The 69,831-nt window shown below is 35.5% G+C and overlaps 9 protein-coding genes across 15 annotated transcripts; 2 read left to right on the top strand and 7 right to left on the bottom strand.

The window, feature by feature from the left end:
• The first annotated feature begins 16,222 nt into the window (after positions 1–16,222).
• LOC107641643 (putative pentatricopeptide repeat-containing protein At3g25060, mitochondrial) lies at positions 16,223–18,039 on the top strand. Its single transcript, XM_088488946.1, has 2 exons — positions 16,223–16,934; positions 17,106–18,039. Exons 1-2 carry the CDS (start codon positions 16,729–16,731, stop codon positions 17,476–17,478), a joined length of 579 nt encoding a protein of 192 aa, XP_088345072.1. The 5' UTR covers positions 16,223–16,728; the 3' UTR covers positions 17,479–18,039.
• A 345-nt stretch (positions 18,040–18,384) lies between these two features.
• On the bottom strand, positions 18,385–20,889 carry LOC107642601 (bax inhibitor 1). The gene is made up of 6 exons (XM_088488945.1): positions 20,669–20,889; positions 20,105–20,248; positions 19,909–20,000; positions 19,067–19,253; positions 18,831–18,986; positions 18,385–18,707 (listed from the first exon to the last, which is right to left on the bottom strand). The coding sequence occupies exons 1-6, from the start codon at positions 20,774–20,776 to the stop codon at positions 18,657–18,659; spliced, it is 738 nt and encodes a 245-aa protein (XP_088345071.1). The 5' UTR covers positions 20,777–20,889; the 3' UTR covers positions 18,385–18,656.
• Positions 20,890–23,123: 2,234 nt separating this feature from the next.
• On the bottom strand, positions 23,124–23,600 carry LOC148563255 (uncharacterized). Its single transcript, XM_088486689.1, has one exon. The coding sequence runs from the start codon at positions 23,598–23,600 to the stop codon at positions 23,124–23,126; it is 477 nt and encodes a 158-aa protein (XP_088342815.1).
• A 6,974-nt stretch (positions 23,601–30,574) lies between these two features.
• On the bottom strand, positions 30,575–32,905 carry LOC107640005 (uncharacterized). Its single transcript, XM_088486688.1, has 3 exons — positions 31,939–32,905; positions 31,477–31,862; positions 30,575–31,387 (listed from the first exon to the last, which is right to left on the bottom strand). The coding sequence occupies exons 1-3, from the start codon at positions 32,903–32,905 to the stop codon at positions 30,575–30,577; spliced, it is 2,166 nt and encodes a 721-aa protein (XP_088342814.1).
• Positions 32,906–35,475: 2,570 nt separating this feature from the next.
• LOC107642598 (Plant VAMP (vesicle-associated membrane protein) family protein) lies at positions 35,476–39,264 on the bottom strand. 2 transcript variants are annotated; one of them, XM_016345994.3, is made up of 7 exons: positions 39,005–39,264; positions 38,397–38,467; positions 38,191–38,272; positions 37,277–37,392; positions 37,053–37,184; positions 36,002–36,076; positions 35,476–35,834 (listed from the first exon to the last, which is right to left on the bottom strand). In XM_016345994.3, the coding sequence occupies exons 1-7, from the start codon at positions 39,072–39,074 to the stop codon at positions 35,682–35,684; spliced, it is 699 nt and encodes a 232-aa protein (XP_016201480.1). In that variant the 5' UTR covers positions 39,075–39,264; the 3' UTR covers positions 35,476–35,681. The 2 variants fall into 2 exon arrangements, with proteins under 2 accessions (XP_016201480.1, XP_016201481.1); XM_016345995.3 differs by having other exon boundaries at positions 36,002–36,070; positions 39,005–39,260.
• Positions 39,265–44,950: 5,686 nt separating this feature from the next.
• LOC107642597 (dynamin) lies at positions 44,951–49,480 on the bottom strand. Of its 5 annotated transcripts, none has more exons than XM_021122876.2 (8): positions 49,161–49,480; positions 48,726–48,814; positions 48,506–48,581; positions 48,120–48,169; positions 47,693–48,028; positions 47,133–47,174; positions 46,900–47,014; positions 44,951–45,283 (listed from the first exon to the last, which is right to left on the bottom strand). In XM_021122876.2, the coding sequence occupies exons 1-8, from the start codon at positions 49,294–49,296 to the stop codon at positions 45,225–45,227; spliced, it is 903 nt and encodes a 300-aa protein (XP_020978535.1). In that variant the 5' UTR covers positions 49,297–49,480; the 3' UTR covers positions 44,951–45,224. The 5 variants fall into 5 exon arrangements, 4 of the variants coding, with proteins under 4 accessions (XP_020978535.1, XP_088344963.1, XP_016201479.1 ...); XM_088488837.1 differs by lacking the exon at positions 49,161–49,480 and adding an exon at positions 49,026–49,119; XR_015883699.1 differs by lacking the exon at positions 44,951–45,283 and adding an exon at positions 46,205–46,319 and having other exon boundaries at positions 46,681–47,014.
• Positions 49,481–50,890: 1,410 nt separating this feature from the next.
• On the top strand, positions 50,891–55,442 carry LOC107640004 (protein FAR1-RELATED SEQUENCE 6-like). The gene is made up of 7 exons (XM_088486687.1): positions 50,891–50,898; positions 51,184–51,462; positions 52,677–52,710; positions 52,810–53,546; positions 53,643–54,043; positions 54,265–55,226; positions 55,323–55,442. The coding sequence occupies exons 1-7, from the start codon at positions 50,891–50,893 to the stop codon at positions 55,440–55,442; spliced, it is 2,541 nt and encodes an 846-aa protein (XP_088342813.1).
• An 868-nt stretch (positions 55,443–56,310) lies between these two features.
• LOC148563254 (uncharacterized) lies at positions 56,311–60,533 on the bottom strand. Of its 2 annotated transcripts, XM_088486275.1 has the most exons (10): positions 60,396–60,533; positions 59,366–59,527; positions 58,878–59,206; positions 58,350–58,746; positions 58,179–58,265; positions 57,978–58,109; positions 57,681–57,815; positions 57,486–57,589; positions 57,293–57,368; positions 56,311–56,608 (listed from the first exon to the last, which is right to left on the bottom strand). In XM_088486275.1, exons 4-10 carry the CDS (start codon positions 58,407–58,409, stop codon positions 56,360–56,362), a joined length of 843 nt encoding a protein of 280 aa, XP_088342401.1. In that variant the 5' UTR covers positions 58,410–58,746; positions 58,878–59,206; positions 59,366–59,527; positions 60,396–60,533; the 3' UTR covers positions 56,311–56,359. The 2 variants fall into 2 exon arrangements, with proteins under 2 accessions (XP_088342401.1, XP_088342402.1); XM_088486276.1 differs by lacking the exons at positions 59,366–59,527; positions 60,396–60,533 and having other exon boundaries at positions 58,878–59,262.
• A 3,515-nt stretch (positions 60,534–64,048) lies between these two features.
• On the bottom strand, positions 64,049–65,717 carry LOC107642595 (17,18-epoxy-17-hydroxycur-19-ene N-malonyltransferase). The gene is made up of 2 exons (XM_016345992.3): positions 65,099–65,717; positions 64,049–64,818 (listed from the first exon to the last, which is right to left on the bottom strand). Exons 1-2 carry the CDS (start codon positions 65,666–65,668, stop codon positions 64,201–64,203), a joined length of 1,188 nt encoding a protein of 395 aa, XP_016201478.1. The 5' UTR covers positions 65,669–65,717; the 3' UTR covers positions 64,049–64,200.
• Between the last annotated feature and the right edge of the window lie 4,114 nt (positions 65,718–69,831).

Below are 69,831 nucleotides of genomic sequence, written 5' to 3'. Positions count from 1 at the left end.
CAAGAAACCGTTTTCTCAGAATCTTCATAATTACTCAAATCGGCAGCCCCCACCAAATCCGCAAATTCTTCAATGACTTCTTTATTTGATTTCTTGGTTACCAGATTGCGGCGATTTTCTATTAAATTCACATTAACCCACTCATTCAAAATACTTTCAGAAATTATGCTTTTGACCTCGGTTAGTTCACCTTCTCTCGCCATCGCCAATAGCAGTTCTTCTGCCTGGTCTATGCATTCTGGTCGGTTCACCAGCCCCACCATCCTGATAGCCGCATCTACACAGTTACCTGAAGTATTTTTTCTTTGTAACTCGCAACTTGTGTTTCCAGCAGCAGCCTTATGCAACTTATAGCTAGTACTTCCATGTGTCTCGCGCCCTACCTCTTTTACCATCACATCAAAACCGCTAATGCCAAATGTAATGTGCATCCATTTGTTGATCACGTCCATAATGCAGGTATCGATTTGAACTCGTCCAACACTAAAGTCATAGCACGATTCCGTCATCGTATCACATCCAACGACTTCACCCCATTGATTCCCACCCACTCTCTCTCTTCCTCTCTCACTCTCTCCCTCATCTCTCAGATGTGGCACAAAAAACTTTCTATGTGAAAAGTGAGTTACGCCACACTTTTCTATTAACGAAGTATGTCTTTGATCATGGTTAGATATTTTTGACACATTTTAAAAGTATTTGAGGATATTTTTTTCGGTAACAAAATTTAGAGACATTTTTGTCAATGTCAAGATAGTTCAAGTACATTTTTTATGCTTTACCCCATATTAAAATTGTCGTTAGTATAAATTTTTAAATATTTTATTTTAATAAATAAACAATAAATGTATTAAAAATTTGAATTTTATATTTTTTATAGAACTTTTTTTAATATTAAAATGTGTTTTTAAGTCACAAGTTAACTAAACCCATTTATTTATAAATATAAATCTGAAAAGGTCATTATAGAGATTATTATTTATGGTTATAGTTAAAGAAATATAAAAATAAAAAAGTTGAAAAGAGATTTACACAATAAAACTCTCATTATTGATAGGTATGAATTAATTTAAATTCTAGTTAGACCACATAATTAAATACAGTGTGTCCATGATGCTTAGTGGGTATCTACTAATGAATTTGACTAATTTGGTGCCTTGTGTATTTCCTTGTTCCGTGTACCTTGTGTAAAGAAATTTTGGTCCAACCAGCCTGCCAGTCTCCTAGGATATGATGGAGTTATTACTCCCTAGTCTCTACATTTATAAGCAAAAACATATAATATAATAAAACTAATTTTAATATATTATTAGTATAAAATATTTTATAATTATTCAATTATATTTATTCTAATTCAGACATTTATGCAATGAAATTAAAAAATTGTTCTTTCCTATGCAATCCACACCCGTTCTGAAGAAGTTAACCAAATCAAAGGGCAAGAAGGCCCAGTAATGACAAATCGAATGGATCAAAGTCATTGCAATTTGCAAAGAGCTTTTATAGTGACTTTTAGTGACTCACAATAATTCATAACCTACTAGTCAGATCTTCCATTTAGACCGTTCACAAGTCACCCTCTCCTTTTTGCTGTGGAACATGGCTAACCTTTTGCATTAAAAATACAAAACAATCACTCACAATTGGGAATGGCAACACAATCTATACCTATAGGGTCGGGTTTGTTTACGAGAACGGAATAAAATAATATATTAAAAATAAGACATAAAAAATAGAGACATAAAATTTAATATTTTTTGTATTATGTTTGTTAATAAAATAAAATAAATTATAAAAATTTAATTTATTTTTATTTTTATTTTTTTATTTAAAAGGATTGAAAAAAATATAATTATAAAAAGTTAACAAGAATAATAAAAGAAAAAAAATAAGTTGTGTTCTTTTGTTAGTATTTTTTTATCTTTTGTGTTAAAATGAACATAAAATACACTAATTCAGTATTTTTAAACATAATATTTCTGTTTATATTTCATCTGTTAAATACAATTTTATATCTCGATATCTTTATCTTAGTGTCTTATCTCTGTAAACAAATGCAATTATATTATCGTTAATTAGTATTATTAGTTACTAAATCAGACTTCATATATTTTTGTATATATGTGTTATTTAATTATTTTTAATATATATTTTATATTTTAATATATATTTTATATGAATAGTTAATTTGATATTCTTTTGTATACATGATATAATTATATTTTTATCATTAGCAAATTTATAAAGTACTTCTATTAGCTATTGATAATTCGAAGAAGAATTTGATAATTTACTCAATAATCGATGAAAAAAATATTTGATGAAGAATGAAATTTAATGGAGAATAAAAATTATTACTAAAATTTTGAGAGATGTATATTACACATCATATATTTATTTTTAAATATTTTGTCTATAATAAAAGTAGTCATCTTCACTCCTCACTTTAAAAAACACCATTGGATCCATAATCCATTCGTATTTGGTGGGTTTGTTAAAGCTATAAATTACTTCTTAGATCTTTTCTTAAGAGAAAGTCTTTTGAGGAAAAACAAATCAAATAATAAAATAATTAAATATAGAAACATAACGGTGAGGGTTTGAGGGGTGATAGGCTAGGTGGGTCCCACTAGAAACTCATAACTGCTTGTCGTAGATCAACCTGTTGTTGTCCTTTGTTTACTTCCCTCCTTCCTAGTTTGTTTCTCTTAAAGGGGACGATTATCCTGTGCGACTCCTCATACTGTTGGATCAGTGCACCCCAAGACGAGATAGATGTGGGGCCCTCTGACCAGAGTTATGACATCACATTCTTCCACGTGTCCTGCAAACTTGGTGAGCATGTATGACTGGACTCATGTGCCGAAACGTATAAAGTTGTGTGTCGTTTAATACAGTGGAAGAAGAATAGAACATTGCAATCACAATTTACAAACCTAATCTATCCAATAAACCAATCACCGTTTATTCTTAAAATTTAATTTTGATGTAACACGTATATTCAATTATATAGTATTACACTAACAAAAATAATTATTTTTTATATTAATTATATGAATAATTATCTAAAAAAATAGTTGTAATTGTATAATTATATAAAATATTTTATATAATTATATAGTCACAACTATTTTTTTAAATGACCATTCACATTCCATATAATCAATATAAAAAATAATTATTTTTATTAATATATTTTTATACAATTAAAAATATATGTGTATCAAAATTAAATTCTTAAAAAAAATTTAAACCCTAACATATTTCTGGTTAATTCATATAAAAGTAAAACCCACCTTTCTCCCCTTATTTTTCAGTCCTTCTTTAATAGATTATATTGTTTTTGGAAAATCAAGTTTTTCTAAATTGAAAAGATAGACAAACTGAAAAAGTAAATATTTAATTATTCTCAAATTAAGATAATAAAATTTATATATACTAAAAATTATAAATTAATTTCTCATTTTATATTTTATTAATTTTTTCGCTTTAATTTTGTTCCTGTCTTCGGGTATTACTAATTTGACTACATTTTCAGTAATCAATGCACAAACGAATAATGTGTTCATGATATTGTGTATTGATATGAAATTAGTTTTTAGGTTAGGGTTGCCTCATTGCATGAATGGTTAATCTTGTTTTGGCGGCGGTGGGAAAGATGGGAATGTGGATAAGAAATACTTAGCTGAATTTTGGAGCTAAATGTTACCAGCTAAGGGAAATTCTAATAAAAAGAATTTAACTAATTAGATTATGTCTCGCATATTGCTTTTGAGTTCATTTTGGCTTCTTGTTTTTCTATTTTAAATAATTTGTTAACTGCTATGTATAGAGGATAGAGCTGCATGCTCTCTAGTGTAGCTCAAATGTTAATTAAATTGTGAATGAATCATTAATTAATTAAATGGCGTGAATTGTGAAGAGAGTGAAGCAATGAATCGAACGAGTCTATTGTCTCATGTTAAATTGTTAATGTATGTGTGATGTGTTATCTATTCAGTATGCTTGTATTATAGGATAATGTTAATTTATTGGAGACAATGTTTTAAAGGGTGACATTGCGATGTTTCATAACATTGTTAGTGCGCACATGAATGATAGAATTATTCCTCTCTATTACAACACATCAAATTAGGAGCCACAGCCATCAACCATTTTCTTTGTCTCCTTTTTCAAAATTTAAAAAAAAAAAAAAAGAGGGGAGAGGGGGAGTGTACTTAATTAGAGGCAAATTAGAGACCAAATTCACTAACGTATATATATTATAATATTTAAGGGGAAAAATTAAACCTAAATCTTGAATGTTTCAATGCAATGAATTAATAAGATGTAATTTTGTTTTGTTGTTCATATTATTTTTGGATAGAATAAAGACTAATAAATTAGATTGTTGCATATATATGGCGAAATTCTGACCTTTGCCTAAGCATGTGAGTGATTATTCGATCAACTAAAGTTGGTTAATTAACAACAAATATGTTTAGTAACAAAAAAAATAGTCAAAATCTGTCATAATTTATCTTATTTAGCATTTATTAATTGCTATAGCAATTAATAAATAAGATAAATTTTGATTTTTGTTGTCTCACTAGCATTACAGAATTAATAAGATGTATGATAGATAGCTAGATTTTATAGTGCATTAAAAATTAATAAATTTTCATTTAATTGATCGGCGCTGAAAAAATTGTCAAATTTTATCTCGTATGGTAATATTATGTAATATATAAAAAGTGGATGAATTTGATGGAGTAAAGTGCTTGTGTGGTATGGATTATAAACATGAAATACGAAAGTTTTTAGGTTTACCGTTCATGCACTGGCCCACAATTTAGTCAGGTCCAAAATGATTAAAAGCCTAGTCTACAAAGCAAGAGTCCAGACCACACTCTGGGATCTATCCAACCTATCCGATCTCATAAAGGTTGGCTCACGCGGCGTCAATTTGGCGCGACTTATTCAAATAAGATAAATCTCAACTAACTACTACAATCTCTCCTACTCATCTAGAAAGAAGATATCAACAACCTCTCTAACAAAAAAAAAGGAGTAACCGACCACCAAAGGTGAAACTACTCAAAGGGTGGTTATTGACTCTACATTTATACTTATAAATACCCTGACACCCTCAGATATTCTTTGAACCTAATATACTAAAAACCTGCTTAAACCCTTGCTAACTTAAGCATCGGAGTCCCTTGCAGGTACCAGCCCCCACCTTCCCACGAGGAACTCGAACGACGGCACCTCAGTACCAATAGACGTCAGACGCTTCCCCAAAAGGATTCTGAACCTCACGTTCAGGCCCAAAGCAATCCAGTTTCAGGTAATGCTCGGAACATTGGTGCTATTGTCGGGGACCTGGAGACTAGATCGTATGATGGCGGACGATAACCCTGAGGACAGACACACAGCTTCTGATTCGGAAGCCCGAGAAGAAGAACAGCACAACGACAAACAGGCGTTAGTTATAAACCCCGTAAAATTAGCGAATAATTAATCAATAAAAGAAATTAGCAAATAAATTAAATTTTAATAAAAGAAATTAGGAATGCTAATTTTATAGTTTAATAAGATAGATCAAATTAAAATAAGAATTTTGACACTAATTTCAAAGAAGTTGGCCCAATATTAGGCCAAACGGGCCGAACCGGTCGAACCGGGCCTAAGCCCAACTCAACTCAACTTCATTAAATGGGTACGGATTTGGATCCTCTAAAGTTTGAATTTCACTTTAGAGAGCAAAGTGTGATCTCTTACCATTGATTTCATAGGTGGGACCAAGAATAAATATGAAAGAGAAACTATTAAAGGGTAGAAGATCACACTTTACTCTCTAAAGTGAAATTCAAACTTTAGAGGATTCAAATCCAATGGGCACAGCCCATTCTCTCTCCCATTCATCATGAAACACGCCGAAGAACTCGGCATGAGGAGGAAGAACACCCAACCAAAGCCAAAACCCTTGTCTTCCATTCAATCTTCTGTAACTTCTCGCTCCGAACTTTGGTCGCCGCACCGTTTGCGGCCACGTGTCCGCGACGTCGAGATCTACAAAGCCCAGTCACTAATTAGGTAAGAAAACCACTTCTGTATTCCAATTTTTTCCTTCCCAATTTTGAAAATTATGGACAATTGTTTGAAAATTATTTAATTTCAATGTTTAGGTTCGAATTAGCTTGAGGAGAACATTCAATCTTGCTAATTTGGTGCTTGTGTAAGGTGAGAATCCTATAACCATAGCTAATTCCTTAATTAAGTAATTGGGTATTGAATTTTGGGTATATATGTGTTATGAAATGTGTTAGGTGTGTATGTACACGTGATATGAGGTAATTGAAAATGACGGGAGTTTAATTGGAAGCTCGAAGTTGGTGCTAGTTGCGGAATTGTGATGTTGAGAGCTTGCAAACTTGCCTAAGTGGGGTGTCTTGGGTTATACGAGAAAATTGGCCAATGTATTGTTTTTGTTTCTCGTATTTAATATGTAAGGTTTGTGAAAACTTAGGTTAGATGACCATAGGTAAGGTGTGAACGTATGAATGTGTTAAATTTTTAGTACCTTGATAATACTTGTTGACATAGGTTGATTATTAGATTGGTAATTGATGTTGGTGATGAAAATAGAATACTATATGATGAATTAGTGATAATTGACAAGGTATTAAGAAATAAACATGTATATGTGATGAATGATAATGATCTTGTTGGTTAGTTGAGTAATTTGCGCATGAGATTATGCAAAAGTGAGGCATGGTTGATTGTATTAGGATGTGGAGAGTATGGTGCTGAAAAGGGGTAAGTGGTGATGCTGGTTGTATGTATAGAAATGTTGTTGTATAATTATTGATGAGTATTGATTTGATATATATTAAATTGAGAATCTTAAAGGAGTTGAGGAATTGAGATTTGAATAGTTTCAATGGTTGAATGATTGATTAAAGGTTGATAAGCATTTGGCATTGATTATGAGTGTTTTGGAAGTGTTTTGGTTGATAGTGGTTTAGTTTGGAAATGAAAATTTGGTAAAAATAGAGGTTGGTGTTTTTGAGAAAAAATCTGGTGTTTAGCCGAACTTCGATGGATCATAACTTGGCTTCCGAACTCCCAAATTGTTTCAAACTTATTTTATATAAAAATTGGGTCCGTGAAGTTTACGCCTTTTGAAGAACGGATGAAAAATGTTTTAAAACAAAAAATTTATGCGCGTCGGAAGTTTAGAGTGCAAAGCTAAAAATTCTGTAGCATTTTTGCTATTCTGCATAACTTGCATACGCGACTACTGCACGCGACGCGACCAACCTATTCGGGTTGGGTACCTCGCGTACGCGAGCAGGGTGCTCGCATACGCGATCATAGAAAATTGTACGCCCACGCATACGCGTGGCCCACGTGTACGCATGACCTTTCAGAAATGCACTCCCACGCGTACGCGTGGGCCACGCGTATGCGTGGCCCCTGTTTTCAACACACTTGATTTTATGTTTTTAAAACCTAATTTTGAACCTCTAAACCTTTATTTTCACTCTTTTAGCCCCCCAACCTTAGTTGTATGCTTAGTGATGAGGTGAAGTTAGGAAGGGGTGGTAGCTTGCAAGAGAAGAAAGCTTGAAAATATGAGGAATCATGATTGAGAAGTGTGAAAGTGTTATGGAATTGATGAACATTTGTGATAATGATATGATGATTGATGATTGAACTGATTTGGAATAAATGAATGTATGTTTGAGATACTTGGGCAGTAGCAAGGATGGTGGTTCGTCCCGCTTACTCCAGGTCAATGATTGAGATACCTGGGTAGTAGCAAGGATGGTGGTTCATCCCACTTGCTCCAGGTCAGTGATTATGACGCCTGGGCAGTAGCAAGGATTGTGGTTCATCCCACCTGCTCCAGGTTGAGCTTTTAAACACCTGCCCGAGTAGTAGCCGCAGTAGTGGTTATTCCACTGGCTCTAGGTTAAGTGGATAGTAGCAAGGGGGTTGTAGCTCAAACCCACTTGCTATGCAATGGGTGTTTCAGTCCATGGTTAGCTACCAGGACGTGTTGGGTTGGCTATATAACCGACAAATGATATCATCAGCCATAGGACAGGCATGCATCATATGCATTTGTATTTTTGTTTGCTTGTGCATTAATTATATTTGCCTACATGATTTTTTTGCTTACTTGCTATATTGTTACCTATTGTATTTGTATTCTACCTGTGCTTGCTTTGCCTGCTTGTTTGTCTCTGTGATTTCAACGGAGTTGGAGGATTGGAGAAAAGGCGGAGAATTGAGAGTTTAGGATAGAGTTGGTTAAGTTTAAGAACCTTAGAGAACCACCTTGATCTTATGGTTTCTGTTTTAGTTCCTTAAGTTTTATAATCAGAGTGTCGGCGTTCTAGGATTGCCTCTGGCATTCTCAGGACCTTATATCTTATATATGTAGGCACCTTTACCAAACTGAGAACCTCCAATTCTCATCCCATACTATGTTGTTGTTTTTCAGATGCAGGTCGAGAGGCTCCTTGGTAGGCATCTGGAGCTTCTGTAGCAAAGTGGATTCATTTTGGGGTTTTACTTTTGGTTTTTTGCTATATGTGTATAGACTCTCCTCATATATATACTTGTATTATTTAGCACCTCTTAGAGATTTATGGAGAACCAGGATTTATTATATATGTATTTTGGGTTCTGGGTTAAGTACATATATGTATGTAAATATTCTCCGGCCAACTTTAGCTTCGCAGGCTGGGTTAAGATGTTGTTATTTTGTATTCTTGACCCTCTGTTCTTACTTTATATATATATATATATACACATATGCTTATGAACTCTAGTTTTCTTCGTATGCAAGTAATCTCATTCCTGAGCGTTGCGCTTTTAATTTTGCAATTTTGTTTTTACCCATTCTTCAAGGCTTCTAGTATACTACATTCTTTCGACTGTTATATATATATATATATATATTTAGAGGTCATAGTGTCTTGCCACCTCTGTTTTACATCCTAGGTGTAAAGCTTTGTGTGGTAGGGTGTTACATTAGTCATACCTCCCCAAGATGATAGAGGGAGAGGTGTGGCCAAAGATGCACACACTTCAAACCTGGAAGGACACAGGATAAGCTCGAAAATACTCCGACTTGAAACATCCAGGTCAAGAGATCCCACAGAAATCATGGAACTTGTCTACGGACATCAAGGTTGGCTGAAACAACTCGAGCAGGAGCTAGAACGACAATGAAAACTAAAAGAGCCCTAATAAGGGAATCTCAACGACAAAGGAAATTAGAATAAAAACTCTCGAAACTGGAGTCTGACTTCAAGGGTAGAAGAATTAGAGTTGACCGAGAAGAAACACCTCTGACGGATGAAGATCCATTCATAGAAGAAATCATGTAAGCTAAAGTCCCTAGAAAATTTAAAAGCCCGAACATGGAAGAACTCATCATGGGGCTAGTCAACAGCCTCAAAGAAGGACCCTTCTCCCAATTCATATCAAAGAGGCACCCAATCTCTTTGTACGAAGTACAAGAGCAAGCCGAGAAGTACATCAACATGGAAGAAACTACTCGGTTGAGATAACCTTCCCTAAGGCTGCACAACCCATTTCCAGCCTGAGACAAAGAGAAAGAACAAAAAAAAAAAGAATACAACTTGGAAAAAACTCGAAAATTACTATGAGTACCATCAAGTCTATGGCCACTCTACTAATGAGTGCTATGATTGGAGAAATGTGATTAAAAAATTGGCTAGAGAAAGTCGGTTGGACAGATACATTGCTATAATGACACTGGACCACAAAAGAAGATAGGAGTGCAAAGATAGAGAAACATTGCCAAAAGCCTATAAGCACTCTGGATCGGTGTGTCCACATTATCACAAGAGGACTTGCTGAAGACAGAGCAGCTCTAGCTTTGTCCTACTACAGAAAAGGCACGACATCACATGGACCCAAGAATGCGAGCAAGCCTTCTAAGACTTCAAAAAATTCTTGAGCCAACCACCAATTCTGACTCGACCTGAAGGAGAAGAACTAGTACTGTACTTAGCCATTGCAGATATGGCCGTAGCCTCAATCCTTGTCCGAGAAGATAAGGAGGGGCAACAACCTGTTTATTTCATGAGCAAGGCCTTACAGGGGGCAGAACTGAACTACCAAAAAATAGAAAAATTTGTCTACGCCCTCGTCCTAGCCTCCAGAAGACTCCGACCTTACTTCTAAACCCACACTATCAAAGTCCAAACTAACCAACCTATGAAACATATTCTCCAAAAGACTAACATTGTAGCTTAGATGCTACAATGGGCTGTGGAATTATCCGAGTTCGACCTCAAATATGAAACTCGTACAGTAATCAAATCTCAATACTTGGCCGAATACACAGGAGAACAACAAGGAAGCCCAACAACTTGTCTTTTGTATGTGGATGGATCCTCAAATAAAGCTGGTAGTGGAACAGGAATCATTCTTGAGAGTAAAGAAGGAACTCGAGTAGATCTCTTGTTAAAATTCGAGTTTTCAGCCTCCAACAACCAAGAAGAGTACGAAGCCATGATTGTTGACTTCAAGCTAGCCAAAGAAATTGGAGCATCAAAAGTCACAGTGTTTAGTAACTCCTAAGTGATAACCTCCTAGATAAATGGGGATTACCAAGCTAAAGATCCTAATATGAAAAGGTACTTGGAGAAAATATTAGAGCAATTCGGACTATTTCAGGAAACAGAGGTCAGACACATAACTCGAAAACTCAATTGACGAGCTAATGCCCTCTCAAAATTGGCTAGCACTAAGCCAGAGGATAACAATAAAATCCTGATCCAAGAAACTCCCCACATACCATCAATGGCTAAGGAAGTCGACAAGTCGGACACACTGACAATCTCCCATCTAAACTTGGGATGGATGACTCCTATTATTGAATATCTCAAACGACATCATCCCTAAAGAAGAAAGGGAAGCAAGTAGGCTCATAAAGAAAGCACAAAACTATGCTTTGGTTCATAACGTTCTCTATACAAGAGAATATCTACACCCTTACTGAAGTGTGTCCCAACCTCCAAAAATGAGGAAGTCCTAGAAGAAGTCTATAGTGGCATCTGTGAAGCTCACTTAGTAGCATGGTCACTAGCCAAAAAAGTGTTACGAGCTGACTTCTACTAATTGATTTTTCAGAGCTCACACAAATGTTATAAGCATATGGAACAACTCAGACTACCACCGAAGAATCTCCCTTTCGACATGTATGTGCCACAGAAGTCATGATTTCCATCGACATAAATAAAGAAAAACTAAGAGCAACATTCTACAATGAAGTCGGAGCACAAAAGAAGAGCTCGACCTCCTTCAAGAAATCCGAGAGCAAACTCGGATAAGAAAAGAGGTTTCGAGACAAAGGATGGCTACAAGGTACGACAAGACTCGCCACAAAAGACCTCATCTTGATAAGAAATAATATCGGGTTACAGAGGTCGGGCAAAAGAAAGCTGACGGAAAACTAGAAAAGACCCTGAAGTCTTAGGAAAGGGCTACTACAAAATGTCCGACCTCAAGGGTGACAAACAGCCCAGGTCGTGACACGCTCCAACATAAGGGAATACTACAAATTCTTATGGAAATTGATTATATAAATTAAAAAGCACTAATTTAAGCTCGACAAAGCATGAAAATTATTGCCCGATCTTATTGGTTGGCAAGATAAAACGACGAGGTCCAAATTGGTGTAAGAAGTTACATAAGCGAATCGAGACTGACCTCATCAAATCAAAGTAACTTAATATATAAAACACGACCGACCTATTAAAAAGCGACATGGTAGTAATCGAGTCTCAAGAAAAGAGACTCAATCCGACTTTCTTGAAGCGACGAGGTTTGAGTTCAAGGAAAGATTGTATAAACGAATCGAAATGAAATCAAAATCGTAAAAACAATCCTACAACCCGTAAACTCGTACGAAAAATGAGTTAGGAGAATGTCGAAAATGATAAGTTAAAAGCATGCAATTTAAAGCATGCGTTGTAAAAGCTGACAAAGTCCTAAAAATGGTAAAAGCAAAAAATGACAAGAAAAACAATCCTTTAACTAAACGACTCGTACAGAATCGAGTAGAGAAAGAAAGAAAGGATTGTAAATGTTTTGAACAAAATCAAAACGTAAAACAATCTTTCAACCAAACGACTCGTATAAAAAAAGAGTTGGAAAGGAATGGAAGGATGGTAAAAGCATTTTGAACAAAATCAAAACCTAAAAACAATCCTCCAAATAAAACAGCTCAGGTAAAATGAGTTGTATCATACACAAGGATGACAACCTTGTAAAAACTAGAAAGGGGAAGGAATAAGTATATAATCCCTTCACCTAAGACACCAATTTATGCTCAACAAAGTGCAAAAATAACGAGCTGACCTATTAAATGGTCGCTCGGATAAAGCGACGAGGTTTAAATTGGTATCCAATGGTTATAATGCGGCTTGATGGTTTAAAATAACTCAAGCTCATTAGTTGAATGAAATCGAGTAAAAAATAACCATCGGTTATAAGCGATTTGTATTAAAAACAAATCGTACAAAATTCTATCACTTTAGAAACAACTTGAATCAAACGAGTTGAACAAATCATTGAAAGACTTCATGAAAATTCGACCTCAATAATCCGACTTGACCATCCGATCCACTTGATCGCTCGAGTCCGATTTCATGAAGCTCGACCTTGAGCAGGGGCACAATGGATAAAGTAACAAAGTCTTATGGTTATAAAGATGATCTGATATTTTAAAAGGACTCAAAGTAAACAATTTGTACTTAAAACAAGTCGTGAAGTCCTAAAAACAGCTCGGATTTAAACGAGTTGCATGAAATCAGATCAAGAAATAATCATATCTTAAAATAAACGATTTATACCAAAAACAAAGTCGTGCAACAATTCTACAGCCTTCAAAACAACTCGGTATAAAACGAGTTGTACAAAATCAGAATAAGTTTCAAAAAAGTGATTTGTATTAAAACAAATCATGCATCCTCAAAATAACTCGAAAACGAGTTGCACAAAACTAGCGCACGAAAAAAATTGTACAAATAGTTACAGAGTAACGTTAAAAAAACATTACAATATTCAAATCACGTCAAGTCAACCAATCTTATTTGCTTCAGACCTCAAACTACTAAACAACTTCTCCACAACTCAACATTTCGACTTGGTCATCTGATTGCTCGAATCCGACTTCATAAATCTCGACCTCGAACAGGGAGCATTATTCATGCACTGGCCCACAATTTAGCCAAACCTAAAATAATTAAAAGCCCAGTCTACAGAGTAAGAGTCCAAACCACACTCTGGGACCTATCTGACCTCATAAAGGTCGGCCCACACAGCGCCAACTTGGCCCGACTCATTCAAATAAGATAAATCTTAACTAATTACTACAATCTCTCTTACTCATCTAAAAAGGAGATTTCAACAACCTTCCTAACAAAAAGGAGTAATCGATCTACCATCAAAGGTGAAACTACTCAAAGGGTGGTTATTGACTTTACGTTTATACTTATAAATATCTTGCTACCTTCAAATATTCTTCGAACCCAATCTACTAAAAACCTACTTAAATCCTTACTAATTTAAGCATCCACTTCAATACCAGTAGACGTCGTACGTTGCGCGAAAAAGAGTCTGAATCTCACGTTCAGATCCAAAGCAACCAAATTTCAAGTAATTCTCGGAACAAAAGTCTAAGCAAAAAGAGGTGGGAGCAGTAGCACAAACTCTTAAATCGGAAAAAAAAAGAAATAAAAAATAAAAAGAAAAAACCAATTCATTAAGAATCAACATGTAATGCAATGTGGTTATCTTTTATTGGATTGAAGGTGTGAACAATCTAAAACCCACATATATTACGTAGGCACCCACCTTATATCATGAATATGAATGTGGCATATTTGATATTTCACACAATCTTTTTTTCTTGGCTAAGCATCATGGTTCACGCTATTCTACACCTACCCCTTCACTGCCTTGTGAAACTATGAGTGAAGAGTGGCTTTTATTTATTTGTTTATTTTATATTACTTATATTCTTCTATTATCAGACATTTTTACTAATATTGAAAATTCTACGGAAGACATAACTCAAGATATCCTGATATAGTTATTAAATACTCAAGATTAGTAAATAAGAGAAAAAAAAAGTATCGCTCTAACCAACTGTATATATGTATGTGTTGTTTATAGAAATGCTATCAATATATTTGTATTTCATTTTCATCCATTTTGTTTCTATTCTTTTATTACAAACTGTTTTGGCATCTTTCACACATTTCCATCCCATTCAATATTCACTTTAACAAAAATACATTTTTTTATTTTGAGTAATTAATTTTATGAAAAATGATTAGGAGTTTTAATGCATCTTCTGATTATCTTTCTATTTTTTAAATAACAAAAGTTTTGTTTTCATATATATATATATATATATATATATATATATATATATACTTCTAATCATTACTCTAATTTCATTCATCTCAATTATCACTCTTATTTTTCTATGCTTAGCTATCACTTTTGATGATTTTTTTATTTAGTTTAATATTTCATAATTAGTGTATAATTAATTGATTAATGAATGTAACGGATAAATTGTATATATTTGGACAAGAAGAGTATGAGATGAAGATGAATAAAAATTATTTATTCAGTAGTGTTAATCATAATCATAGGATTTTGGGGTTGGAATAGTTGGCCAATTATAAAGGACAAACTAGATGTAACCGCCCTATAAATTAAAGTAATATTAGGTCCATTTGGGTATATATGAGCAAGATTGAGTCGGATTGATGGTGGCCTTTCCCACAAAACTAGAATTTCAATAATATTACCATGCTGCGTTTGTTTATAAAAACAGGACATTGAGATAGAGATAGTGAGATATAAAATTGTGTTTAATAGAAGAGACATAGACAGAGATAATGTATCCAAAAACACTGAATTAATGTATTTTGTGTCCATACTGATAGGAAGGACACAGAAACACTAACAAGGGACACAACTTATTTTTTATTTTTTTCATTATTTTTGTTAATTTTTCATAATTATATTTTTTATTGTTATATTTTTCATCTCAAATTTTTGAATAAAAAAATAAAAATAAATTAAATTTTCATAATTTGTTTTAATTTATCACCAAATAGAATACAAGAACACAAAATTTTATGTTTCTATTTATCAGTGTCTTATCCTGTCCTATTTTCAGTGTCTTATCTTGTCCTGTTCTTAGAAACAAATGCCGCCTAAGTTCTAATATTATGAGTTTAGTGAGAGAAAAAAAAAAAATCTCGCCAATACTACAAATTAAATATATGTATTTGAAGTCTTATAAAAGCATTTGAATGGTAAAATAGTTTTTTAAAAAAATCTTAACTTGGATTTCAAAATAATGTGCCATTATAAAAAAAACTTGGCAAAAATACACGCCCTACCCTCTTTGTTCATTAAATGTATTAAACACAAGAACAGTATTAAATAACATTTTTCTCTTATAATTTAAGTTATTATTGGCCAACTTTTGCAACCTAATATGACTCTTTTGTACCTAAAAATTGCATAATATTAGTGCCCCTTTATTCTTTCGTCTACATATATTCCATTCCAGCAGTACATGGTTTATTTTTCCATCCAACGGACCAACGTGGGAGTGACTTTACGGAAGGACTAAAGCCAAGGTACATCATCTTTGAAACATTTGCAATTTGGAGTTAATGCAATGATGTAATGCAACACACCACCCATCCAAAGGAATAAATAAATAACATATACAGTTTATGCATTATGCAAATGAAATAAATAAATAAATGCAAAAATAGAAGACTTTGTCCAATATATGATGTATCCGAAGCATTTAGCTTTTTCGGATTTGCCTCATACCATGGTAATGTTCTATGGTCTTACTCCACAAATGACATAAAAGTTAACTTTAACCCATCGTTAGCTTCGTCTTCATCCACTAATTTTTTTTTAATTTTTAAAATGGATGTCCAAATACATGTATCAACACGCACTATACCTGAGTGCAACACTTTTGATTTTTGAACAAGTTTTTATTTCAACCACATAAAACCTGCCCTCTATATATATGTGCTTCGTCTTTTCATCTTAACAAATAACAATCAATTAAGCTTTTATTTTTACTTTTGTTTTAGGTGAAAGGAAATTAAGTTGTACAAGTGCAACATATGTATAATATAATTTTGTCTCCCTTGAATACAGCTAGGATGGATTTGATGTTGATTTTTAGTATCAATTATTATTGCGTGATTTTTGTTTTTAATTTTTTTATGCACTTTCATTTTGAGTTATTGTTGGGGTTCTTTTATTAATTAATAATGCCTGGCCTATCGTGGATATCAATAATTAAAAAAAGCTCTATTCTTTTCCAATTATAATACCATTGAATGATAAACTTAGACTTTTTGATATAATTGACCAATCTTTTACATAGTCATAAGTTTTTTTTTGTTATAGGAAGAATCTATGACACAATCGAAATATGTTGGAACATAGCTTTGAAGTTGTCGTTTTTGCTCCGAAGTTGTGTGCCATTTCGCAGTTTTGCAAGCTAAGCAATGTCACGTCCAAACTATTCTCAAAGGATTGCTTCTACATTTCACTCTTCAGACCGATCTCTTGCTAGCTTATTGTAGATTGCGCCTTCTCTGTTATGCACGGAGGGTGTTCGACACAATAACCATAAGAAACATGCATTCATGGAACATCATGATTGCCTCGTATAATGAAGCTTCCTTGTATTCCAATGCTTCAGCTATTTTTGGCGAGTTCAAGCGCTGTAATCTCGGCCTAGATCATTATACATTGCCTCAGCTTTTTAAGGCTTGTGTAGGAGTAGGTGATTATTGTTTTGGTAAGGTGTGTCATGGTTGGGTGATAAGACTTGGCTATAAAAGGTATGTTGTTGTGGCTAGTTCTTTGTTCGAGTTTTATGTGAAATGCAGAGGGATAACAAACGCATACTTGGTGTTTTCCAAGATGCTTTGTAGGGACTTTGTGGCATGGAATTTGATGATTTCGGGGTTTCTAAGGGTTGAATTATATTTGCGTGTTATCCATTGTTTCAGAAAAATGCTGCTTGCAAATGGGGGGAAGATGGATTCCATGTCTATTCCTAGCGTTTTGATTGCTTGTGGGAGGGAAGGAGACTTGATGAAAGGCAAAGAAGTTCACTGCTACGTTGTTAAGAACTTCGAGTTTGATGTGGATGCTCCCGTTGGTAATGCCTTAATAGACATGTATGGGAAATGTGGATGCTTGAATGATTCAGAGAAAGTTTTCAGGACAATGCGCCACATGAACGTGGTTACGTGGACTACCATGATATCGTGTTATGGGATGTACGGAAATGGAGAGGAAGTTAGGAAGCACTCTTGCTGTTTCAGAAGATGGTTAATGGAGGAATTACACCAAATTCTGTCACACTTACAGCAGCCTTAGCCAGAGTTGTAGCCACTCTGGTCTGATAGATCACAGAAAAAAAATTTCCAGTTCAATTAGTTCTGATTGAACACCATGCATGTATGGTGGATCTTTTGAGCCGCTCTGGGTATCTTGTTGAAGCACTTGAGTTGTTGAAGAGCATGAAATCATTAGGAACAGGAAACATCTGGGGTGCCTTTCTTGCAAAGATTACAGCTCATCATCTTTTTCAGATAGAACCAAATAATACTAGTAACTACATAACCCTATCTGGGGCATCTATCAGTCTCATGGTATGCTTGATCGAATTGCAATGGTTAGAGAAAGAATGAGGGAACAATATCTGGTTAAAACTCGTAGTTGTAGCTAGATCAATATTGGAAGAAGGAATTATAAATTCTGCCAAGGTGACCTGTCTCGTCCACTGGATCAATTAATCGACAGAGTAACCCATCAAATTAGCAACACTCAGTTATTGGCGGATGATTTTAGTAGTGTATAATATTACACTTATTTACACATGATACTTGCATTATTCATACATCTTAATCTTAATTATTTCAAAATTAATTTACCTTATGAAAATTGCATACACATGTTTTTTTTATTTTTTTAACCCATAACATATAAATTATATCCATTTTAATAATTATACATTTCAACATAATTTTAGCTAATATCATCCAAATAATACTCGTTTTCTTTGACAAAAAATCAAAAGAAATGCAAAGACAAATCACATTGACACCAATCCCATTTTAATCAAAATTAATTATGTAAAATACACATTCATACTAATAGCATCTGTTTCAAAAGTTAACGCAAACATACACTGTTTCTTAATAGGCATCGGATGTGTTCTACTTCTAATTCACAAATAAGCAGCAAGTTCTTTGTATAGCAGCCAGGTAAAAAATGATCGAGTTTTTAAATCCATATGTGTAACATTAGTGTGTACATGTACACAAATATCTCTACATCATGTTCCACGATAAAAACATAGCACTAAGGTTCTACTACATCTGGTTATCCATTATTAAAAACCATTAAAAAAAAAAAAAAACATAACAACATGTAGTGCTAATGGTTTAGTCAGATAAACACGACAAATTAACTTCACATCTGTAACAAGTTCTAACTGGGCAGCCGTTTAGACAGCTTTTATGGGCATCTCCACATATTCACTCCTGGTTGATTTAGTTTCTTCTCTTCTTTTTCTTCTCATTTCTCTCGGCTGAATTCTTCACCTGAAAAAATATGCAGAACAAATAATAATAATAATTCTGTCAGTATGAATTCATCAGCAGAATCGAAAACGAAGAATAGAGGTAAAACTCGAAAAGGGCGAGCTGTTCAATGATCAAACTCACCAAGATAATGAGAATTCGGACAAAGATGGCAGCTAAGTCAGTGAACAAGGTCAAAGCATGCTTCACATAATCCAGATCACCAGAGTGTGCTCTCTCAACTATTTCTTGAGTGTCTACTACAATGTAGCCGACAAACACCAAAAGCCCGAAATACAACTGCACAAGTTGCAAAACAAACACTATATAAGAACCTCACTTTGTTGCAAAAAAAGATATTTGAATCGCCAAGTCCTCACCTCAAACTTAAAGAGAGCTAATGAACCTCCAAAGATAGAAGACGCAAAGTGCAACCAGAGAAGAATGGACAAACCAGAAGAAGCCAGGCCACCAAGGTACAAATACTCCCTGCGCCTTGCAACCAAAGCTGCTCCCGAGAAACATGCAAAGGCCAAAGAAGTTGCCACAAATGCAGTAAAGATGATGCTGTAGCAAAGAAAAATATATCATGAATTTATCCCAATAGCCACAGTACTCTAAGTATAGAGAAATAGTTGTCAAACGAAGGAAAAAATAAAGGTGGGAATTGTTGGGGAATCTCTCTAATCAAAATTCTAGTAGGGAATATGAATACAATCCCTAAGGTAGTGTTTGTTTTGAGGTACTGAGACAGAGACTGAGAGACTGAGACTCAGTATCGTGTTTGTTAGTTCAGAGACTGGTACTAAAATTTCTGTCTCTGTCTTTAAAATTTCAGTATTTCAGTACTTCCAAAAAGTAGGGACACAGGGGACTGAAATTTTTAGAGATAGAGACTAAAACTTTAATAACATTTTATACCTAAAATACTTTCATTTCAATTAATTAATTCCAATTTTACCCTTTATACAAATTGAATTAGAGTTTCAATCTTGTTTCAATTCCTGTCTCCCATTTTGCACCAAACAGAATACTGAGATTTATTTCAATCCTGTCTCTTAGTCTCTGTCTCTCAGTCTCAGTCTTTTCGTCTCTGTCTCTACACCAAACGCTACCTAAAGTAATTCAATAACCTCATCATTGATATTGAACCGAAAACAAAAAAGCGTTCCCAAAAGATCATAGTAAAAAATGACACAATGTTATGGTAGCAGTAGCACACCTTGGATCAACTTCAATGGCCAAATCAATCAACGGGCCAATGGAGGCTCCCTGAAACAGGGCTGATGCCAACAACAAAGAGACCCTCTTTTGCTACACATATTAAAAAATAACAAAGGGCTCTGTAAGTAACAATAAATTGCAAAAAAACATGAAATGAAACAAATAGAAGATCACAAGAGCAAAATGTTTCGTGCCTCTTCAGATGGAGGTGTTGAGAGCAACCAGATCATGGTTCCCATGCATCCAACTGACGTAAGAAAACCGCCAATGTTCCAAAGAACATGCAGGTAAGCCCCAACGGCCGCAGCAACCACGGCACAACAGAGTGTGAAATAAACCTACAAATCAATCAATGAATCACAACACAATACATACATAAATTACAATTGACAAGCAGAAATTAGAAAATTCAACAAATTGAATACAAATTGCGAGAAACGGTCTCGTTCTAAATGTGGTACAAAAGAAAGGAACTTGATGGGTGGCACAATTCTAAAATCTAGGTATACCCAATGTTATCCAAAGAGAATCGAACATTATTGGGAACAAGTGATTCTCAAATCTTCAAACCCTAGAAATAAGCATCTTTCAAAGCGGTAATTAACGGAAGAACTAAATTGATAGAATCCTAATGCAAAAAGCATAAGAAATCAGGCTTTAAGATAGAAATTTCAACGGAATATAGGAAAAACGATTTGGTGATTGTGGAAAAGAACAAGGAGTTAGGGGAAGCAGAAAGGGGTTTAATATAGCGTTACCAGCTTGAGGTGATTCTGAACGACGGGAGAGATTTGGCGGAAGTTCTTGAGAGTGTCGTAGTTCCATCGGCGGCTTCTTGAATCGAAGAACGAAGTGAACGAATCCATTGTTGATTCTTTTTCTCCAATTTCACACAAACGAGCAGAAACAAAACGAAATAGAATGGAATTGCAAAACTGAAGGAAACTCCTCTTTATATTTAAAACAAAAAATCAGTCCCTCTTCATTAAATTTATAATTAAATTTTTATATATTTTTTAAAATTATTTTTTTATTATTTTCTATATAATTAAATTATTATCAACATAAAAAATTAAAATTAATAAAATAATTTTTTATGTATTAAAAATATCTATAATTAATATTTAAATTAAATCTTTTCCCGTATATTTCTTAAAATAAATATGCTATTAATTTTAATATTTTTAACACAAAAATAATTTAATTATAAAATTAAAAATAATATAAAAATTCTAATTAAACTTAAAAAATCTTCAAATGTCCTTTTAATAGATGTTTTTTAAATATAATATTTAAAAACTAAAATTTTAAATTTTAAATTTTAAATTTAAAATTTAAAATTTGAAATTTTAAAATTAGAAAAATTATAATTTAAAATTTGAAGTTTAAGACTTAAAATTTTAGAAATAGAACTTAAAGTTAGTATTTTATTATTTAAAATTTAAGATTTAAGTCTTAAAATTTAAATTTTAAACTTTAAATTTTATAACGTAGGACTTATAAATTTAAAAAAGTTGGAGACTTTTCGCTTGTTATAAAATACGTTTAGATCTATAAAACAAAATTTTATGTAAAAGTTCATAAGTGTTGTTTCTCTATTTTAATAAAATTAGCTTGAAAAATAATGGTAAGTGAAGTGTATCTAAAATTTTAGTCAAAATTAGATAGACAAAAAATTTGTAGTTTTTGTGTCCGATTATAATTTATGGTTTAAACTTGTAAGTATTGAAATTTTATTTGGTGTGATTTTTTTCTTACATCATGCAGCCAAATAGGTGTATCTACAACATTTGGAGGCAACACAATATGCCTTTGCATGATAGGATCATACCCTATTTGGAGAGAGTTGGTTTGTACCATCTGGCTAGGCTGAATATGCGTTAGTTCTGGTTGGATGAGCTCCTGGTCAGCACATTCATTGAGAGGTGGCGTCCTGAGACATACACCTTTCATATGTCGTTTGGGGAGTATACCATCACGCTGCAGAATGTGGCATATCAACTGGGGTTGTCCGTTGATGGAAAGGCTGTATCTAGGTGCCTCATAGATTTTGACCAGTTGATGGATGATGGCAGACCGGCTTGGGAGTAGTTTCAGGAGTTATTTGGCGAGCTTCCGCCACCAAATAAGGTAAAGCAGTTCACAGTCCACAGTCCACTTCACATAGTTCTATGAGAGGTTCAGGGTGCTACCGGCGGATGTGACTGAAGATACCGTACGCATATACGCATGTGCGTACATTATGATGCTGCTATCCACTCAGTTGTTTGGTGACAAGAGTGTAAATCTGGTACCTATACGGTGGTTGCCGTTTGTGGTGAGGCTTGATGAGTTGGGAATTTATAGTTGGGGTTCGGCTGCGTTGGCATGGCTATATCGATGCATGTGTCGGGTGGCCAATAGAAATGTCATGAACTTGGCAGGCCCCCTCCAGCTACTATAGTCTTGGATATTCTGGCAGTTCCCTACTCTCAGACCGCATGGATTTGACGACTTTTCTTTTCCATTGGTATCCAGGTATCAGTTTATGCACTTAGGCTTTCATTATTTGTTTGCCGGTTATTAACTTTTGAGATCCTGGATTATTTATTCATATGACATTGTCATCCTTCAGGTGGGCCACTTATTTACCGACATCCGATCGAAAGGAGCAAAGAATCATCCAGTTTTTGCCTTGCATTAGACCGGTTGGGTGGTTGAGATGTAAGTTGTTTGTGTCTGTTTTGAAGTTTCATTACTCGTTCGTCGACATAGCTGTATATAGTGTACTAATGGTAGATTCTGTTGTCATTTGCAGATTGTGTGGGAGCTTTATGCTACACTTGACGTGCTTGCGGTTGTTCATCTTGAGATTCTAGCTGAGGAACACAGTCGGTTATGGCGGGTGGTCACTAGCCTGATATATTTTGTCGTGAATGAGTGACATAAAGTGGATAGGGTGTTTCCACAGCTCAATGGCATACAACATGTGCCTGAACCAACCCTGAACATAGACTAGCTTCATGACAAGGACGGTAGGAGTGGAGATAAGTGGTTCCTGAGTTATTTTCAGACATGGCATTTGCATTGGGACAATAAAGTTGATTCTGTTTTGAGTATCCAGAGAGTGGCTGATCCATAAATTAGCCGTCTCGCATCCTGACCCTTGAAACTGAGGAAAAAATTAGATGCAACGTGACGAATACAAAACGCTCGATATGCATGAGGTGGTAGTCAATCACTGTCAGGTGCCTCCAGTGCCGCCTTAATGTCATTGTGCCTATCAGAGATCACCAGAATACCTTCTTGCGGAGTCACATGTTGACGCAAGTTGGATAAGAAAAAAACCCAGGACTCTACATTCTCCCCTTCCACAACTGCAAAGACAATGGGCAAGATATTCGAGTTACCATCTTGCGCAATAGCCAGAAGCAAAATACCGCCGTACTTCCCATACAAATGAGTCTCGTCGATGCTGACCAGTAGCTTGCAATGTCGAAATGCCTCAATGCATGGAGGAAATGTCCAGAAAAGACGATGAAAGTACACGGTAGATTCGTCAACTTGATTACCAACATGCACCGGAGAAGTCTTCAACAACGCCACGGTTTCATTCATTGTGGATTGCACACCAAGGATCCAACGGGACAACTCGGCATACGACTCTTCCCAATTCCCGTAGATCTGTGCAACGACCTTCTGTTTTGCCATCCAGACCTTCCTGTAACTAGGCCTGAATTAGTAGGTTCTTGCAACACTTTTTATCGTAACCGCTTATCGGCTCTAACAATCGGAAATATCCTCGCACAAATGACATGATGATCAAGCTGTCAGTGATCGCTTGAAATCGATGTAGCCAAGCAAGTGTGAGATCCGTTGTACCTTCTAACTCCCAAGTACTCTTTCGTTGCTGAAGTGTGATGTGAATCAACCACATGCCACCTTTACCAAACTCCTTACATCTCTCATGTTACTTGAGATGATCTGACTCTATCACCTTGTACTCAATTCCACGGCGGATGCTATAATCCTTTACACTCAACACAACTTCCTCCTTAGTTTGGAAAGATTGATCAATCTGAAATTCCACAGAAGGATGTCCCTCATGTAATCCTTGACCTCCAAAAGTAGGATCTATGTCCGGTTGCTAGCCGACGACTTTCAAGTTTAACATTGATAAATGTGGAGAATGTTGCTGTGTCCTGAAACTAGATGGCCCCTGATGTGTAGGTGGGACCCTCGGAGTTCCTTGTCACTGTCCCCCACGATGTGAGCAGACACTTCGTCCGAATCATCCTCTTGCATCGTATTTTCAACCCGATCCGGTTCATCGTCACCTAAAATACCCAGAATCATATGGGGTAATCTAGCTATCCCAACTGCAATAGATGGAGGATCAGCCAACAGACAACCAAGTGCAACGACAGGCATCGAGGTAGAAGCACCCCCCACCGTTGTCGACTGAGGATTCGGCGCTGATGTCCCAGAACTATCGACGCCATCTTCCAACTTGGCATACAGCTCGTGTATTCTCACTTCCAAAAAATTTCGCCGACAATGAAACAAAAGCTGCATGTCTTCGTCCGACCCTATCACAAATGTTTTATACTTCACACCAGTTGACACAACCGCAATTGAAATCTTGCAGAACAACTTCTTCACCCACTTGGTCCCACACAACCTCGCCTTTTGCAATATACTCATCTTTAGCTCTGACAATGTATTTGTTGACCGGATAAAAATACTTACCGATTCTCTATCAATGAACTTAACACCGTGCCTTTTGCTTTTTTGAATTTTTTCAAAGCAATGGACTTGAACCAAAAATTCTCCCCACTATCCATTTGTAAATTTGTGAAAATGACCATCTACCATCACACCACTCCTTCTTGCTTGGTATTTATATGCATCTCCAGGCAAGTATAAACCGCTATACCCTTCTCGCGATTTATGTAATTTTGGCGTTCGTGAGGAAACTACTGAAGGTGTGTCGTGGTTTCTTCTTTTCTGTGTTCCAACGTAAACCGCTATACCCCTCTAGCAGTTTACGTATAATACCTAATCTGCCCTACTTCTCTCACGATTTTTATAGATATGTGAAAGTTGCATTTCCATATGCAATGTTTAAAAGTTGAAATTTGATAATATTGATGAGCAAACAATTTATTTTGATAACTTGCCTTTTAGTTTACATAGTAACCAATTTTGTTATCAATGTAAATTAGAGATGTGTATATCTATTTAAATTTTAAAATTTTTTAATTTAAATTAGAATTTAATTTTAATATATTGATAGTATAAATTATTTTATACAATCATCTAATTATATTTATTAATTATTTATGTTGTCAATATAAAAAAAATTATGTTTGCTGTCGTCCCTAATTAAATGCATGTGTAAAATTGTTGAACATCAATAATGCATTAAAATTAATTTTTTCATGTTATTTGTCAAAACTCTTATTAATAAGATAAAATATTATTCGTCAATAAACTATATTTCAAATGACATAATCTCTCCATATTCACCTAAAGATCGCAAGTTTGAGTCTTACTCCTAACTTTGAAAAAATAAAATATTTTTTTAGTTTTTATCGTTTGGACTAAGTCTTAATTTTTTCTTTAATATTTAAAGTGTTCTATTTTTATTTTAAATATTTTATTTATCTTATTTTAATCCTCTACTTCAAAATTATTATTATTAACTAGCAACAAAAATTATAATTACAGTGATTATAGTGGTAGTTTTAATTATTTGAGAAGAAAAATGATAAGGGAAAAAAAGAGAAATAAATAAATAATAAATAAATAAATAAAGACTAAAAAATTTAGAGATTTGGTGCTATATTAAAACAACTACTTATTATTTTTTAATAGTGAAGTATCTTATTCTCATATTTATATAAAAGAGTATGATTTTTTGTTATAGTTTATGTTTTTAAATTAGAATTATTAATACAAATTATAATAAATAAATAATTAAGATTTATTTAATTAATAAGTGATAGCGAGAAGTTTAAAGATGAGCTGAGCTGAGATTCATTAAAATTCTATTTTTTTCTAAAAAGAGACTGAAATGAAACTAACTTTTCACCAAAAATAATATTTTTAGCTGTCAGATTTTTTTTTATTTTTTTTTTCCGGGAAGCTATCGTGTTTCCTTTTTGTTTGTATCTATGATGGTTTCTAGAGGCGGATTAATTAAGGGAATTATGTGCTAATTCATATCTTCAGGTATATTTTTTAGATATTTTTAATTAAGTTAATTTAAAAATACGAATTCATATCTCGTTTTGTATCATTTGTCAGAAATAATTTTTAATTCCATAAATATTGCAATTTTGTTTTGGTTAGTTTTTTTTTTTTTAAAGTGAAAGTCTAAAAAATCAACGTTATATAAAACTAAATATTTAATTTTTTAAAAAAATTTATTTTAAAATTTAAAAAACTAATTTTACGTTCAAATAACACGTATCCTCTCGTTCTACTCACCTCTCTTCTTCTCTTTCTCTTCTCTCTGCATTTTTCTCTCTCTTATCTCTCTCCACATTTTTTCTTCTTCTTCTCCGGATCACTTATGAAAGTTTTAGTATAAAGTATAATAATTATATATAATTTTTTGTTAGATTTTATATGTTTTTTCTTTTGAATGTTATTTTTGTTTCAAATGTTATTTTTCTATGATTTTAGATGTTTTTGTTAAGTTTTGGAAGTTATTTTAAAATATAAAAAAAATACTTGACAATTAAGAGAAAAAAACATCTAAAACAGTTAAAAAAAATTATCCAAAATCTAAAAAAAATAAACATCTAAACATGGAGGAAGAAAAAAAGAGGGGATTGTATTACCACGTTTGTGACCTCACAAGTAGTTGCAAATGACAGAAGGTGATGCAAAAAGAAAAAAAAAAAAAAAAAAAACAACCACCAAAAATTTTTTAAAACGTAACAAAAAAACATCTAAAATTATTGTAAAAGATTATTCAAAATTCTTTTAATTATGATATAGAAAATACATCACTTTAGGATATAGAAACATCCAAAATATAACAAAAAAGATATATTTAAAATTATTTTAGAAATAAAAAACTAACAAAAACGAAAATTTTAAAATTATTGAAAAAAAACATGCAAAAATTAAGAAAAGAAACATATAAAACTATTAAAAAAATCATTCAAAACAAAAAAAAACATCAAAAAAAAAATTCAAAACATTTAACAAAATCACATCTGAAACCTAAAAAATAGAAGCGTCCAAAACTTGAAAGAACATCGTGCGTGGTGTAACCGAGACAGTTTATATTGGAACGCGACGCAGCGATAGGTTAAAGGAGAGGATTCGAAATCAGGAGGAGAGGAAGGGGCTTTTTTACGTAAATACGCATGGCTTTAACTTTAATTCCCAAAATGCGCATGGTTGAAAATGTTTCTGCAAATGCGCACCCCAAATTCGCAAGGAGCAACCACGAAATGGAAATGGTATACACATCAAGGAGGGTGTCCACGAAATGGGATCAGGGCACTGACACAAACCATTTCGTTCCTGCCACAAACGAAATGGAGCAACTCAAGCTTGGTGTCCACGAATTGGACCATTACACGCATGGCAAGCACGAAATGGAGGACTTCACTGATGGCATACACGAAATGGACCAAATCAAGTGTGTCATCCACGAGTTGGGGCATTTCATGGTAGGCACACACGAAATGGCCATCCTCAAGTGTGGCAGGCACGAAATGGGGTGGGGGACAGTCAAAGCAGCAAGTTTGCAGTTCCCGTACGTGCATGCATTGGGTGAAAGTGAGGCAATTTATTGTTGGGTTGTGAGTTTGAAGCATATATAAGGAGGTTGTGGGAGGGGAGGGGACCAAAGCAAAGGTAAAAAGGAGAAGTGAAGTAGTGGGTTGCTTCGGTGAAAAAAAAAGAGAAGTCGAGGAGTAATTTAATTATTAAAAAAATGAATAGAAGTGGAATTAATGTGGAAGAAAATCTTAATAGATTGGATGAATTTCACATTTCTGCTCATTTACATGTTAAGGTGAGTTTATTTTTTTAATTAAAATAAAAAAAATTTGTTAATAATTTAAATAATTGTTTTAAACTATTTAATTGTGTTTTGATCTATTTCAATTTCAGCCGGCACGTGTGTTGACTCCGCATGGCACGCTGGTCGATGTTTTCTCTGTAGACGAAGCAGATCCGAGTATGGAGATTAGGAGGCAGATGCTGGAGCCGTATCTAAGAAGAGCCGGCTTCTATTATGCGTCTCTGATAAAGCATTTTGAGTACGACAACCCAATGATTAGCGCTCTTGTGGAGAGATGGCGTCCTGAGACCCATACATTCCACCTCCCATGGGGTGAGTGTACTATCACTTTGGAGGATGTTACCATGCAGGTGGGGTTACCAATCGACGGTGAACCGGTCAGCGGCACTCTGAGGTCATGGAGTAAGTTCCACCAGAGAGATATTTGGCAATGGTGTGAGGAACTCCTTGGAGAAGTTCCTGACGGACATGTTGGGACCACGAAGTATAACATAAAACTGAAGTGGCTCAGGAGTAGACTGCAATAGATGCCTCTTGACTCTCCCGATGAGGCCCTCGTACGGTATGCACGTTGTTACATTATGTATTTATTGGGTGGCGTTTTACTTCCTGACAAAGCGAACAACACGGTTCACGTACGTTATCTTCCTCTCCTGGCAAACTATGAAGCCATTAGTACATATAGTTGGGGTAGTGCCGTGCTCTGTTGGTTGTATAGAGGCATGTGCCTAGCGACTTATTATAACGTCGAGGGAATGTCTGATTGTCATACACTGTTGATGTCTTGGATATACTTCAGGCTTCCTTTCTGGGCACCGGACGTGACGAGCCCATACACGTTTTCGTTAGCTACAACGTAAGAAATTTTTCTTCCATATGTTATGTATTTGTGCTTTGTGTTCTTATTTCCTCTGCGTAATTTTTTAAATGTGGTTATAAGATCTCTGTTCTTTCGCAGGTGGGCGGGCAAGAGAGGAAAGAATGACTACGCCGAGCAACGCCTACAAAGGCACCGGCTTAGGTTGGACAATTTGAAAGTGGATGAGGTAACTATTCCTGTTGCATCACTCTCGCATGATATTGTTTTTTCCCATGAAATTTAGTCTACCTGTGTAAATGACATTTGGATTTGGTAGTTTGTGTGGATGCCGTACAGGGATGCACGTATTTTGTCGAGGGTGGCTGCGGACTTTCTTGGTGCTCCGCATGGGGATTTCTATACGGCGGTCGTGCCACTTATTCTGTTCCGCTGGATCGAGATTGTTAACATCGATAGAGTCATGCGGCAATTTGGCGGCAAACAAGGTCCACCGAACCCACCATTAAACATAGACACCTTCCATCGCCAGTCGGCTCGCAACGACGATGGATGGTGGCCCATCCGCCTGCAGACATGGTTTGAAGTATGGGCAAACAAATGGACTGTATCATATCGGCTAGAGATTGATAGCGTAGATACCTTGCATCCCAGTCATGATTATTACAGGTGGTATTGCTCGAGAACAAAGAGGTTTCTGTCACCCCCGGAGGCCTTCCATGATCCCCGAGGAGATGATATTCCGCGAGGGGCTCCGGCAGAGTACGGTAGAGGCCCAGTCGTTCAGCTACCAGCAGTTCCGCAGGACAGGAGACGCCATCGTTCCCGCCGTGGAAGACATCAGGCTGTCGGAGCTGATGAGATGCAGGTCCCAGACACTCCAGTTCCGGATCCAGGTCAGGTTAATGTTTGGAGTCAGCAGGATCATCCACCGGTGGATGTGAATTTCCCTGGAGATGTCTACTGCCCGCAGCCATTCGTCGCAGAGGACCCCTTTCAGTCATCCACGGTCCATCAGTATATGCCTTACAATAGTACCTATGAGGAGGGTGGTTCATCGCAGGGGGGCGGTACACAGGACCTGATTGACTCTATGGATCGAGTTGGTTGGACAAAATTTTTATCTTTATTTGATGGCCTAGATCAATTCATTCCTTCCCAGGCATCACCACGCACACCCACCGACTTAGAACTTGCACTTCGACCGTCTGATTCAGGTAGTCACCCCCTTGTCGGAAGGAGGAGATCTGTTTCTGTAGGTGACACGGCTGGATCCCAGATGCGCCCGTTCGAGCCATCGTTGTTAGAAGTCCGTCGCTTATCATATGCGGGGGCTGATGATGTAGGGGAGGAGGCACAGCCAGGACGTCCCCGCCGCGACACTCAAGCACCTTCATGTGGTACAGGTGGGAGGTTGGGACATGCTGGACACCATCACTAGTTCACGTTATGGTTTTAAGGTTATTTCTTATCGTCCAATGGTTGTATTTTCCCTTCGTTTGTACTTTATTATGTTGTATGGTGTAGTACTTCGTGGTTGTAACTTTTTTACGGTTATCTGTGTTGTGATGTATTAAATTCGGTGTTGTAAACTTGTGTGATCATTTGACAATGTTCATGTAGTACTGGTTTTATGGTTTTAAGGTTATTTGTTAATGTTCATGTAGTATTGGTTGCAAACGTGTGTGATCATTTGACAAGAAAAGAAAATATTCCATTCATCTCTTTAATTCTAAAACATATCACATCAGAAAGACTAAATACGAGAATTTAAATAAATTGAAAATATAACAACACTCAATATCCGACCCAGCCACGCTGCTAAGTGCTAGTGACATGAGGACAATGTCTCCTAGTATGCCCTGGTTGCCTGTAAATTCCACATCGCTTTCCCGGTCCAGGCTCTACGTCGTCCATCTCATTTCGAATTCTTGTCGACACAGGTTGGCCATCCATCGATCGTCGCAGGTGGGGATTAGGACGGAGTAGTTGTCCTTCGTGGGGTGGCCACACTTCCTCATCAGGCAATGGGGGAAACTCCATCTGATATACCCGGAACACATTTTCGACCCGATAGACATCATCGACATATGACTGCCAATCAAGCCTAGCATGGGCACATGCTGCAAGCGCGTGGGCACATGGGTAGTGCAATGCCTGGAAGTAGCCGCAGTCACACCGTCTTTGCTGGAGGTATACTCTGAATCTGGATTGAGACCCTACGCCGGCTATCTCATCGACGGTGAAGATCGATGTCGTCCTGTCGTGTGATATGACAAGCATCTGCGTGATTCCCTCCCTGTTGGCAAGTATTGCCTTTTGCAAGAACTGTGAGAACATCTGGCCACATGCAACCTGTCCTTCTGCCTGCCGACCCTTCTGGACAAACAACGCATTTAAACGGTGGTACGTGGACTTCACAATTGCACACACCGGAAGGTTACGAGTGCCCTTCATCACGGAGTTGATACACTCAGAAAGGTTCGTTGTCATGTGACCATATCGGCGCCCCTCATCGCGGTGTTGGAGCCATTTCGGTGGCTCTAACCCTCTTATCCAAGCCATCATTGCCGGGGACGTGGCTGGATCCTCCGCGCTGATTAACTCTAGGTAGTACTGTGCCTGCTCTTGGGTCTTCGAGTATGCCGCGCAAGATGTCTTTTGGCTTCTTTACTCTTGAAGTTTGTTGCGAAATTGGACGCAATGTGTCGGACACAGTAAACATTGTGTTCCCAGCCACAACCCTCTCGCTCCAACGCAGCCTTTATGGCAGCATGCCTGTCAGAGATCAGTAGAACATCTGGTTGCGGAGCCACATGTCTCCTTAAGTTGGTCAGATAGAAGTACCATGCATCTGTGTTCTCCCGTTCCACTAGCGCGAAAGCTATGGGAAGAATGTTGTTGTTTCCGTCCTGTGCTATTCCCATCAACAAGGTACCAGTGTACTTACCATACAGGTGTGTTCCATCAACCGAAACTAGAGGTTTGCAGTGCTTGAATGCCTCGACACACGATGGGAATGACCCGAAAACTTGATGAAACATGACGCTTTCACGATCGAGGGTGTTGCCGACGTAGTATGGTTGGGTTTGTAGGTCAACAATTGTCCCTATGACGAAATGGCAAATTCGTAAGAGCATGAAAACTATTACAAAACTAGTATGCAATCCGATAGATAGGCTTACCTGGAACAAAGGTTTGCAACGCATTGAAGTATCTCTGTAACTGGTTATAAGAATCATCCCAGTCTCCATAGATTCTCGCTATTGCCTTTTGCTTCGCTAGCCAAACCTTCTTGTAAGACACCTTGTATCCGTATGCCAACTCCACGGACCCCTGCAACACTTTTATGGAAATCGTTGCGTCTGCTTGAACCATGGGGAATATGTGCTGGCATATGACATTTGAATCCAGTTGAGCATGATCTTGGGAAGTCGCGGACGCCAAACAAGTGTGAGGCCCTTGGTATTTTCGAACTTCCCAAAATCTGGACGCCCTCGTCTTCGCAACCCTCACCATCCAGGAACATTGGTCACCAAAAAGTTTGCATCGACAAACATACCTGGTATGATCTGACTCCACTACTTTGAATTCCGCACTTCGACGTATGTTGTAGTTCTTAACAGCAAGCATTGCTGCATCCTTAGTCAGGAATTTCAGGCCAACCTCTAGCTCCATTTCACCTGTCAAACCATAGTTACTGGGTATGTCCTCTGCATTTGTCGAGTTCATTGGACCAAGACTGAGGTGCAGGTAATGGTCGGGGGTGCCGCTGGAAAGAGCTCCGACCCTTGCAACATTGATCGGTTCAATAACACTTGGGATGACCCTTTCGCCCTGAACCGGTTGGATTTCCGGAACAACGTCTGCTTCCTCTCCACTATCATTCTCAATCTCGTCTTCCTCAGATGAGTCAGCCAACCCGTCGGCCATTCCTTCCGGATATGCAACATGGACATTCGGGAAGGGACGTCGGTCAGGTATTTCTGTATTCTGGGCGGGGGCCACGAAGGCATTAAAGGACGGACTACGACCCCTACCTATGTCCAAAAATGGAATGCCTTCACCAGCACCGGAATTTCGCATTTCCTCCACGTTATTCGAACTAGATGAGCTGCCCCCCACATCTTGGAGCTTCACGCAGAGTTCCATCGAATAGATGCTTCCGATGCTACGATGATATGAAAACATCATCGACACGTGCTGGTCAGATTTAATGTGCATTTTCTGATATGTAAACGAATTAGCTACAGCAACGGGCATCCTGTAAATGAGCGTACTGATCTCCTTTTTTCCAATCAGCCCAGTGTTCATCATAATCATATTTTTAAGTTGTTGCAGACACGACTGTGGGGAAATCATTATCCAAAGTGGGTCGTCACACATAAAGGTCACTCCCTCACCTGTATACGAAATTTCACCATTGGGATATATGACCACATAAATATATTCAGATGCCATTATGACACCCAAAAATTAGTGAAACTAGCTCCTGTGAGAGTGGAATTTTCGGAAAAGAAAGAATGGTAGAAGAAGTGAGAGTGAGAAATGTGGGTTTACTTCTGCTGGCGAAGGGTTTTTATAGCCTAGCCGTTGTCCCAATTCGTGTGCAGTACACACAAATTTGTGACATTTCGTGTGCGGTACAGGAGAGATGGATTCTGAACTGAGCCGTACACCCATTTTGCTGATGCCAGCCGTGAGTTCCTCCTTCCATTTCGCTGCTGCCCTCATGGAAATGGGATATCCATTTCGTGGGCACCATAATTGAAATGGAGTTCATTTCCATTTCACGGGCAGAGGCCACAAAATGGCAATGCGCGTTTACAGAAAGATTTCCAGCCATGCGCATTTTGGAAATTAATGTTTTTTAGATGCGCATTTAGGTAAAAAAGTCAGAAGAAGGTCCCAGCGTCGTGTTTTTTGAAATCAGGTTTTTTGAGTGTAAAACTAGTTTTTAAAAATTTAAAATAAGATATTTTGAAAGTTGGCTGCTAGGTGACTTAATTGAAAGCATATTAAGTAAGCTACTTATACTTTCTCTTTATTTTTTGTTAGGTTTTTTTTTTATCGTTCATACACTAGATGACAGTTAGCTAGTATCCTAGTTGAAATCCATAGCCGTGTAAATATCTAATTCTGACCGCACCTCACACTTCACTCTTATCTCGATTCTCTTCTTTGATTCCTCTTCCATATATATTCGCTTCTGAACTGCACGAGTATGATGCCAAGACAGGGGTTCCATTCCTTGGTTTCAAAACATTGGTGACACCACCCGATGATCTTGTTCCCGATCCTGTGCCTTCACCCACAAGTATCTCATTGGATTATAAGTTAGATGTTTATATGTTGAACAATGATGAGATGAATCAACCTACACGGTCAAGAATAAATACATTGGAGAACTACGCGACAATACTCGGATATAATTCACCTGCTTTCATGTTGATCTATTATACAGATGATCAAGTGGTGCGTCAAACCTTAGTAATTATTAATACAAAAATATTATTTGTACATTAAAATCAGTCATTAATATATTTGTGTATAAATACATGTGTGGTTTAATTTATTTTCAATGTGTATTTGTATTTTAACATATATTTTATATTGGTAATTAATTTTAGTAGCTGATTTTAGTGTACACGTAGTATAATTATTATTAGGTGGAAACTCAGGTACAGTCGATTTCAGGTGAAGTTGATAGTTGAGAGCCGTTAGATGAAAATTTAGTCAAATCAGTCAAATAATCTAACATCTCTCAGTTATCAACTTCACGTGAAGTCGACTGCACCTGAATTTTCACCTTATAATTAATAATGTGATCGATCATGATATTTTTTGTATTGTTGGTGGTCACGATTATGGTGTAGTATACTTGGAAAATGGACTTATCTATCAACTTTTCCCTAGCTCAAATTCACCAACTGCTCCTCCAGTTTGGCTGTTAACTTCATACTTTCTAGGTTCCTTAGTTTGAAAAGTAGTAGTTATTATTCTAGTTTAGTGTTAAATTACTTGTGAAGTCTTTTTTTGTCTTAAGATTTTTCTGAGTCCCCTCAGATGAGTTATTTTATTATAGCACTTGCACTTACATATAAAAATATAGTTTTGTTCAAAACAATCAATCTTTATAATTGTTTGCTATAGATATATACTACTAGCTTTTGAGATAGAATAAATAACCGCTTTTGGTCTCTCCTTTTATTCTCCAATTTCATCTTTATATTCAATTTCAAAAAACATAAATTTCAATCACATTAAATCAGTTTAAAATATAATTTATCATGTAAAGATAATAAAAAAACAACAAAGAGACGCTGTGGTATTATTAAGTAATACATTTTTTCTGTAGTGTGGCCAAAATAACTGCCAAATCCATGTGTGGTTTTGTTGAGTGGTTAGAGCTTTGGGCCGAGTTGTCTCCTGTTATTGTACATGACTAGTCTAATCCTGTTTAGCTTTGCTGCTGTCTTTTCTCTTTTCCATTGTTTTCTTGTTAGACACCCAAAAAAGAACATCTTTCTTGAATCGTGATTGAAGTGAAAATAATACACGGCTAACTAAAACCATATTTTACTAATTTGCTTTGGGGTGAAGTAACAGTGTAGATCAAGGATCAGAATTTATTTACTTATGTTTTCGGTTTTTGTTTTCCTTTTGAGATGAAGGATTCAGAGAATTTCAATTGTTGATAGTTATAATGTTATATCGTAAATTATTAACAAGCATCCCCTTCTTATCTCTGCATTCTAATGTGTATGGCTTTCTAAAGAAAAAAGAAAAGTACTATCCAGTATACCATATGGCAGCTAAGGCATAAAATAAAGAACAAAAATCTCATTGAAAAGAATATAGGAACTTTACACTTTTACAGTGTTAACACGAGAAAGGTCTTGCATGCAAAGGGTTTCCACAATAAAAATCATTCCGTAGATGGTGATAGTGATGGTGGTGGTGAAGAGAATAGAAGTTTTAAAAGAAAGCCAAGCACAAGTCCAATGAGACCTACAAAAAAGGCAAAGATAAGGGAAAAGCCAGGATCTCCTCTTTGGCTTTTTCGCCTTTTCAGCATGTCCTGCATATAAACACAACCCAACCAATGAATTCTCAATTCAAAAGTAAAATATCGAAGTTATAATGTAGATTCAAGTTTTCCATAGAACAAAAGAACTAAAGAGAGAGCAGACTTGGCCAAAATCCTGTGATAATGAAGTAATACAGGGAAACATGTTGCATAATTACCAGTTCCTGTTGCAGCTGTCGTGTTTGTCTCAGGGCGGCATCTCTTTCTTCCTTCAGCTGCTGTAAAGCCTGATTCTTGAGGGCAAAAAATAGGAAATTTAATTATGGGGCATTGAATGATATAATGAAGGAAACTTGTTTCCAAATGAACCTAATTATCATGCAACAATAGGTAATCTTTTAGGCAGAGACTATCACTCAAATACAGAAAACGGAACCGTTATTCAAAGCAGTGGGAGAGATTTAACTTCAACTAAAGCCTATTAGCATGTTGAAATAAATGGGTCCTTAAAAGAAGCTCATATAACTTGCTTAGCTAAGGAAAAAAAATTAATTACAGAAAAATGAAACCAGCGTCACAAAGACAGAAGTGAACTTCAACTCCACTAAGTAATCTATAGACAGTACAATAAGAAATAAACTTCTAAATGTGGTTTTCAGAAAGTAATCTTCCTAAACCAGTTTGATACCCAAACATATTTTCTCTTCCACACACTAGTCATCGGCAAATTATTCTACATGGATGCATAAGCTGCTAGATGCTTTATGGCATTTGTAGCCAGATGCTAGGTCTATTCTAAACAAAGAAATACAATGCAGGCAAAGATTTATATTTTACAGGAGAAGGGTTATACAATTGGAAGTTTCTTTAGTAATTGATTGAGTACAATTATGCTTTCTGTTTTCCCTTATCAATCACATAATTTTTCTGGCTAACTTGCATTTTTTAAAAAAAAAAAAAATGAAAGGTCGTGTTCTCCAATCGCATTGTTTGTCTACATTAAAAGTTTATGCATCTATAAGATAGAATTGGTCCTGAGTGATTAATACCCTTATATCATTTCTTAGCCTAATAGCCTGTACTCGTTTTGGAATATATTAAGTTTATTTGTCATTCCAAGAGACTCCTAGCCGATGAAGATTCTAGGTTGGCAGATTAAATGCATCATATAACATAGAGCTAAACACACAAAATTAAAAACTCTACAAAGAGAAGAATAAACAGAAACTCAAACCGATTCCACAAATGTAGGGGGAAGAAGATACTCACATAAGAACTATCAAGTTTTTGTGCGGAGTTCTTCAATGCATCATCTTCAGAGCTTCCTTGGGTTAAGTTAGAAGCAATATACGCAACTCTTAGTTTCAACTCTTCTATTGTATTTCCACTTTCCTTATTAAACTACAAGCCAATTAGCAGCATTCATGGTTAATTTTTTTTCTTTCCAAATTATACAGTTGATCCCATAAAACAAGGACAGTCTTGAAACTTACAGTATCTGCAGGAAGATCATCAACATCAGTATTTGGATTCACTACTGTGCTCTGTAGTAGAAACTTGTCCTTGCATTGCATGTCTGGAGGGTATTCACGTTGGGCTTGAAGAGTGACTGTACAATACAAAAAATTGAACAATATGACAAAGGCTGATACCACTATGAAACAGAATGGCAAAAGCTTGGTGCTTGACAACAAGTTATCGGTTTTAGGTCCCACAGTATTTAACCAAAAAATGGGTCACTTGAAACTATAAAATCCAGAAATTGTGCAACACATGTTTGCTAATAAGCTCCAAATCGCTTTCTTTTCCCTGGTTCTAAAATCTTTATGATATTGGGATTTGGGAAGAAAAACACCTGATTTCTGACCATTGATGATAGTTGAAATTACAGTCTACATAGACCTCAGAAACAGGTTATAACTTATAACCATATCTCAGATGAAACAACGTATTTCTAAATTTGTATCTATAGAACAGAGCAGGCATTAAGTTATTCGTTCACATGCATAACTCCTATAAGGAATTGACAGAAACATTTGGGTTGTCATAAGCAGCTTAAGCTTTCGGACCATCAAAAATCTTAATGAAGTGTTTATAAGAAAAAAGAAAAATGCTTTTGTCAACAAGTGCACCTTTAGGGTACATTCTAAGTATTAAAACAAATTATCTACCACTTAATTACTCAACAGAATACTTTTCATATAATTAGTTTTGGGATTTTCAATCAGGATATTAAATGCATGTTCCTTCATATAATAATTTCGTAGTCCTTAACATGTGATTTATACACATTTCAGAAACCGAAAGTCAAATAAGAATATATCTATCAAAGAACTAGACAATAGTTTTTGGTGAAGGAATAAAGAAAAGGACTTAAAAATGAGTAGGCAATATTAGCAAGGAGCACCTCTGATGATACACGAGTCCCAGGGCTGTATAACACCAGTGTTAGGCCGTACAAAGTACTTCTTTGGCGAAGTGGTCTTGACCTACAAAACAGCAATAACATAACATTGAAATTAGATCCAATCAGAAAGAAACAGCAGTCGGGTGGAGAGAAACAGATACAAGCAACATGAAGTTCATACCAGAATGTGTAGTTTAAGAAAGTACCTTGAAAGCAACATAGTTCTCTGTGTTATTCACAACTTTAAGATCACAAAATGATTGCTTCTCCAGCTCAACTGGTTACAAGAATAACATAAGAAAATTTTGAATAAGAGGTCAAGTTTATTGAGGAAAAGAGAGAATAAGAATTGGTGTTTACATTATATCATATAAATTCTTCTGTTGAATATATCAGAATAACTGAAAACATGTACAACCATATATTAGAGCATTATGTTGCCAAACAGGGAGAACCATGAATCCATAATAATGCGCTCTAGAAACATAAGAAGTAGAAATAGCTAAAAGCATATCTTAATGGTTCACTGAATTCTTATTAAGCCTTGTAATTAATAAGTACAACTACAAGTCCTTCAAAAACTAGTCTAAGATGAATAGGAAGTGAGGGATTAAATTTCCAAAAAAAGATATACATAAATGTCCAATGTCCAATCTATTAGAATCTAGAACCTTGTTTTTATGTTAAATTAGGATTGTTAATGATGATCCGCAGATAAGAGAGTAAAAAAAATGAATCATGCAATTTGCTTCCATAGACGATCAGAAAGAATAAAATTAACAAGAGAGCGAGAGGGAGAGAGAGAGAGACGTACAAGGGAACCTGAGTTCATCGGGACTGACGGAGATGAGAGGGGAGGCAGATGCAGCGGCGGGAGTAGTCATGGCGGAAGAATGAAAAAGCAGAAAGAGGGGGAAAGTGGGGAAGAGGAAGAGGAAGAGAGGAAGAGGAGAGGAAAAGGAAGGAATATGTGGTGGAACGAGGATGAAGGGGGGTACCCATGGGGACGAGTGGATGCCTTAGAAGTAGCCTAACTATTAACCGGATCCCTCGCTCTTTCTATTTTCTACAACCAGTCTCTCTTCCCCTCTTTTACCCTTATCACATTTTTCATTCTATTTTAATTATCTATATCAAAACATCAAGCTTAGAAATTATTGTAATTAGTCACAAATATTTAAAAATACAAAATAAAATATTCTGTTAAATTATTATGCCTCTAACATTTTTCATATCAAAATAGAATGATACTATCCAATGTTTAATTCATATTTTTTAGATAGCGTTTGGTGGAGAGATAAAGATAGAAAGATTGAGGTTGAGAGACAGAGACTAGGTAGCGTTTGGTGGAAAGACAGAAACGGAAAGACTGAAACTGAGAGACAGAGACTAAGAGACTAAGAGACAGAGATTGAAATAAATCTCAGTATTCTGTTTGGTGCAAAATGGGAGACAAGAATTGAAACAAGAATGAAACTCTAATTTAATTTTCACAAAGGATAAAATTGGAATTAATTAATTGAAATGAAAGTATTTTAGGTATAAAATGTTATTAAAGTTTCAGTCTCCATCTCTAAAAATTTCAGTCCCCTGTGTCCCTACTTTTTGGAGGTACTGAAATACTGAAATTTTAGAGACAGAGACAGAAATTTTAGTGCCAATCTCAGAACTAACAAACACGATATTGAGTCTCAGTCTCTCAGTCTCTGTCTCAGTACCTCAAAACAAACACAGAGATTGAAATAAATTTTAGTATTTTGTTTGGTACAAAATAGAAGACAGAGATTGAAACAAGAATGAAACTCTAATTTAATTTGCATAAAGTATAAAATTGGAATTAATTAATTAAAATGAGGGCAATTTAGGTAAAAAATGTCATTAAAGTTCTAGTCTTCATCTTTAAAAATTTTAGTCTCCTGTGTCCCTACTTTTTGAAAGTACTGAAATTTTAGAAATAAAAACAAAAATTTTAATACCAATCTCTGAACCAACAAACATAATACTAAATTTCAGTCCCATACCTCAAAATAAAGACTAAGTAAGTGACATCATAGTACTTACTAATTCTGACTGTTGCTTCATCACATTTCATGTTGACCATAGCTTACACATGTTGATGTCAGATCAGAGTAGAGACTAGAGAGAGACCATGTTCATTGCACGTATTCTCATGTCGCAAGAATTTTGTCCAAACTCCTATGTTAATTCAAGCGGTATTGATGGTCAAATTGGTGTAAAGAGTTATATTATTATACTTTTTTTTTTTTTTTTACTATACTCAAGCGTTAGATCAGATTTAATTTTTTTTTAGTTTTTTATAATATTTTTTAATTTGATAAATTAAAAATTAATTTATTCTATTTAAAAATTTACTATTAGTTAATAAATTATTATATATATAAAAAATTTAAATTCATAATTTTTATTTAAACAGATTAATAAATTAATTATTAGATTAACCTAACTTAATTAGATTTAAAATTAAATCGGTGTTTATACGAAGAAAGATGGATAGCTAGGAACATATAATTATGACATAACTTGGATCCGTGTAATTAATAGCTGACAGTAATTAAGAGAGACAATGTATGTCATGTTTAGCTCTCAATCTCCTGAAGCCATAAATAGCAATTACATATGTCTTTGATCCATATCACTATATATATAGATCATATGTTTTTTTTTTAAAACAAAAATTTAACACAATAAAAAGGAACATCTTAAAAGCACAGAATTATAAGTCAAACAATAGGATATTAATCCGTAATGTTGTGCCAATAAGGGATTGAATTAGTCATTTTTAGCATTATCAACAACTAAAAAAATCAAATTCATTGTAATTTTTAGTTTACTTATTGATAATTTTCGCAATATCTGTTTTTTTTTTTTTTTTAATTTTGTTATTCTTTTTTCAATCAAGTATTCTAAATAATAGTAAAAAAACTAATCAATCATATTCTTTTTTTACAAAAGTTTATGTCCAACTTTTAAAGTGTTGCTTAATTATTCCTAAAATAGATTATTATTTATTATAGATAAACAATCAAATACATCACATCTGTCAAGTAAACTCACAATTAAAAAACAAATAGTAATCATTCTCAATATTCTTTTTACATAAAACATAAATATTATCATTTTGATCAATATGCAACTAACTTGACTAGGAATAAATACACTTAATCCAATTTGATTAAATTATAGAAATGTTCAATATCTGATTAGTATATATACCAAACCAACAAAGTAGAGATGTAAGTGCAGTTGAGTAATATGACATTATTGATGTAAAATCTGCAGCTATCTTCATGAAGATACAGCGACACCATTCCCCAATCCTAAGGAATCTGTCTCAAACAATGTGAAGACATTGAACACCAACATCATGGAGCTTCAGTTGGAGGTAATATATGTAGCTCTCGGATAAGGACACCAACTCTATTTTCATTCTTCACTTTTCTATACTCACAACATGATATTTCTGATCATGTTTCATTATTAAAAATTTTGTTGGGAGCTTACTTCTTTTAACATTTAAAAATTAACCATGTTGTATATGCATGGCTAAATTAAAAGTAACAATTTATTCCATAATATGGTAATTATCATTCCACAACTGTATTTCTTTATAGCTCGTGAATATGAATCATACCTTGATTTCTTTCAGTTACATTTTTCACTAATTTATCTCTTGTATGGCATCACTAATAATAAGTGAGGAAAACATGATAGACATGGAAGTATGGAACATTGTTTACTATCATTATTCATTGTTCACAAATAAATTGTAAAGAAACAAAACAAACCGAGATAAATATATTCTTTCTTTCCTTTTCTTTTCTTTTCTCTCGGGTGAAGAGAACAAAAAATTGTGGCATAAGTGGTCCTGGAATCACATGGGCAAGTGTATAATCATACATTTGGCTCAATGTCAATGGCTCAATGCTAAGTAGCAAGAAAATATCAGTGTAGCAGCCATGTAAGTTATTGTTGCTCAAACAATCATGTTATTTGTTTGAACAACATGATTATTCTAATGACTAAATTTCTAAGTCCAAAACGACAAGACGTTGTTCTCCACCCGCCTGGAGCAAGCTGTCTGCTAGTAATTTTCTCTTTCTCAAATGGAGGGATATGGGGACACAAGCTTACCATTCTTAATGAGAAAGTGATGGGTGCATATGTACATTTCCTAAAGCTCCAACACAATCATCTAAATTGTGTTACCAACAACAACTTAACACCGTTATTATACTAATTGTTTATTGGAACATGTACTATTTTCTTGTAACACGAAATGATGCCTAAAATTATGTGCTATAATACAAACCAAAAGTACTTTCACATAGCAAGAAGTGAACTCACAAAAGTCAAAACAAAGTTATGTTATTTAGAAGCATTTTTAAGTCAAAATCTGATGCGATCTAAGTTTCCTAATCATTAATAATGGTAAGAATGCAAGATATTGTAAAATATTCATGAATGAGGTAATTCCAATTCCATTGGTGTTGGACCTCACAAAGAAAGATGCTTCTTTTATCTCTGCCTTTCTGCCTTTCCATAATCCATACGTGTCCACCTCACGCTTCATCTTCATTGCATGAAAATATTCTCCTATTTCACTGTCCCCCCCCCCCCCAAAAAAAAAATAAAATAAAATAATAATAAGCCCTTTCATTCCTTCTCACTTTTCTTATATCATTATTATTATTATTATTATTATTATTATTATTATTATTATTTGTTACTATATATCAATCACAATAACAACCCCATTCTCATTCCTCTGTTCTATCAAAAAACAGAACAGCACTGTCTCTGTTTCTCTGTTTTCTTCTTCTTCTTCTTCTTCGGTTTCGGTTTCTGTTCAGCCATGGCACTGTCACGTGCCATGCTTGTGTTAGCTATGTCCATAACTCTGGTGGCAACAATGTCCACAGCGCAACAAGCTCCGTCACCTTCACCTTCAGCTTCACCCAAGAGCTCACCATCAACACCAAAAACACCATCGCCAGCTTCACCAGTGGCCCCCACCACCACCCCTCCACCACCTGCCACATCTCCGGTCTCACCACCGGTTTCACCGCCCCCACCAACGTCAAGCCCAACTCCAACTTCCTCAAGCCCAAGCCCAAGCCCATCTTTCACGACGTCAACACCTCCTTCAGCCTCTGCTCCTTCCCCTGCTTCATCACCATCCATAGACTCTCCACCATCTCCCACGCCGTCATCGTCACAGTCACCGTCACCATCACCATCACCGTCACCATCCACCGGAGCGCCTCCGAAGTCCCCAAGCTCAAACAAAGCGTTTGTTCATGGAAGCAGCTTCAGCTTGGTGATGGTAGCAGCATTGTTGGGTGGTGGTGCAGTGCTTCTTGCTTGAAGAGAAAGGATGGTGTGTACTTGGTTGTAGCTTCTTCCTTCTCTCTCTAGTTTTACACTCGTTCCTTCCCATCCCTTTTAGCTTCTTGTTTCATAGATTTGGTTTATGATTTTTGAGTGCTTCATTGTTGATTTGTTTGGGAGGATGAGCATCTATTTACATAACAGACATGTGTGTGTATTTATTTATGTTACTTGTCACATTGTAGCATTTTGTAGCTCACTCAATAAGAGAGATCTCATTATTTCTATTTATGTTTTCTAATGTCTAATATTATTCACACTTGACAACACAAAACGTAAGTCTTTTGAGTCAAGTCAATGGCATGACATACATTCACATATACCTAGTAATTAGTGTAAAACATGGATCTGTATTGGGAGTGTGTGTGTAGTTGGAAGTTAAATAATGATGAATGTTGTTAACTGAAGCCTTGTTGTTGGTGTGTAAATACAAGAGAGATAAGAGAGTAATGGGATAGGTGCAATTGGTGGTGGTGGTGGGGAATGAGAGATGCAGAAAAAGGTTAGGTGGTAGTAGAGATAGCTGTTTAAGAGAGCAACATGTGGAAGAGATTAAAGAACGCTCAAAGGTCAGTTATGCTTTTGGAATTTTGTGAGTGCTCATCATAATGGAATTCCAAGAATAACAAGAGCCTCATAATTGATGCGGCTTTCTTTGTGGTAAAAAAAAATGTTACTTGATGGAACTTATATACAAAAGAGATCAGATTAAAACTAGGGTTCAGATAGTCTGAACTAAAGGGTATCCAAGGAAAATGATTTTAGAAGACACGATTTTCTGATGAATCTAATTCCCTTTTTTGATATTGATCGTCGTTTAATTATATTATAGCTTTGATTGAAGACCTTTATCTGCCTGTATAGCTGTCTCTACATGAATTTAGTCACATTCATATTATTATTATTATTATTATCTCACACACCTTAGAGGAGTGAGTGTTGATTGATTTACAATCCGAATATGTGGCCATTATATTTTGTTGAATACAATACAAATACAAACTCTTGACACAGTCAACACCATATAATGAGGGGAGCATTAGAGAAGGACACGCTGTCCTTGGCACCCGTTCCTCATACTTCACTTTTTTGACACAATGAAATCAAAGCATTTAGACTTTTACTTATTCTTCTGAAACAACCACACTAATTCTAGCTGTAGCCATATAAATGGTCCTTGGTGCCATAAAGCTCAAGAACTTATTCATTTCTGATCAAAATACAAAGGGAGAATTTGGCGACCAACAAAACAAAAAGGGGAGAGAATTTAGTACCACACCAAATAAAGCATTAGATTCCTACGCTATGACTTGTGGGCATAAAACTTGTGTGTACCAATGTAAGTGCAAACTTATCAAGCACTAGCATTTTCTCCTTTTGCCTTTTATTATTAGTTACTTACAAAAGGGATCAACGATCAGCACTATAAAAATTAATTTTCTACAATTATTGATGGAATGTTCTACATCACATACACAATTAAAAAGAAAAGATAAGGTAGATGTCCATTACTAATTAGGCACAGATATTGCATACCACGTCGTAATAAGACTTGTTATTGAGTATAGTAATACACGAACCAGTTCCTATATTTGGTAAGCGTGGACCATTTATTTTACTCTTGGTTACTTCTCTCCCTTTTTTCTATTATTGTTTTCTCCTTTGGACTTGGGTACGTTACGATCTGCAAACACAAGTATGAAAATATTATATAACCTAATTATAAGAATTTTTTTCTTCTATTATCAGAACATATCTCTTTGTATGGAAATTTTATGTAACCTACTTTTAAGATTTTATTGAATTTTTTTTCACGAAGATGTGTTAATTTCTTTTATCGTTAATTAAAATCTCTTGTCGAGCCTAGACTAGGGCTGGCAATACCCTACCCTAACCCTACCCGCGGGTTGAAAATTCTATTAAAACTCTACCTTACCCTACTCGCGGGTTAAGAATCTCTCAACCCTAACCCTACCCGCACCCTAAAGTTCTAAACCCTACCCTACCCTACCCGCAGAAATATTAAATTTTTTCAAAGTAAATATAAAATTCAATCATTTCAAATTTTATACATATTAATAACATAAAAAATAACAAACTAATGCTCTAAATTACTAAATTAACTAACTAGTTTAGTGGTTGTTCACTTATTGTAAGTCATTACATAAGAGAGGTTGTGGGTTTAACTCTCACTTCCTTCACTATATACCTAACTTTTATAAAATATGTGTTATATTTGAGGTGCGAGTAGGGTAGGGTAGGGTACACCCTAAACCCGTACCCTACCCTACCCGCAGGCATACTCGGACCGTATCCTACCCTACCCGCAGCGGGTAGGGTATCCTACCCTACCCGAACGGGTTGGACCGGGTTGGGTACCCGCGGGTAGGATATGAATTGCCAGCCCTAGCCTAGACAAAAGGTCACCTTACTCTAATCACTAAAAATAAAACGCAAATGGCCACAAAATCTGAAATTTTCAAAATAGAATGATAGTTCTCCAAGTCTTTGTTGGGCCTAAGCTCGGTAATAAACCAGAAATAAAATGAAATAAAAACACACGACCAAAAAACTAAAATAAAATAAAAATAGAGACATATGCGGCCGAGTTAGAGTAACCAGTACCGATCCTTCTTAAATTTTCCAAAAATAGTTTTGCTGGGCCATTTGTTCACTTTTCTTGGGAGGAGATTATAATATGCTATCATGAAAATTCCTTACTAGCGTTTGGTGGAGATACAGAGACTAAGAGATAGAGATTGAAATAAATCTCAGTATTCTGTTTGGTGCAAAGTGGGAGACAGAAATTAAAACAAGAATGAAACTCTAATTTAATTTGTACAAAGGGTAAAATTGGAATTAATTAATTGAAATGAGGATATTTTAAGTATAAAATGTTATTAAAATTTTAGTCTCCATCTCTAAAAATTTTAGTCCCCTGTGTCTCTATTTTTTGGAGATACTGAAATACTGAAATTTTAGGAAGAGACAGAAATTTTAGTACCAGTCTCTGAACCAACAAACATGATACTGAGTCTCAATCTCTCGGTCTCTGTCTCAGTACCTCAAAACAAACGCTACCTAAATATGTAGCATCTTATGGTGATCCAATTTAAAATGTGATACTCTTTTCGGGCTTATAATCTATCCACTAATTCATTTCGTAACTCTTTCAAAAGTTAAAAAAAAAAAACCGTAAATGTGTATCACGGTGAGTAAGTTATTCTCAACCTACTCTTTTTCTTTGTTTTCTTCTGCACTCAAAACAATTAGTACATGGCAACTCATTTCTAATTCTACCTGCAGAATTTGCTTCAAGTTTGCTTGGTGGTACTTTCAGGTCCTCCACTAGTATCTGTCGAAGCTTCTCATTTTCCTCCACAAGTTCTTCAATGATTCTTTGGTGTTTCAAGACCTAAATCCATAAAATAAAATAAAATAAAGTCAAAACAATTGAAATGGTTAAACGACCGGTTAGCTGTTGATAATCTAAGTATGGTCGTTAACACCAATTACAAAGAACGAAAAATTACCATCTGAAGTACATTGTTCTCCGACTGCAGGCGTCCAGCCCCCTATAACAAAGAGAAAGATCACGAGAAAAAGTTTAAAGGTGTGATTATTGTAGAGAAGGGACAAGACTTCCAATAACAGCATATTATTAATCTAATTGGAAGGTATGTACTAAACTACCAAAGATATCTCAAAAGTGCATATAAAGAAACACTATCTAATCTTCATTTATTGCTCTAAAACATGGAAGCAAGAATGGCATGTGTAGTTTAATCCAACAGATGATAAAAGTACAGGGCAAGGGGCATAAAACATAAATAGGTTGATGCTACTCATTCTCCTCACTACCATATCTTTCCAGGCGCACTGTATCAAGAGACAAGATTCTGTTACTCAAGCCGATCTAGGGGGCTGGGTGTGTCAATGCAGTGTTAATAAAAATTCAATTTGGGGGGGGGGGCATTGATCATTGGATCCACAATTAGCATTCCCAAGTTTCGAAAAAAAAAAAAGAAAGTTTTATCAAATGCAAGACAAGGCATATAACACCTAATGGTAACATATGGAAACGAGTGCATACCGATTCATCAAGTCCTCCTTCCTCCCCTTTCAGCAATGGATTTTGCAGAAAGTTGCTAATAACCTTCTCGGTTCGGCTGCCAACTTTAGGGTCAATTGCATTTCCTTTAATGGTAGTACTTTCAAAAGCTGAGCCAATTTGCATAGATTGGGACCCTGCAAGACCCTGAGTAACTTGATCCGCTGGTTTACCTGCCAGCTGCATCGTGCTTGCTGGTGAAATTTGGTTTTTATCGACCATGTTTATACCACTTTGAAAGGACGCTGAAAATGCACCCGGATTGAAGGGTAAATTGGGAACAATACCAAGCTTCATCATCATCTTTGTCATTGCTACCTAGCAAATTAAGATTGGAAACATTATATATATAATACATAATGGACAAAATACAGAACAACACTTTTGAGAAGACAGAAATTTTACGTACCATAACACAAGATTGAATTTGATTCAACACCCCTGGTTTCACGGCAACGCCTGCCATAACAAATAGGTACAAACTCAGCAATGAATTGAAGAATAAGTATAAAACATGGAAAGTCTCTGTGAAGTAACATTAACAAGAAGAATCCATTTTGGCCTGGAATAAACATAGGATAGCTAAGTTTCATTGAAGCTCAATACTTGCGTCTAGCCTTGCATTCTAAAGCATCTCAAGGCAATTCATAACAAAGTATTCTGCTCCCTCAGTTTCATTCTTAGTGTACCATGGATATGAACGTACAAGTTAGCATTGAAGTTTATTTGCTATATCGATTTTCTCATGCTATGTCAATATTTTGCAGCAGAAATACTTTAACACATATGGCATACCAGCTCCAAAACCATGGCCAAAACCAACTCCACATCCAACACCGACTTCAATATTCTTAGCTCCCAACTTCTTCAACTGTGTAAATATGAGAAACGAATATTTGATGAGAGAAGCAGGTCAATTTAAACTCCTTGCTCCACCATCAAGAGAGAAAAGAAAGATAAGTAAGATCAAAATAAGAATGCAACTTTAAACATGAAATGGCGAATTCTGACTTACAGAGGTATTAAAATGCCTGGTAACACCCGAGAATGCATCAGTTGCACCTCTGGTTGCACTCATCACTTGATTCAACATTGGTATTGCAGCTACACCAAACAATAGTAACAATAAAGCTCTCTAGTAACATTTCTCAATTAATAAAGATTGAATAGATATGCATTAGGCCTTTATCAAGTACAGAACATAAATGTGAAAAAACTGCTACTAGTACTTGACTCACTCAACTTTAAAAAACCAAAACAAATACGAATATCATAAGAGTAAAAGTAGGGGAATTAAAATAATAATAAAAGATACATGGTTTATTGGGAGAAGAGTGAGTAGGGTTTTGGTCATTCTTGGGTTTGAAGAAGCGTCCCAAGTCCATGATGTACAATGTGAATGCGATTCTTTGAAGAATGACAATAAGAAGAAGGAGGAGGAGGAGGTTACCTAGATTTAAAGGGCGACCAACGCCGATTCCTACTCCACATCCGATTCCAAAACCGGTGAACACTTGACCCACCTTCAAAGTAAACGGATTCTCAAATCTAAACCCTTCTTCTTCTTCACCCCTTCTACTATCCATTCCTACACAAGCTCTCTTTGCTTTCTGTCAAAATCTTTCTTCAGAATTTTCCCCCCGCATCATCGGAGGGGTGAAATTACCGGGAGGCCCTTCCTAATACGCATGAAATGCCATCCGAACTAACATAACTGACATCAAGTGAGGTTTGTATCTCAAGTTCTGAACTGAACGTCAAACTTGGTAGGAAACGCTGCACCGGAATTTCTCCGTTAACAATAGTACGGGTTGGGCCTATTTTATTTTGGGCCTTCATTGTTAATTAAAAATGAACCTAGCCCATACTGGCCCACTATACTTTACTAAATAGTCAGTCACCAACTCACCATATTCAGCTGCATATCATATATTCATAAAAGAGGAAAGTATCGTTTTTGTCCCCAATGTTTGGGATAAGTTCTATTTGTATTCCTAATATTTAAATCGTTCTATTTGTATCCTTAACGTTTATAAAAGTGATTCAAGGTTATTCTACTATCAATAATACTAACAAATCAGATTATATTTTTCAATTATTCTCACTTTGATGTATTCATTCTCAATTAAATCTCACTTGGATGTGTTCGATTTTAATATTATACCCACTATTTGTGTTTAGATTCAATTATGTCCCTAGAAAAGTGAATTATGTAAATGTTATAGGAATTAGTTTCAACATTTGATGAGCTATTTTTCGAAGTAGATCATCGATTCTATCCCAGACATTTGTATTCTAACTTTAAGAAGAGATTTTTAAAACCCAAACTAAAGCGCTCATGATGTGTAATTGACAGCAGGATAATATTGAATCACTTTTACAAATGTTAGGAATACAAATAGGACGATTTAAATGTTAAGAACACAAATAAGATTTACCCCAAACGTTGAGGACAAAAACGATACTTTACTCTTCATAAAATTATACACGTAGACAAAGTATGTCTGGTAAAAATTCACATGATTGAGAATAAAGTTTATATAAAGTTGATAATTGAGAATTATTAATCTTATTATAATTGAAAGATAATTTTATATAAATTTTTACTAAAATATAATTATATTATGAAAATAAATAAATATTTATGATATTATTAGGCAGGTATATACACGCAGCAAATAAATATTAAAATAAAAAAAATATGGATTAAAATAAATTCAAAAATTTTTAAAACTATTTCCAATGTCAACCTTTTAATTCAATTATTTAGATGCTTATATGACAAAATTGACTATAATAACTATGTATAGTAATACATAATTGAATGTTAGTATACAAAAGAATAACTTGTCTTTAATATTCAGTTTGTATTGCATTTTCTATTTTTCTATAGCACATTTGCATTTGCTCAAAAGAATTATATAATTGGTATATCTAAAAGAAGAAAACAAGGAAAAAAAACATTTAAACATTTTCAATATATTAACTACTAATAATAAAATATGATTTCATAAATTACTATAAATCTCAGGAATTCTCAGCGAGTAATTAGTGTTGCAAGGTATGAATGGACTAAGCAAAGCCAGTGCTTGAAACTATAATAAAAGAAACAAATAAATAACATCCTATAATCTAAGGGAAAGTATGAGGAAACAATACACTTATTATACAATATATATAATGGAGGTGTAATTGAAATTAAAAATAAATAATGGGTTATTAATTAATTTTATATTATTAATAATTTGAAATTTAAAACTATTTAGAATTAATTTTAATTATAGATTCAAATCAAATATTTAGGTTAAAAATAGAATCTCCCTGACGGCATCTCCTCCTGGAGTACACCGCTGCCCCATGCGCTGATTTCCACCTTCCCCAGCAGTCAATTCCCCATGTCTGCGTCCTGTTGATTGGCTTCAGCCTTCAGCTCCGATCGAACATTGCACCGCCAACAACGACTAACCAACCAGTGCCGCACTCTCCTCCGCACACAGCGCAGCCGGTTTTGAATACTTCAGAATAGCAGAATCGCTAGAAAAGCTTGTTTCAAGCGAGGATCCTCCTTTATGCTCGTCACCTAGCCGAAATTCATTAATGGAGGTCGATATAGTGGAACCTCTAGAGTGTGTAGCCTCTGACGATTCAGAAAATTTATCATACGAACAAGAAAACTTAGCCGGCGATGTCGCAGGCCATGCTCACGAGCCGAGCAAGGTGAGCAATTTGGATCCTCAAATTCTGCCATGGATGTTTATCGTGCGTTTAGTTTTTAGGTTTAGTCACAATGTAAAGGAGTATTTTAATTCTATGGTTATTGAAACATGCAATTGTAATAGTCAGTTGAGATGCAAATAAATTTATGGGTGTTTTATATTTAATGGTATCATTACATGCATTGAGGATTAGATGAAATCATTGCATGCTTATATGATTACATCCAGGAAGCATAATTTCGTACGTGTATTGAAGTGAATGCTAGTTGTATTTGCACCATACTAACCATGGAATGTTTAGTTTAGTGTTTTAATCATGTAATAGTATGTTTAAAAGCTAGCTCACTACATATTTTTTTAGTTACATGCTGATATGCTTCCTGTCTTTTATTTTAATATTTTTTATGCTTATATTAGTGCTTTAATCATGTAATGGTATGTTTAGAAGCTAGCTCACTGCATATTTTTTTAGTTACATGCTGATATGCTTCCTGCCTTTTATTTTAATATTATTCATGCTTATATTAGTGCTTTAATCATGTAATGGTATGTTTAAGAGCTAGCTCACTGCATATTTTTTTTAGTTACATGCTGATATGCTTCCTGCCTTTTATTTTAATATTATTCATGCTTATATTAGTGCTTTAATCATGTAATGGTATGTTTAAACGCTAGCTCACTGCATATTTTTTTTAGTTACATGCTGATATGCTTCCTGCCTTTTATTTTAATATTTTTCATGCATATATTAGTGCTTTAATCATGTAATGGTATATTTATATGCTCACTACATATTTTTAAGTTATATGCTCATATGCTTCCTGCCTTTTATTTTAATATTTTTCATGCTTATGGGATTATATAGTTAATCAAAGATGTGCTTATGTTCTTATTGCATCTAAAGAAACGAGTGTGTATATGTAAATATATAGGAAAAGAATTTTGTGGCCGGAGTGAAAAAAGAAGCCACTAAAGGGTGAGTAAGGCCCATAACTATTAGCCAAAATGAAACAAATAATTCCACAAGATTTTCATTGAATGAGAAAAAAAAAAAACAAATAAATGGTGAAAACTAATTAAATAATACATGAAATGGAAAAAAAACTCTTTGCTTGATTTGTAGCTGTTGATGTGTTTTTGGTGATTGTTTTAGAGATTGTATGGAAATGAGTTTTGATCAGGATCTTCCTCCTTTTGGTTACTTTGTTTGTTTTGGGAATTTTAGGCCGCGCAGTTATCGGATGTTACAGAGTTGGAAGTGATGAGATGGAGCTTGGTGATGAGGTATTGGATTCTAGCTTACTTTTGTGTACTCATAATGTTCATGTTTGATTTGATAACTAATGGTAATTAATTTTTCGTTCGAATTAATATAAAATACAGTTACCAGATCATGGTTGCTTACAAGAAGATGAGATACCAAGAGTTGGAATGCAGTTTGCTCAGTTACAAATGGCTCATGACTTTTATGTGACCTATGCAAAGAAAGCTAGATTTGCAACTAAGATAAGGATGACAACATTTGATAAGATCACAAAGGCTCCCATTAACCAAGCTATACACTGTAATCGTGATGGGATCCGTGAGTCTTGTGTTAAAGCACCAACGCGGAAGAATACGATTTCAGCTGCTGGGTGCAAGGCAAGGATATATGTAAAGTTTGATAAAGACGTGCAAGACTGGGTTTTGCTCAAGGTTGACTTGACGCACTTTCACCCCTGTTCACCGAAAAAGGCAGTGCACTACCATGAGTATAGGCAGTTGACCATGCATACGAAGTGCGTGATCGAGGATAATGATGAGGCTGGGATTCGACCAAACAAGACATTCCTTGCTTTGTCAAATGAAGTTGGTGGCCCCTCTAACTTGGGATTCTCAGAGAAGGATTTAAGAAATTATATAACAGCAAGGCTCCGAACTAGCAACGTGAATGCGGATGTCAGGGAGATGATGAGCTACTTTAGGAGAATGAAGGACATCAATCCGAACTTCTTTTACGCGGTGAAGTTGGACGATGAGTGTAAATTTAAGAGTGCAGTATGGGTTGATGCAAGGTGTAGGGCGTCGTATGAATACTATGGAGACGTCGTGTCAGTTGATAGCACGTACAGTACAAATAGGTACGTAGTAGTTAAGTTGGTGTTTTTACCTTTTCTTGATAATACGCCTTTTGATCGTGATTGGCATTTCTTACATCTGGTTGGTTTTTCTGGTAGGCATGGATTACCGTTTGTGTCGTTCGTTGGGGTCAACCACCATGGTAGGTCGACCCTCCTCGGTTGTGCTTTGTTGGGGAATGAAGAAATCGGAAGTTATGAGTGGGTTTTTAGCCAATGGGTGAAGTGCATGGGAACTGCTCCAAAGTGTATCATAACCGATCAATGTCGATCCCTTTACCGTGCGATCAAAAATACTTTACCCGACACACGCCACCGGTGGTGCATTTGGCATATTATGAATAAGCTACCTTCGAATCTTGGGGGTTACCACTGGTACGGAGCTTTGTATGGTGACCTAAACGACATTGTGTGGAACTCTCGGACGGAGGAGTCATTTGAAGATGATTGGGCTGATTTTATAGATGAGTACAACTTACATAACAACACATGGCTGTCAGGTTTATTTCTGTACGATTACTTCTCACGCTTTAATTGGAATTATTCGGCATCTGAATGTTTAGTTTATCAGTAATTTTGGATGACAATTAGCTGGATGTTCATTATAGTAAACATTTGGATGTTTAATATATCAGTGATTTTGGATGTTCATTTCTCAGGAGTAGTAATATGTTTGGGGTAAGCTTTATTTGCTTAATTTGGTATTATTTATTTCTTGTAGATCTGTATGATGAACGATGCATGTGGGTCCCAATATACTTCAAGAGTGAATTTTGGGCAGGAATGCGGAGTACACAGAGGAGTGAGAGCATGCACGCATTCTACGGTGGATACTTACACAGTAAAACTAGCTTGGTTCAATTTGTTCATGAATATGACAATGTGCTTGGAGTCAAGGAGCAGAGGGAACTGGAGGATGATGCTGCAGACTCGAGGGGGGTTATCCCTTGTGCAACTACCTCGCTTATAGAGAAACAGTTTCAGCAAGAGTATACCATGAGCATTTTTAGGGATGTTCAAATTGAGTTTGTGAGGAAGGCTAACTGCAGAGTTTCTGCAGTTGATGAACAGGGTCCATTGGTCTGCGTGAAGGTGGAAGAGGAGAAACTACTCAACGATACTATTCTATGCGTTCCATACGATGTTCACTTTGACCGTTCCACACAGGAGCTTTGTTGTGAGTGCAATCTTTTTGAGAGTTCAGGTGTGTTGTGCTGTCACTGCCTTGAAGTTTTCCATTCGTATAAAGTGTACAAAGTACCTTCCTGTTATATTCTTCCTCGATGGAGCAAGAAGATAAAGCGCAAGCATACGTATGTCAAAAGTAGCCATGATGTCAGTCGGTCAGATGAGAGTCATGTTGCATTCAGGGGACTGTGTGCACACTTCTATAATGTTGCTCAAGAGTTCCTCGGTGATGATGAAGAAACAGCATTGCTGCATGTTGCTTTGGAAGAAACAAGGGCCAAGTTGGCTACGCACCGTGCCAAAAAGAGGTCCGAGAGCGTGGCAGAGACTCAGACCAACATTGGCTCTCAGAGTTCGAACGATGTCGGTGTTGATGACATCCAAGGCCCATCGAAGGTCACCACAAAGGGCAGGCCAAAGAGTAAGAGGCTCGGCTATGCCCTTGAGAAGTCCATAAAGAATTCAAGACGAAGAAAACAAAAGAATTCACCCCCGGTATATGTTTGGCTTAATCCCAACTTTGTATGCTTATTTGGTATAGTACTATCCTAGAACATAACCATTGGACTTTTTCTTTTTAATTTTTGGCAGGTGGTTCGTCCGCACACATTTCAAGATATAAACCAATGTGTTGTTTCTGGCTTGAATGTTCCCGAACAAGCCGGTGGTTTCATGTCTTTGTTAAGCTCCTTCAACAAAAAGTGGGATTAGTTGTACGAGGTTGTGATAGTGTATATTTTCTCATTTCTGTGTTTATAGAATTCATGTTAGTTTCAAGGTTCTAAGGCAGCTGTTGCAAAGGTCCACATGTTATTGATTGCAAGAACCATTTTTCCATTTGTTTAAACGAAGCATTTTACTATTTTTATTTCGTGTAGACTTAATGCATAACATGTATATTTGACGGTTATTCTGTAACTTAGTATATAGTTTAATAAAGTTATTTCTGATTTCTACACGCTTGACTATATAGTTTTTCGGTACTTAACTGTTCCTCATAGACATTTTTTTCACGTATTTTTAATGAACTAAAGTGGATGTTCATTTCTATAGGTTTTCAGATGTTCATTTTTACTATAAACAAAGATGGTTATCCGTTAGCATTAGTGACCACTAGGTTATGTTTTGATTTCTACACGCTTGACTATATAGTTTTTTGGTACGTAGCTGTTCCTCATAGACATTGTTTTCACGTATTTTTAATGAACTAAAGTGGATGTTCATTTCTATAGGTTTTCAGATGTTCATTTTTACTATAAACAAAGATAGTTATCCGTTAGCATTAGTGACCACTAGGTTATGTTTTGATTTTGACCTTGTTAGACTGGATGTTCATCATAGTAGGGTATAGGATGTTCAGATTAGTTATATTGGCGGATGGTTAGTGGTCACCAGTTTCGATAAGCACAAATATGGCAGCTTTACCAAACAACTTTGATAAATCTGGGAATCTAAAATCTAAAAGACATGGATAAATTTTAGGTAACATAACCAACATATCATTGTACTGTAGAAAAAAAAATGTCATGGAATCAGGTCTTTCTAATGTGAAAAATAACAAATCATTAAGCATGTCAGCAGTAAGTAAACTCAGTATAATCTGGTAGTTCAATTCATTGTAACTAATACTAAGTAAGCAACTTCTTCCTCCCTCTGCGCATTGCCCCCTTCGGTAATCCCTCCGCACGTTCAATAAATGACTGTGTACTAGGTGCAGTGTATGGTGAACGAACGTCCTTCTTCTTGTTCCGTGGTTCATTGCGACGAACAGGTATAACCTTTTGTTCCAATAACGAAATGAGCTGGTGGACCAATGTATTGTGCGGGCCACAAATAATATCTAGCATCAACTCCATCCTGTCTGATTGGAGTGAATCCTGTAGGTAGGGGTGGAAAAAGGTCAGGCGGCCTGCCAGGGGCCTGCAGCCTAGCCTGTGTTTGGCCTGGTCTGGCCTGACCTGTTATAAAATAGGTACAGGTCTAGGCTCTTTTAAAAGCCTTAATACATTAATAGGCCAGGCCCAGGCTCACTAATTAGTCTTATTGGCCTGTCAGGCCTGCATGGGCCTGTTAAAATATAATTAAATATATAAATAATTATTTATTATAACAAAATTATTAGATATTTTAAATTTATTATATTTTATTATAAATATTTTTGTATATTTTAAATACATTAAAAGTTTAAATTTTTTTTATAAATATTAAATATATGACATATTACATATAAATATTTTTATTAAAAAATATTTTTTTTAAATAATATTTTTATTTTTGTAAAAAAAAATATCAGGCTTTTTAACAGGCTTCAGGCCATGCCAGGCTGAATAACAGGCCAGGCCTAGTACCTTATAAAGAGCCTATAACAAGCTGCAGGCCAGGCTCAGGCCAATTAACTGTATGACAGGCCAGGCCTGTTAAGAGCAAAGCCTGGCCTGGCCTGACCTGTTTTCACCCCTACCTGTAGGTAGATTTATTAGTTGGTTTAGTATTTTGAACCGTTACAGTAATAATTTTACAAGATCAATTATGACACTTGCGCAAATATGAGATTTACAAACCTCATCCCATTCACAAAGTTGACGTTCTTCGGTCCAGCTCTCCATCAACTTAATGACACACATGCCACAGTCAAAGCTACAGGACAATAAAATGCTATTGCAATTAAGTTGAGAAAAACCAAGTTACATGGTTCGACACAATTTCAAATGAAATATAACAAAGCCTCAAATTTGGGTTATAATTTCATCTCACTTGTTCGGTTGTTTTGGAACCCTCGCGTACGAACGAGCTGGGCCATGCGTAGTCCGAACAAATGCAGGAATAGAAATGCTTGCCATATCCTTACATAGTCTCCCCTGAAAATCATGCAACGAACATACGCGAGCAAAATTATTTCCACTTGAACTGTGCGGATGTATATTGATTAAAAGAATTATGGTATCTTACCACATATGCATCGAGCTTTATTCGTTTATCATCTTCTGGACCATAATGCAAACTGTCGAGAATAAGTAAACGCTTCGCAACCACATGAAATGCATATACCCACCAATGGCCCCTCCAACAATAAGGAATTAACCACTGCAGCAAGCAATACATATGAAGAAATTATCCATGTGAGAAAAAAAAAGAAGAAGAACACAAAAACTATTGATCTCATTCGACAATTCAAGAACCTTAACATTCTCAAATCATGTGACAAGCTATTTCCAACAGGTATTTAAATATAAAACAGCAACTCACCCATTTTCTCTTTGCAGCTTCTACTTTGTCAAAGAACCTAGTATCATCACCAAAGCTTGGACTAAGACCATCATAAATTGGGTCCACACCGTCCATAAATGCTTCCAGACTAGCATTTTTTATCACTGACTCCTGCAAACCCACACATAGTAAGAATCCCAAGAAAAAGCTTTCTCCACATTGTAATAAGAATGTAATTACCAATATGCCTGGACACACGCAATAGAACTCTCGCTTGAACCTAGATGATTGAGTGTCGTTGAAAGAATAACACATCCATTGAATTACCTACACAGAGTATTCAGCAAGTGTAATTCAAACACCGATATAAGTATAGAGAATTAAAACCCATGCTTAAGTTCATATACTTACACAGCTGTTTACCCAACTGCGGGGTTTCAAGGTCCAGAAATCCTTCCTTTGTAGTACCATATAGCCCCGCCCTTCATAGGAAGCTAAATCTTGATTTTTATCCAATGACGGGTTAACTATCCAAGTTCTGATTTGTTCCTCCTTAGTCTCCCCCAATTTTATTTCTCTTAGTCTTAGATGAATTGAATGTATTGGGGATGGGGTTGGAGTCTTTTCAAGCTGAGTTAAACCCAGTTAAAAGCTCGGTCTACCTGGACTCGGTGTATGATAGGGTGATCTTTTTGGGAACACCGTTTGCATAGGTTGCATGATTATGGCTTTGGTTTGGTGTCCCTGTTCAACATTATTGAGAACGTTCTCAAATTCAGGACACTGAACGATAGAGATGTCAAATTCGCTGCAAACCAATGGAACAAGAAATTAGCTAAGAGAACAAGTCATGCCTAGCTCGACGGCTAATCACATGACATGGGTGTGAAAAAAAAAAAAGAAGAAAACATGCAGCAATGTAATTAATAACCCACTAACCGGTCAAAATCATAGTCACTGAGCTGTACAGGTGCTGCTAGCGGTGTGTGTGGAGATCCATCTTTGAGATCAGTTTTTCCAGCTTGATGACTTTCATGAGTGCCGTTGAACACTGGATCTTCTTGTCTTGATTCATGTGGCGGAGGGTGCTGTTGGAATAACCGTATCCTTCTAGCAAGCGGGACATGGTCATCATCATCAGATTCCGAGACTACCAATGGCGCAACAGTGCTTCCTGAGACACTTTCTTTCGGAATTTCTTTTCTGGTGATTCGTCTAGATCGGCTCCTACTGGCAATCACCTTTCTCCTCGTACCAGTCTTGGATTGCTGTGATGTAAAATCATGCATATCATCATTTAAAATAACAAACAAGGAAAACCCTACTAAAGTGAACAACCAAATCATACTAAGGTGTAAACCCAAAAATATAACAAAGTAAAGATCCAATTCAAATTATCACAAGCTATGATACAGAAAGCAGACCACCTTATCCGTCTCCTTGTATCTTGGCTGAGATGTAGTCTTGCCTTCGGTAGACGGAAATTGGTCAGTGTCCTTGCATGGCCTTCTGCACCCTCCTTTATTGTTAACTGCCTTACTCGAAGGCTGCTTCTTGTGTCTTTTCATTGAATTGTTGACTAGGTAATCCTGTGTTCAACATGGGACAACAAATACATGGAAAAAATCTAATGTGAACTTTCAGGCGTTTGGAAAACATAACAACCTCATAATCGTTCATAAAAACTAACCATCTATTGCCACACTATATTTTACATCCAAAACCTAACTATAGTGAACATCCTTCAGCAAGGTAATTAATCAACTAGGCAGCACCATCAAGCAATTCTTTCATACATAAAAAGCCATCCAAATAAATTAATCATAATTTATCTATCCAATTCAGGTTAGAACCTAATTTGAGCATCCTAAATCCTCCTGTTTAAGTAACAAACTCAACTAAAATAAAACCTTAATAAAATTAAGACACAACTATATTCAAACAAGCTTTCAGCATATAAACATGTAAATATCATACACGGTCATTGAACCATCTCAAGCAATATTATAGTGAACATCAACAACCCTACTACAGTGAACATCCTCAACTACAGTCAACCAAATAGGCATCCCCGTAAAGCAACTGTTTCAAACATAAGAAACCATCCAAATAAAGAAATCATAAGTTATCTATCAAGTTCAGATTATAACCTAATTTGGGTATTCTAAATTAACAAAATCAACTCAATTTAATGCTTATTAAAAATAAGACACAGCAACTGTATTCAAACAAGCTTTCAACATAAGAGCATGTAATTATCATTCACGGGCATTGAATTCAGCTCTGCCAAACGTTCATTTATAACCACCATGTATCAAAACAGGCTATGCAGCCACATAAGGAAGTTAATTTAGGATTTTGTAATAGTAGATTCTATGATTAGGATCAAGCATCCTACCACACAGGTAAAGAACCAATTAAATGAGCTCACGAGCTATCAAAAGAAAAGCAAATCACCTTTTTCGCCTTTTTGTAGCTTGGATGAGGTGAAGTCTTCTCTTGGATAGACGGTGATTGGTCAGTGTCCGTCCGTGTCCTTTTACACCGTCCTCTCTCGTTAACTGATTCACTCGAACAGTGCTTGTTCTTTTTTCTCCGGTTCCTTGCATTGTTGATTATGCAGCCCTGTGTGTTCAACATTGTGCAATATAGACATGAAAAAAATCAAGGTGAACAGCCATTTGCATTATTGATCAACAAGATTATTAAAAATACATTATTAGAATTTGAACCTATGAGATAACATAGTCGGCCTTCATATCAAGTTCATTCGTGGTCCATTCAACAATCCAAGGCTCGGGTACTCTACATGCATGCAATGGACCATGCTTTAATAGGTGAAAGTACAAAACCTATAAAGAAATATCTTACATGTTAGGAAATAAACCTAAAGCCGTAGATATGTTTTAAATTTAAATAATTTATTGCCATTACCAACAACACAAACATGCATCCCCCGCATGTTTCCCGGTTCTCGTCTTGGAATTTCCTTATTGCTTCTCGCAGCCAATGTAATATGTGATATGGCCAATGAAACCTTCTAGGGTTCGAGACATCCAATATTGGAGGGAGGTGCCACGGAAAAATAGTCTGTTGGCTTGTAGGGTTCAGAAACATCTTCAAAACAACCATGATGAAGTACCTTCTAAATGTCATCCTCTGTTGCTCGGTCTCCATTGGACAAGCAAATAGGAAGTCCTGCAGTTGGGTTGTGGTTTTCTTCTGAAATTGTCTCTTAATTGCCAAATGTGATTCATCTTTTTTCTGCAGCTCGGGAATTGGCTCTCCTGCGCGAAACAAAATATTTTACCAGTATCACTGCATGTCAACAATGGAATAAGCTTTACCACACAGCAAAAGCTTTACACCTTACATAATTTACACTAACCTCTAGAAGGTATGCCGAATACATTGCCGATAAGTTCTGCAGTAATGTGAATGTCACCGGCGTCTACCCTGAGAGTATCTGTCTCCACCTCATAGGCCCTTGCTAATTGGAGCATGATGCTCTGCTTCACATGCCATTGTGGTACCCGACGCAGAAAATCAAATCCAATGGCCTCAATCTCAGCTAACTTACCTTGCTCATTATGTCGTTCCAAGTGGGTAAATAAGTTGTTAATGTAGCAAGGTGAGCAACGCGTCTCCACTAGTTTCTGTTGAGCAAAACAAATATGGATCAGCAGAAGGTGGTAATAAAGAACCATATATGTTCATTTAATCTAGTAATCAACGGGATACCTTTTTACCCATCTGGTTTTGTCTTCGGCCGGTTTAGAGATAGGTTTGTCTTTTTCTTGGTCAACTGTAGTTGCTGTTTTCAACTTGCTGCATTATTGCGATCACTAATTACTTACAGGAAAAGTATTAAAACAAAATCCCCTCACTTCTAACACTCGACTCTCATTCTACCCTCAATTCGAGCAACAATCCAAGATGGTCTCAAAATCAATTCCATGGGCAGTTAATAATAAAAAAAATGGTTAATACTATATAAGAAATACATATATAATTTTTCGTATTGCAGAAAAGAAAACAATTCTGTTTATAATGCAAGCAATGTAATTTAATATGCCAGCATCTAGCAGTGCTATGTCGTGCTGAATTCACACTGTGAAAAAAATTATACCAAAGTCGCCATGTAAGATCACACACTGAGTGTTCATCCAAAGTAAGTAACAAGGTCAGCCACATTAATTTAATCCAATAACCAGGACCAATGAATATGAAAAAATAAATAAACAAATAAATAAATAAATAAGATCAACAGCATACAAAATGATCATAGGAATAAGATTAGGTAATATGAAGGAGCAAGTATATACTACACATATACACCACACAATTCTCAAGAGTCAATCACATGATCAAATAATGACTCTCATAAAGTGGTAGTTCTGGTATATAGTGCTGGTGATAAATCATGAGCAACAAAATTCAATGGGCTGATATAACATTCCCTAACTCCCATATATATATATATATATATATACAAAATCCACAAGAAACTCCCATCACATTATTTCAGTTAGGCAGTGCTTGATCAAACCCCATTTAACCACAACTATCCACATCACAAAGCACTCACAATTCACAAAACCTTAATAAAAGAAAAGCAAAATCTCCAAAACACTAATGAATGATTCTCTGTTGCTGGATTCTCTAGATACAAGACTAGTATATGGCACACCATTTTATTGATTTAGAAGCTAGAGAGAAAATGATAGAGTTCAGTGAGATAAAGAACAAAGAGGGCACAATAATCAAAGTGGGTTACAACTAACAAATTGGCATCCAATTCTGAGAAACCTGGAGTAGAAGCTAAAACATAACAATTACAAAACTGCTCTTTGTAACAATAATAATCAATCAATCTGAAAGACAATAGCACTCACTAATCTACAAGCGAACACAAAATTAAAAATTAGAAAAACACTCCCAATTAAATCAATTAAAACAAAACTATCTAATATATGAAGACCACTACCATCTAATAAGTAGAAACAACTTGTATTATTCATCACAAATATTTTTTATCCAAAATGCAATTAGACCGTCTCACAATTTCTATCCTTTAATTTTTGATTATACGTGCTTTATTCTTATTGCATTTTCTCAATACTAATACTACTTTTATCAAAGCCACTCCCCAGTACAATTTCACATTTTGAAATTTTAAATTAGCATTTATTGGTATTGTTGTCAAAGTTGATAAAATTAGAATAAACAATTACAGTAATCTCTACTCATTCATATATAAAAATAACTTTAATCCTGATCAAAAGATGGAAAAAAATTTGCAAAACTAACCATTCAAAATCCTATTAAAGTAACCATCCTACAAATATCAACCAATATTCAACGATGGTCAGCCATTATACGTCACGTTACATGCACATGGTCCACACGGAAAAAGACAAAAAATTTTCAAAATTAACTCGTATATAAACACGATCCCAAACTTTTCCAACCTTTCCCGCGCTAAAATAAAATCATGAAGAACTTCAACAACATAAACTAACTACAAAAATGGCTCCTACTGCTATTCCACCATGGATAATCACGTATTTCATCAACAAAATCTATCACTAATCAAACATGCAACCGCAATTACTAATCAGAAACTGAACAACCTCACTCACTTACCTTGGATGGTTAGGATTCTTCCGGTGACCCGTTCAGTAGCAATCGGGTATTTCTTGAAGGTCGGTTGCTTCTTTGCTCAGAGACCACAGTGTCCGGTGGCGGAATACTCGGGAGATGTTTAGTTCGGCGGTGAGATCTCCCACGCCGTTGTTCTGGTCGACGGCTTCTCGCCCGGCAGCTGGGTTGCAGCGAATGCCGGTTGTTCAGCGACGGCGCCGTGCTGGTTGGGAAAGGAACAGGTCGCTTGTGCTCGCCTGTGACCTTCCTTGCTTGCAGGTGGCAGGGCTCAGGGCTCACGGGTCTCTGCAAGGAATTAGGAGGGTTTGAATATTGGGAGGAGAAACGGCGAATGGGGATTTGGAAAAACAATCAGCGAAACAAAAGGGATTGGGATTTTGGGAAAACAATTAGCGAAACAAAAGGGATTTGGAGATTTGGGGATAAATTGTAAATAGTAAAAATATGGTAGTGTGTTAAAGTAAACAACCATAATAAGATTAGGATTAATTTTCTGGTTTAATTTTAATTTGGGCCTAATAAAGAGCCCATTGTAACTATTGTATACATATCTCATTGTTTCCCTAGCGGGATCCATAATCTAATTAAGCACTCTGCTTCAACGTGGAGGTGAGACTATAATCAGAGCAGATACATTCTCCTTCGGGTATGGCACTGCCAAAACATGTCCATCAGGAACCGAAGCAACCCAACAAGAAACATGGACAGCTGTATTCCCTTTGCAAAACGCTACCTCGTACAATCCAAATTCGTTCCATGTTGTCGGTGTCATTTGAATACTACTATGCCCCCTATTTGATTTTGAGCAGCTTTCTACCCTTGTGACTTTAGATGATTCTTTCACCACAAAAGAAAATTTTGAACCCATTTTTATGTTGAGTTTTTGTTCTGCTTCTTCGACACAAAACATGGCTAGTTCCCTCAACCTTTCTTTGTTGAAACTTGCCTCATTTGAAGTGATCTTGAACACCATGCTTTCTATTCCATTTTTGCTTAGGGAGCGGCTAATTACATTTACATCACTAGCAAGAGCCTCATCAACATTCTTCTGACAAGGTTGGTAAAATATGGGCCTTTTGATTTCTCCATTTTCGGATAACATCTCATCGTGTATCTTTGCCCATTTCTTAAGGAAGTTGTCAACTACCAAAACTTCTGCCAATAGGAGGCTGCAGCTAATGCCAATTGAGTACCCTCCACATTCAAAATTAGTCACCTAAAAAACATCAAAAACAAAACAAAGAACAAAGAAACAATTCCACTCAAAATTTCATCATGTTCAACCACCTTGATTTCCATGATGTGTTTCATTCTTCTTTGTTAAATGATAAAGTTGATTCAATCCCAATATTCATACTGTACTTAAAAAAACAATTTTTTGCCTATATATCTCTACTCATATGTTGTCTTAAATCAGAAAAAGCAGCAGCTACACACATGAAATTGTCTTCGTTTGGATAATAATTGAGTCAAATATATCAAATTATCTAACTTGCCTGAACGTAAACCAAGGGTGAGAACTCAGGATTCTGGTGATCAATTTCCTTCCAAAAGACAAGCTGAGTTTCACGGTTCTCCTCTTGGTTCTGCTCAAGAAAGCGCGCCAAGCTCATCGGGCAGCGGGCTTCCAAGAGGCGAATGCCGGAATCATTAGACACAATTTCCAGCCAAGTATTGTGATGATCGCTTCTTCTTTGAAGCCTGCCAGCGAGTAGAGGGTGGTCCAAGAGAGCCTTGGCAAGTGATTCAACAAACCAACCAGCCAAATTCCAACCGTTGTCCTCCTCGTTGCATTGATTGTAGTATAGTACTACTTGGTAGCACCCTCCAATGGTCCTCGCATCATCCGCGAGGACTTGGAGAGCTAGCCGTGGCTCAGTCACCTTGAGAGGTGGCACGCTCATCACAGCTACCACCTGCGGCTGCTTTATTAGGATGGCACTATTGTCATGCAGATCCATTTTCCTTTTCCCTTGGAAGTTGCAACCTTTGTTTGTATCGTAATAGATGGTTCGCATTGAGTTCATTGCTACGTAGGGTATGTATTTATAAGGACAATTGTTCATCTTGTATACATTATGGGTGAGATTTTGGGAAGAAGGTGGGGGTTGCAACAAAGAGGAATGACGTTATTTATTGCGCCACATTTTGTACCTTTAGTTTTTAGTTACTAAAAAATTATAAGAGTCAACTGAAGTTAATAATTGAAAATTATTAAATAATTTAATAAATTTAATTTTTAACAGTTATTAATTATTAATTTTACATCAAATTAACTGGATCTGAGTTTCTAATGATTTTTTATATCTCGGTCAAACACCAACTCTTCTTATAGAAAGTGTTGTGATCAAGGTGAATTTAGTATATAGAAAAACAATGATAATAAAAAATAAAATTAAAATTAAAAGTTAAGATTAACAATTAAATATATTCAGATTATCGTATCTCTCAAACTTTAATCTTGCATTAACACACGCGTTTCGCTGTCATCCCAACAAGTTTCAATGCCGCCACCTACTACCGTCACGCTGCCACCACCTTCCATCGCGCCATTGCTGTGCGGCACCTCATCAATGCCGTCCTTTCTCCCATCAATTCAACTCCTTCTCCTCTTCCATCTCTGGCCACTATGCGTTCGGGTTCGAAGCTCACAAAACCAATTCGCAACCTCGTCTAGCCGAAGTTTTTGTTGCATGGCTGTTTCGTTGCCAGATATCTTTGTTGCAGTATTATCCTATCGCCACTACATGGAGTGGTTGAACCTTATGGTGTATGATTTGTTCATTATGAAAGGTTATCCTTCTTCGACACAGCCGCCTGCACCGTTGTACAACCCTAAATAAGTGTTCAGTGCAGATGATGGGGTTTCGCCGTGGATTCGATTCGGAATTGCCGCTAATAGGTTGATTTTTGCTGAATGTTCAATTCGTTAGGTATGTAGATGGTTATTTTAATTTTTAATAATAGATGGTTATTTTGTCTAATTCAGTTTAAGTATATACAGTTAATAAATGTTGGATGGTCATTTCACTAGGTAACTGGATGATTATTTTAATATACGTGGATAGTTATTTCGATGAGGGGGAGATTGACGTTGGTAAAAGAGATGGTTGATGAAGGGCGGCGGCAGAGAATTTGAGAAAGAAGATGTTGATTTGGTAAATTATGGTATAGGAGATGGTTAAAATTTTGAAATAACTAAATGCGATTTTTGGTTCGAGTAATTTGAATAATATTTTTTTTTATCTTTGTTGGACCAAATTTTTAGTCCATTATTCACAATCTCTATTGTCTACCTAGCAAAGCCATATAATATACTTTGGGACCAATATTTAAATAAAATAAAATAGTATTTAATTTTATTTTTATTAAAGTTTAAATTAATAAACAATTTTAATTTATTTTTTATTTATAAAATAGTAATGAACCAATATATATCAATTTGAATACAAAATAACTAATTATATATGTACTAACCCACAAAATAGATAACAAAATAAACCTTTTCAAAAACCTGTAACGATTTATCAAGAACCATGGTTGTTACTAAATAACCTACAAAAATAATTTCACATTTAGAACATATATTATAAGAAGAGTGCTACACATACAAGTCTTTTTGACTTACAAGTCTTACAAGTTACTAGGCCTTTTAATGCGTTATTCAACGTTTCCTATTTTCAAAGCGCTACACTCAGAACGGTTCTTCTTCTTCTTCCTCCTCTTCTTCTTCTTCCTCTTCCTCTTCCTCTTCCTCTTCCTCTTCTTCTTCTTCTTCTTCTTCTTCTTCTTCTTCTTCTTCTTCTTCTTCTTCCTCTTCCTCTTCCTCTTCTTCTTCTTCTTCTTCTTCTTCCTCCTCTTCCTCTTCCTCTTCCTCTTCCTCTTCCTCTTCTTCTTCTTCTTCTTCTTCTTCTTCGTTTTTTTTTTTCGATTTTCATAGTTTCTGAAATCAAGCTTTGAAATCGTTTTGAAGAAGAAGAAGCAGCAGAAGATGAGGAGAAAGAGAAAGAGTTCTGAATTATGCAACGAATTTTGGGTGTATTTCTTAAATACTTTGGGTGTATTTTTCGTAATCCTTTGGGTGTATTTCTGTAATCCTTTTGAAGATAATGAAACTTCAGAAATACACCCAAACGATTACAGAAGTACACCCAAAATGATTACAGAAATACACCCAAACGGTTACAGGAATTTACCCAAACGATTATAGAAATACACCCAAAGGATTACAGAAAATACGCCCAAAGGATTTAAAGAAATACACCCAAAATTTGTTAAAATACATCTTATGCATAATTCAGAACTCTTTCTCTTTCTCCTCCTCATCTTCTACTGCTTCTTCTTCTTCAAAAACGATTTCACCATGAAAAATCGAAAAAAAAAAAGATAAAACAGAGAGAAAGAACGTAAATGAAGAAGAAGAGGAAGACGATGAAGAAGAACGTGCAGAAACGAAAGAAAAGGAGAAGAAGAAGAGTAAGAGGAAGAAGAACGTGCAGCAAGAAGAAGAAGGAGAAGAAAGAGAAGGCAAGAAACGAAAGAAAAGAAGAAGGAGAAGACGAAGAGAAAGAAGAATGGTTCGAAACGTGTTTTGAGCGTTAGTTTTAATTGAACTTGTAAGACTTACAAGCCTTAATCGCTTGTATGCCAAGAATTACTCATATTATAAATATTTAAATAAATTTAGTTAGTCAGATTTGAAAGATTTATTATTAATAAATTGTGGACTTTAAAATTAGGGTGCAACGATTTACTACTGCAATCTTTGAACAAAATATACTACTAAATCGCTCTAATAGAATTTAGAGTATAACTATAATATTATATGGCCAATAAATATTATTATTTTAGATCGATATTTAGTCAACAATAATTTATATTTAGAGAAATTTATATGCCTAAAATATATAATTTATACTTATATTTATTAAAATTTATATATATGAATCAATAAAATTTATTGGTCAAAGATAATTTAGTGTTTATACTGACCAAAAATCGACCAAAATTATTAAAAATTACTTATTTCCAAAATTTATGTATTAAGTATATAAATCTTAAAAGCTTATACACAGCAACCATTTATATTTAACACAAAAAAAAAAAAAAGATAAATTACTTACAAAAATTAGATTAAGACAATCCTGTATAAAGATTCTCTTTTAATTTATTAAGATAAAAAATCCTAAATTATACAGATATCTATATCTTCTTCCTACTTGCTCCTATCTGAAACCCTCCCACCAACACACTACTGTTTTCAGGTTAGAGCTATCTTATAATTACTTACGAGATACGTTAGTATAATTTATAAACATTTTTTAATTCAAAGGTAAAATAGGAGCGAGCAGACGATCACCAACATGTTTTAATTTGGAAGGTGGAGTTGAGAGCCAAACCACCAACAAATATCTTTAATTGCAATAAAAAACAAAGAGAAAACGTGTTGAGGGATGTTGGCCAACTTGAGGCCAATTAGGCAAACTGCAAGTTGATAGTTAGCAAAGAAATTGAATAGCTTAACAATTAGGAGAATGGTTACTTAAGTAATAGGTTTGACCAGTGCTTAGTTAGCTTAACTATAATAAAAATTAGTTACTAATATAAAATATATATTAAAATATAAATTATTAAAAATAAATTAAATTATATATATTTATATATAAATATATTAATAATTAATTTTAATTATTAATTTTGATATACGAATAATATTATTTTAAGTAGTATGTATTGTGGTTAAGATAAGACCATCTCCAGTAGGGAACTCATCCCAATTCCTGTTTATGGCCCACCTGTCATAAAAAGTAACTCCACATCAGTTTTTGCATCATAAACAATAAATAGGAACTCAAAGCATCTCTCTCTTCTCCATTAGGAGGAACTAACTTTAGTCCCTATTGTGGTCCCACTTAATTAATTAATTAAAATACTTAAAATTAATATAATTAATTTTTTTCAATAATATTATTTAAATTTATAAATTTAAAAATAATTCATTATTAAAAGATATTAATATTAAATAAATTCATATATAATAATAATACACAATATATAATTCGAGATTATACTAATTTATAGTTTTGTGTTTACAACTGCTAATTTTAATAATATCATTAGCGTTTTAAATTTTAAAAATAAAAATAACCAACTCAACTAAAAATTATTTTATAAGGTATAAAAATTAAATTTATTTTTTAATGTAAGTAAATTTAATTAATTATAATTT

This window comes from Arachis ipaensis, chromosome B5 (genome assembly GCF_059453495.1).
Source record: "Arachis ipaensis isolate K30076 ecotype BB chromosome B5, ASM5945349v1, whole genome shotgun sequence".
In the NCBI taxonomy this organism is placed as follows: Eukaryota; Viridiplantae; Streptophyta; class Magnoliopsida; order Fabales; family Fabaceae; genus Arachis; species Arachis ipaensis.
This window is presented reverse-complemented; position numbering and strand designations above follow the sequence as displayed.

Coding starts and splice junctions, on each gene's coding strand:
- LOC148563254 (XM_088486275.1), bottom strand. CDS start 58,409: ATGGTACTACAAAGGAAGGATTTCTGGACCTTGAAACCCCGCAGTTGG. Junction 57,369..57,485: donor GTTCCAAAACAACCGAACAA/GTGAGATGAAAT, acceptor ATTGTCCTGTAG/CTTTGACTGTGGCATGTGTG. Junction 56,609..57,292: donor AACTTTGTGAATGGGATGAG/GTTTGTAAATCT, acceptor CCCTACCTACAG/GATTCACTCCAATCAGACAG.
- LOC107642597 (XM_016345993.3), bottom strand. CDS start 49,296: ATGGATAGTAGAAGGGGTGAAGAAGAAGAAGGGTTTAGATTTGAGAAT. Junction 48,170..48,505: donor TGGCCATGGTTTTGGAGCTG/GTATGCCATATG, acceptor TTGTTATGGCAG/GCGTTGCCGTGAAACCAGGG. Junction 47,175..47,692: donor AAGGAGGACTTGATGAATCG/GTATGCACTCGT, acceptor TCTTTGTTATAG/GGGGCTGGACGCCTGCAGTC.
- LOC107642601 (XM_088488945.1), bottom strand. CDS start 20,776: ATGGATTCGTTCACTTCGTTCTTCGATTCAAGAAGCCGCCGATGGAAC. Junction 19,254..19,908: donor GCCATTGAAGTTGATCCAAG/GTGTGCTACTGC, acceptor TCTTTGCTACAG/CATCATCTTTACTGCATTTG. Junction 18,708..18,830: donor TCCGAATTCTCATTATCTTG/GTGAGTTTGATC, acceptor ATATTTTTTCAG/GTGAAGAATTCAGCCGAGAG.
- LOC107641643 (XM_088488946.1), top strand. CDS start 16,729: ATGCATTCATGGAACATCATGATTGCCTCGTATAATGAAGCTTCCTTG. Junction 16,935..17,105: donor ATAAGACTTGGCTATAAAAG/GTATGTTGTTGT, acceptor CCATTGTTTCAG/AAAAATGCTGCTTGCAAATG.
- LOC148563255 (XM_088486689.1), bottom strand. CDS start 23,600: ATGGCAAAACAGAAGGTCGTTGCACAGATCTACGGGAATTGGGAAGAG.
- LOC107642598 (XM_016345994.3), bottom strand. CDS start 39,074: ATGACTACTCCCGCCGCTGCATCTGCCTCCCCTCTCATCTCCGTCAGT. Junction 38,468..39,004: donor CGATGAACTCAGGTTCCCTT/GTACGTCTCTCT, acceptor TCTTGTAACCAG/TTGAGCTGGAGAAGCAATCA. Junction 36,077..37,052: donor AAAAACTTGATAGTTCTTAT/GTGAGTATCTTC, acceptor TTTGCCCTCAAG/AATCAGGCTTTACAGCAGCT.
- LOC107642595 (XM_016345992.3), bottom strand. CDS start 65,668: ATGAACAATTGTCCTTATAAATACATACCCTACGTAGCAATGAACTCA. Junction 64,819..65,098: donor CACCCTTGGTTTACGTTCAG/GCAAGTTAGATA, acceptor GATGTTTTTTAG/GTGACTAATTTTGAATGTGG.
- LOC107640004 (XM_088486687.1), top strand. Junction 51,463..52,676: donor CCTCAAATTCTGCCATGGAT/GTTTATCGTGCG, acceptor CGGATGTTACAG/AGTTGGAAGTGATGAGATGG. Junction 54,044..54,264: donor TAACAACACATGGCTGTCAG/GTTTATTTCTGT, acceptor TATTTCTTGTAG/ATCTGTATGATGAACGATGC.
- LOC107640005 (XM_088486688.1), bottom strand. CDS start 32,905: ATGGAACTCTGCGTGAAGCTCCAAGATGTGGGGGGCAGCTCATCTAGT. Junction 31,863..31,938: donor GTTGCAAACCTTTGTTCCAG/GTAAGCCTATCT, acceptor ATTTCGTCATAG/GGACAATTGTTGACCTACAA. Junction 31,388..31,476: donor GTTGTGGCTGGGAACACAAT/GTTTACTGTGTC, acceptor GCATACTCGAAG/ACCCAAGAGCAGGCACAGTA.